We start from the raw sequence: 72,089 nt of genomic DNA on the forward strand, positions 1-72,089 counted from the left end.
TGAAGCATGATAAGGGCAAACCTTGCGCCAGCTATTAATTGAGCTTTCACAAAACCATGGATTTTGTGCGAGTCCTCAAATTTTTCCATCAGCTCAGGAAGGGTCTTAGGCCGAACATTCCGAGGAAACAGGGAATTGTAAACCATGGACAACGTCTTGGTCCAGAAGTCAAGAAATCCACGGATTTGGCATGCGCGATCTTGAAATCTGACGATTTGTCGGGTGCGTTCAGGAGTAGCCCAAAAAAGGATGCCATGGTCAAGTGCAAGGTTGATAAGATAATTTGATCTTGTGTCAACTCGTTGATCTTCAGTATTAGCGTCCAAAAAGGGACCTAATTGGCGACAGCACTCCAGTTAAAAATAGAGACCAGGCAAAGAAAAAAGAGAGGAAGGTGAAAGTTGCAAGACATACCCGCCATATCTTGGCTTGCTTCAATCATCAACTCAAGCATACAATTTTCTCGAGAAGCAGCTTGTGCAGCTTCAGCAACAACAGTTTCTTTCAATGCTATGGCCTCTTGAGCTTGTTGAATAGCAAGTCTTTCCTTTTCAGAAGATCTTCAAGATTGCTCCATTATTACGAGAGTCTGCTTTTTCATCGACTGCAACTGTTGACGGAGTTCGTTCAAATCTTCAGTATGTGCAGCACTCGAAGAATTCTCAATAAACTCGTCAGCAGAGGATTTTTCGAGCAAGGTGCAGAAGGCAAGACAGTTGGCGAGGGCATCACGGTATAGTTGTCAAAAATTAACTGGAAAAAGAACAACTTCGGTATCAATAATTTGGCAAGATAGCTTTTTCATTGATCAGATCAAATATTTACATAGCTATTACAAGAGATAGTTTATAGTGAACAAGTGGGGCAGTTGTCGCCAAAACTACTATGGCGACAACATCAAAAGAAGGACAGCAAAACAAAAAAGAAAAGTGGTCTACTTGACCTCCGGCTTCGACGAAGTTGGAGCTGGAGTTGGCTTGAATCCAAGGAAGGCAAGGATTTTCTTCGAGTTCGGCTTGGCAGCCTTGATCAAAGATTGCCACGTTTTCGTCTCCATCTTCGGCACGTCGCCAACCTTGGCCCAGTCAACGTTTTGTTGGCTGCTAGCAACCAAGGCAATGGTGCCTTCAACACCAACCTCCAAGCCTTCTTGTCGAAGATTGTGTCCAAGATCTTCTTTAGAGTTGAAGCACTTGGCCAGTCCAGCAAAAGTCTTGGGTTCTTCTTTCTTCGAGAAGAAATATGGGAAAAGCTTCGCCAAGCCCGAGTCAGCATCATCAATGCCTTGGCGTGCTTCATCTCCATGAATCTCGAGAAGGGAGAGCGCGTCGAGAAGGTGATCACCTTCAGCAAGTTCGAGTTCGTAATCTTGACGCGTCCTCCCTGATGATGGAAAATATAGCTTGTCACAAAAGGCACGCTAAGGAAAGGACGGTACTCGAAGAATAAAAAACAGTCAGTGCACTTACTGACAAAACGTCGACTCTGTGATTCTAATCGAGAGATAATTTCTTTCTCTCGGGTGGTCTGCTGAGTAATGTTGTTACTCAGAGAAGTCTCTACGGCGTGAAGTCTTTTTCGAAGATCTTCAACAACGGCGGCGCTTGATTCAGCCTTCTTGCGAGCTTTTTCGCTTTGCTCCAATTTAAGAGCAAGGGCGTCAGCACGTTTGTTGGCTTCCGCAATGTCGGCTGGAAAAACAATCGACAGTAGAGATTGTCATGACAAAAATTATGATGAAGAAAATTCAATCAAGAGAAAAATAGCAAGATAGTACCTTTAAGGTTGTTCGAAAGATCACGGTACCCGACGAATTGGGTACCGAGACGGAAAAATTCCTTCATCAAAGGCTGTAGAGAGAGCCAAAGAAAGAAAAATCAAATATAGTGCGGAAAAAGTTCGACGGCAACAAGCAAGAAATAGGTAACACACAAAAGAAAAAAAGGGAAAACTTACATCATTCAATGAAGAAGTCGTGAAACCCCCAGTTAATTCGGTGGGTTCTTCGACTGGCTCTACCCGAGCTCTTTTCGGTGAAGAGGCTCGGGGGCTCGGGACTGGAGTAGTAAGCTCGGTGTCTTGTCGAGGAGTCGAGGTTTCGTCTCCATCAGGTTGAGCCTCCGAGATAACCAAAGTACGAGACGTGCTCGTTCGAGCAGTCACATCAATGGGGGGATTGTCCTCCTCTTCATCACTGCAAAAAAATAGGTTACAATATAAAGAGACAATATAGATAAAATTTCGAGAGCAAAAAAGTAACAAGAAAAACTTACGAGCTGATAAGGGCAGCTTCATAAGGATTTAAAGTTGTCCTTTCTTCAGTAGGAGCAACCTCTTCGGCATGAGATGTGCCGGCTTTGGACGTGCCAGTGTCGACAACTTCAAGCCTTTTTCTTTTGTTTCCTGGGGAAACAACAGAAGGAAGGGATTGTGTCGACTCGCTGGCGTCAGATTCAACTTCTTTTTCAGAAGAAGCCGTAGATTTGCGAGAACCAGCGACTGCACTTTCAGGGAGAGAAGTACCCTGGTTGTCTTCAGTGACAACAACCTGTTCTTCAACTTCTCCATCTTCAGGAAGAGGAGGAAGAGAAGCTAGAATCGGATGATTCTACGGAAAAATAGCGACAAGAGAAATTATGCAGAGTTCTCAGTAAAAAAAGAAAGCAGTCGACAAAGTAGTAAAAAGTTCGGAAAGTCAAAAAAGTCGGGAGGACAAAATGTAAGACAAAGAAAATACCTGGGGGAGAGGATTGGTGTCGCTGTATGGCTCCACGCGGCAAGAGGATGGAATAGGATCCTTCTTGCTGAGCGATGAAATTCTTCGGATAAGTTTCTCCAAGTCCTTTACAGAAAGATCCTTGGAGAGCCTATTCGCATCTTTTTCGCCAGCGTAAGTCCAAAGGGGATTTTTGCGAGCCTGCAGAGGCTGCACCCTAATCCTAAGGAAATAGGCTGTGATCTGGATACCCGACAGTTCCTTGCCTCGGGTATTCTGAAGCTCATGGATACGGGACATGAGGGCCTCTGTCGCCGTTTTTTCTTCTTCGGTAGCTTCAGCATCCCAGGAACGGCGACGAAGAATCTTGGCGCTTCCATCAAAAGGAGCTATGTTGTGCTCGACGGAGTTGGCACTTTCTTCGTGCACATAGAGCCATCTTTTGCGCCACCCTTGGACGGAGTCGGGGAATTTGACGTCAAAATACTCGACGTCAGAGCGGACGCAGATAACAACACCGCCTATGTTGTAGGCGATGTTGTGGGAGCCATTACGGCGGAGGCAGAAGATGCACTTCCACAGAGCCCAGTTAGGAGGAACTCCGAGCATTCCCAGAGGGTGATGAAAATGATGACATGGAGGATGGAGTTAGGGGTCAGCTGGTGCAGCTGAACCCCATAGACAAAGAGGAGGCCGCGGAGGAAGTCATGAATAGGGGTGGAGAGACCGCGGATGAGGTGGTCGACAAAACTAACCCGATACTCGATTGGAGGAGAGGGGTAGCTTTCTTCGCTGGGGAAGCGAATGGCGCCTTCCTTTTTATCAGCCCCAGCTTCTTCATCAAATTCACATCTTGGTTGGAGATTTTCGATCTCTCCCACTCCAGATCTTCAGCGGCTATCTTGGATTCGGGCGTGCTGTGGCGAGTAAGCCGCGCGCGTGGTGGCATCAACGGTGGTGAAAGAGCGAAGTTTGTGCGTGGGTGAGCTCAGAAAGCAATGGGCGCAATGGAGGTTTTTGCAGAGGGGAGAAGAGGTGCGGCGCGAGCGAAGGTGTGAACGGAGGAAGAAGAAGGACTTATATAGGGATTTAGCGAAGCAATGCACCGTTGGATGGAGAAATCGTGCGGCAGACAATGAACTCATAATGAGGGGGTAAAAAGGTATTTTTACTGTGAAGAAACAGAACAGGCGCTACAGTACGTGCGCCAGGAAAAGCGGAGGACGTGTGTCCCCCACTTGCACGACGTGTCAAGATGACAAGAAATTTGGACCCACAAGACAGAGAGAGAGCAGCACTCGCGTTTTCCAGATGAAACGATCGCGGCTATCGTCAGTAATGAGGTCACTTTGACCAAGGCAAAAATCTGGACAGTATGAAATAAGAAGATTGGTGGCAGGAAAAATTATCGATTATTTCGGGAGCCTTTGATCAAATACAAGTTTTTGCCCAAATGCTCGGGGGCTACTTTGGAAAAAAGTAAAATTCGAGTATGACAATATAGAAATTGTGGGAGCCTATGATCAAACGCAAGCATTTGTTCATAGCCTCAGGGGCTACTCCCATCGGGAGCGCTGTTCGCGCACCCGATAGATATGAAAAGCTCGAGAAAAAATGACAATATAGCGGCATAAAGTGTGGAGCCTACAACCAAGTACAAATCCTTGGCTGTAGCCTCGGGGGCTACTCCCATCGGGAACGTTGTTCGGGTGCCCGATGAAATAATACAAGAAGTGAGCATATTTCGAGTTACATGAATAACTCGACATATACTCCCATCGGGAAGTCAATATAAGTCATCTGTGACTCAATAAAATGTGCTATTCCAACAGCCGAAAAAAAGCACTTGACAATATATTCTCAGAGCGCTAAAAGTCGCGAATAATCTCTGAATGCCGCAAAACTTTGCGAAGGTAAGACCCGAGATCCGTTCTGAGCGGCGTGGCACCGTCTCTGACGTCGGATTGCTACTTTTTTCCGTATCAACAGATACGAAGAAAAATCCTAATGGACGCGTTAGGTACCCGATAAAATATGACTGGGACTCGACAGAATGGTAAGACCTTAAGCGGCACCTGTCGAAGTTTACACCAGTATCCGAGATCATGTCTAGGGACGTGATTTTGAAGTAGGTTTTTACGGATTGCCACTAGAGCAGTTAACTAGTACCTGATCTGTAAGATGAACTAGCCCCAACTACCAGTATCCCTGTACAATATAGAATTGCGTATCTAAAGATATGTGATGAGCTTGGCAAAAATATAAAATTGGAGATTTTTCTTGATTCTTTGATTCAAGCAAAATCTCGGGGGCTACTGACATAGGCATCCCCAATGGGCCTGCCGAAGATAGTACACGGGGTTTACTGAAAGCCCATGACTCGAAGAATACAAAGTTCGAAAGCCCAAGATAGAGTTAAGGAAAGTTAGAGTTGTATTAGGAAACATAGATTTGTAATCTTGCGGAACGGGTCAGAAACCCTCCCGGACTCTGTAACTTGTGTATCACGAATCCCTCGGCTCCACCTCCTATATAAGGGGGAGTCGAGGGACAAAGAAAGGATCAAATCATTGTCTCACGTAACCCTAGTTTTCATATTCGTCGAGTACTTTTCGGCTGAAACCTTCGAGATCCACTTGCCCTCTACTTCCAACTAAACCCTAGTCTACAATCTGTAGGCATTGATAAGTTAATACCTTGTCAGTGGGCCTGCCGAAGATGACGTGGTAGGAGCTCTTGAAGGGCACGACCTCAAACGTGATCATCTCTTCGCGGAAATTATCAACATCGCCGAAGGCCACGGGAAGTCTGATGCTGCCTAAGGAGTTTGCCTTTTTACCCGGAACCACACCATGGAATTCAGTGGTGCTGTGTTTGAGCTGTTCCTTGGTAAGGTTCATCCGCTCCAGAGTCTCCAGGTACATGATGTTCAAGCTGGCCCCGCCGTCCATAAGGCACTTGGAGAAGTCATAGTCGTCGATGCGGGGACTTACAACCAATGCGTAGCACTCCTTCGGAACGATGGTAGGATGATCCTTCCTATCGAACGTACACGGAGTTTCCGACCACCTGACATACTGCGGCACAGCCGGCACTGTGGCGTTCAGGATCCGGAGAGCTGATTTGCTGGAACGGACTGTTGGGGTTCCGAGGAAGGTGTGGTACGCGCCTGCACTCTTTTTGACAAAGGGGTTGGGTTTAACTGCGGATCCTTCCTTGGGATCCGGCGAAGCATCATCCTCATCCATTGCCTCGGAACTGTCTTCCTCCTTGTCCTTGTTCTTGCCCTTGCCTCCCTTGCCGTGAGGGCGGTGCTTCCGGGCTCGCTTGTAGCCTGCTTCCGGGTCAGATGTGAGATCATTGACCCATTTGCAGTTGCGGTTGGTGTGAGTGGACTTCCCCGTAGCCGGATCCAAGTGTGCCAGACAGGGCATGTCTCTGTATTCTTCATAGGTTTGGAGGGCGCGGGTTCCGGCAGCAGTGACTTCACCACGCTGCTGGCCCCTGCCAGCTCCGCCTCCGCGGCCGCGGCCTCTTCCGCCTCCTTGACCTCCGCGTTCGAAATCCATGGCGACCATCTCGGATCTGCCACTCTTCTGGTCATCAGGGGGATTTTTCCGCTTGCTGCCGCTGCTGTTGCCATTGTCATGGTTCTTCTTTTGCTGATGCAGGGGAATTGCTGTAGCTGCTAGATCTCCGCCTGCGTCGTCATCGGCGGCAGTATGATCACTGGCGATGGAGATCATGTCATCCAAAGTCAGTTTGTTTGCGTTAGCCAAGCAAGTGAGCTTGTGCCGCAGCAATCCTCCCCTTTGTAATCCACCTATAAAGGCGTGCATAGCTGTGGTGTGATCGACATTCTCACACTCGTTCCTGGTTGCTAGCCATCGGGTGAGGAAGTTCCTTGATGTTTCACCCTTCTTCTGGATACAGGCCTGGAGGTCACTTGTTGTGGTAGGTCTTTTGTAGGTGCCCCTGAAGTGCTTTTCAAAGGCGTTCTTCAGGTCGAACCAGCAAAAGATGGAGTTCTTCTTGAGGTCGCTTAGCCAAATCCGGGCTGGACCTACAAGGTACATCTGAAACATGCGGCAGGCGATGTTAGGGGTTCGTCCGGCGAAGGTTACTGCATTGTAGTAATCCTCGATCCAGGTATCCGGCCTTTCGGTGCCATCATAGTTCTTCAGATTTCCGGGTAGCTTGAGGTTCATCCTTGGCTTTGGTTCCTCTCGAATCATCCTGCCAAAGCATTTTGGGCCGATGTAGTCAGATCTGTATTTGTTGAGGCGTTCCCGTGCGTCGCGCGGGCCGTTGCGAGGAGACTTTGAGCGTGAGCGAGATCTCCGGCCTCCGCCTCCGCCTCCACCTCCGCCTCCACCACTAGGTGGTGGGGAGGGAGATCTGCGAGGGGGTCGATTTGACCTTTTGCTTCCGCCCTGTGACTCCTCGCGCCCTTCGTGATGTGGACTCCGGCTTCGATGGCTGCCTTCACCATGGTGTTGGCTGCCGCCGTCGTTCCGGCTTCGGCGGGGTTCTGGCTCGCGTTCGTCATTCCGACTCCTCCTGGGCTCGGGCTCATGATAGCTGTTCCGGCTACGTCGGGGTTCTGGCGTACGCTCCCTGCTCGTGTTCCTCGGAGGGACCACGGTGTCGCGGATATTGATTCCACCAGGCCCATGAGGTCTGGTGTTTCCGGCTGGACTACGGCGGCGAGGGAGCGGAGGACGCGGGTATCCCCTGGGCGGAGCTGACGGGTTTCGGTACTTGTTTTTGCCGGAGTACATCGCATCCTTTCCCTTCTTCGGATCTGACGGAGGCGTCTTTGATGGTACGGGGATTGGATTTGGGTGTTCTCTGGTTTTCCTTCTGCGTTCCGAGGATCCAGTTCGCGATTCTTCATCGCGATGGCGATTGTCGTAGGCGTCCTTCTGCGCTGTAGAGATACAATGCTCCGGGTTGGATTCCAATTTGCGCGAAGTATCTGCCTTGCTCTGCTGCTTCATTGCTGAAGCAACGAGCGTACGGACGTAGTCGATGTCGATTTCCTCGTCGTTTTTCTTCAAGATCTCCGCAGCTTTCTTCATATTATCCTTTGGCGTGGCGAGCGGCTGCTGCTCGGTCGGAGTTGCGAAGGTGATCTTGCGGGGAGTTATAGTTTCACGCCGGATCCTATCGACCTCCTGTTGAGCCTCAGTGATCTTGTCCTCCCAATGCTTCCGGAGTTGCTTGACTTTCACCAGTGATTCGTCTACCTCACGCTCTCGTTGGCGAAAATTATCCATGAAATGCGCGGCCTCTCTCCTCTCATCAAGCATTGCTGCTGCGGTGGTGGCAAACTTTTTGGCTGTTGCCAGCATCTCCTGTCTCTTAGCTTCTAGCGCTTCCGCATTTAATGCGTCTTCGGGGGTGATGGGTTTGTTGAGGATATCTGAGTGTGCGACTGCATCCATGCCTGCCTTCTCGACCAGTTCTTTTGGGGACAAGATTTCCCTGTGCGGACGTTCCCGTGAGAGCGGAGATCCAGCACGGGATGGCTGAGGGTCGCAGAGAGTGTCTTCTTCTGAATGTTGCTGATCCAGCGCCGCCAAAGTGGCAAGAACTTGTTTAGGCTGGGCGGATTCAACTTCAGTTTCATCACTACCCCCGAACTCCTTCACCTTGCGATCGAACTCTTCAGTATCCATGGAGGGGGCATCCCCGGAAATTGGGCTTAGGTTGCCCAGGATCGATTCTTCAGCCGGAGAGATGCTTTCTCCAACAGCCTCCTGCTGATCCGGAGCAACGTTGTTTTCCGGTGCCTCAACCTGCATGGGGCCTGCTCCGACTTCTTGAGGGGCGGCTCCTGCGGTATGGGCTAAGAAGTGTACGAAGTGACACCTTTGCTTCTCTAACACCTGGGATACCCAGGCGGATCTGCATTGGTCTTCCACCTTTATTTCCTGCTCAGGGGCGGATTGGGGGGGTTTTGATTTTTCCAGATCCAAGGCGGAATCTTCTCTAGGAAGCTCCTGCATCTCAGATCGGATCTTCGCGACTGCGTCCTGCTCAGCGGCGGTCGCATCAGCGTTACTTACCAGAGCGTTTCCGTCGGAATCGACGGTTTCGCCGATGAAGATGTGTATGCCGCCGACTGGGACGATGGAGAGCTTGACGCGGTTTGTCTTAGCCGGAATCCAGCACTCATCCGGAGGGACGATCGGAAGGTTTCCAGCGTAAAGGACGCGCCCCACAGCGATGGTGTCGTCGTAGCTTCCCATGGCGGAACCCTCCCGGTTCCGGCCTCCAGACGCCGCAGGCCCCACGGTGGGCGCCAACTGTCGTTGCCTATTCGACGGTACCTCGGAGGAGGGATCCTCACGAGGGGGAAAAGAAGTAGGGGCCATAGGGCGGAGTGCACACGGGACGGTGGTACGCGATTTACCCAGCTTCGGAACACCTGCACGATGACAGGGCCTACTGTTGCTTGTCTGGAATTATCTGGGCGCTTTCACGTTGTTACAATGAGTTGTGGTTGTGCCTCTAGGGCTCCCGGGATCCGGCTTATAAAGGCGCACGGATCTAGGGTTTACATGGAGAGTCCTAGCCGGAATACAAGTTTCCTAACTACGGTACAAAGTCTTGCCGTGTACGTCAAGGATCCACCTTCCTCCATAGTACGTGCTGGATACGGATACTTCATAGGCCCTCATGGATCCGGCCTCCTCTGTAGGTCGGTCGGGATCCGGCTTCCTCTCCTGGGCTGGACTTCATCCTTCAGGATCTACAGCAACTGGGCCGCCCGATGGGCCACACGCCTCATCACCAACTATGGACCACCCGGGCTTGCCGGATCTAGGCCATGCCATTGATATACCTATAAAGTATACCCACAACAGTACCCTATCAATCCTATTATCCCTTGGACCATGGTGCCACACGTCTTTGTGAATTCCAAAAAATTATTTGACTAAATAGCAATGAATAAGTAATAATAAATCTTGAATTCAAATAACAGTAAATGAATTTTACTTTTATTTTTATTTTTTTCATGTTCATCAAAATATAAACCCTGCAAAACTCCTATTTTATTTTTGATTTTGAGGAATTAAAATTTGTAAGCAGCCATAAATAGCCATTAGACATTAAAATCGTATGTAAAATTTTCCGTAGATACATTTTTATATAAAAAATATTTTCATCGGAGGTCTTATGTAACCAGAAAAGCTATTTTACTAAAACATGACGTCTTTTCATAGTATATTGAAATTCATGTGTGCTAATTTTCCTAAAAACTAGAACACATAATACATGATTATCTCAAAGGATTTTCTTTTTTAAAATTTAGAATATTTTCTTATATTATTTTTAAAAACCAAAAATGCAATCCAAGGGGGAGGTGGGGAGAGGGGGTCGTGTGGAGCAAAAATTTTGATTTTATTTTAGAAAAAGGCGACGGCTTGGACTTCATCGTAGTTGTGACACCATCACTTCGCCGTGATGTCATGGTCTTCCGGGGCTACGTTCTCCCCCTACGCCGACAACTTTCCTACGTTGACGGCCATGACATGTGCCGGCGACTTTTTTCTATGCCGACGGCTGCCGTTAGCCCAACATGTCCTACGCCGATGGCTTACCTAGGCCGACGGCCATGCTGTTGGGCTGCCCGGCTCGGGACCTCTACTGACGGCGTCGACTAAAAGCCATCGACGTAAGTTTTGGCCGTCGGCACCTTAAGTGTTTCCTGTAGTGCCACTTCCCATTCAAAACTTAGTTGCATCTTTTTTTATACGTAAAAAAATTTGTCTTCTTTTAACTAGAGGGCTTATGTGAAAAGCCATTCATATTCCAATTCCCTCCCTGGCAATAAACCGCTCGCGCGGTCTGTTTTTTTGCGCGGCAGCGCTCGTGCCATGCGCGAAATTATTCCTTTTTTTGTCACGTAGTGTTTAATTACGTTCACATGCAGCTGTATGTTCACAGTACCAGCTTATGTTCCCACTTGCAAGTTGCATACACCCAAGACCGTTCACACTGCATGCATCCATAAAGTATCTTATGCGTTTGCATTTAATGAGTCAGCTTTTCAGCACGAGGCAGACTCTCAATTCTCTTTATTTGCAATTCCCTTTTGACAGTTCTTTTTTTTGCAATTCCGTTTTGTTGTTATTTCATACGATAATTCATTTATTTTTGGATTAATTTTTATAATTCCCTTTTTCGGGCTAGTGGTTTTTTAGGGGGGAAATAACTGGTGGAAGATTCAATTGCAACTCAAATGAACTACGACTTGCTACTTAAATTAAGTACTATTTTTTAAGTTGTAAGCTAACAAAAGTTTCTTAAATATTCTAAATTAAATTTACTTTTTAGGGTTGCTAGATATTTAAATTTACGGTTGATAAACAACGGGGCACCAGATTGATAACTTGTAAACAAAAAAAAGTCGTAAAAATATTCTAAATGAAATTAACTTTTTAAGGTTGATAGTTATTTTATATTTACGATTGATAAATAAAGGGTCACTGGGTTGATAGCTTGTAAACTAAAAACGAGTCGCTAAAATATTCTAAATGAAATACTTTTAGGGTTGGTAGTTATTTATATTAACTGTTGATAAATAATGGGGCACCGGGTTGATAGCTTGGAAACTAAAAATATCAAAAATATTTTAATATAATACTTTTTAGGATTGATAGTTATTTATATTTTGCCGTTGATAAATAACTGGACATCGGGTTGTTAGTTATTTATTTTTACCGTTGATAAATAACGAAACACCGGGTTGATAGCTTGTAAATAAAAAAATTGCTAAAATATTCTAAATGAAAATACTTTTTATGGTTGATAGTTATTTATATTTACCATTGGTAAAATAGGGCACCGAGTTGATAACTTGTAAATCAAAAAAATGGTTTCTAAAATATTCTAAGTGAAATTAACTTTTAAGGATTAATAGCTATTTATAATTACCGTTGATAAATAACAAGGCACCGGGTTGATAGTTTGTAAACTAAAAAAGGGTCGCTAAAAATATTCTAAATGAAATACTTTTTCGGGTTGATAATTACTTATATTTACCGTTGATAAATAACCAGGTGCCGGGTTGATAGCTTGTAAACTAAAAAAATGGTCCCTCAAATATTCTAAGTGAAATTAACTTTTTAGGATTGATAGTTACTAATAATTACCATTGATAAATAATGGGGCATCAGGTTGATAGGTTGTAAACTAGTAAAAATTTCCTAAAATATTCTACATGAAATTAGTTGTTTTAGGGTTGGTAGTTATTTATATTTTACCGTTGATAAATAACGAGGCACCGGGTTGATAGCTTGTAAACTAAAAATTGGTCGCTTAAATATTTTAAGTGAGATTAGCTTTTTCGGGTTGCCAGGTTATCAATAATTACCATTGATAAATAAAGGGCATTGGTTTGATAGCTTGTAAACTAGAAAAGAGTTTTCTAAAATATTCTACATGAAATTAATTTTTTTAGACTTGGTAGTTATTTATATTTTAGCGTTGATAAATAACGAGGCACCGGTTGATAGCTTGTAAACTAAAAAAATGGTCGCTCAAATATTCTAAGTGAAATTAGCTTTTTCGGGTTGGTAAGTTTTTAAATTTACGGTTGATAAGTGACGTATTTCAGGGTTGATAACTTTTAGCCCGAAAAAAAGTTTTCGAAACATATTAACATGTGTGCTAGTTTTGAAGATCTCGTCGAGACGAGTTTATTAGTGAAAACGTATCTTAAATGCATGCAATATTTTTCCATAAATAGCAAATTTCGCTAAACAATTGTTAGAAAAGGAAATATCGGCTAATAACATGTGATTTAAAAAGAATCCATCAAAATGTTTCAAATAAAGTTAACTTTAGGGGTAGATAATTTTATACATTTACCGTTGATCACTCGAGTACGGAGAGTTGATTATTCAAATAGAGATGGTTAATAACTTTAGCTAAAAAAAGTTTGTCAAAACATATTAACATGGGTGCTAGTTTTGAAGATCTCATCGAGACGAATTTATTGATGAAAGCGAATCTTAATTTGGAGTTGTCGTTTAAAAATTAAAATGTTTTGAATTTTTAAATTTGGAAAAGATTCTATCAGCGAATCTGTCAGTTAGCTTGCATGCAGAACTTTTCCTATATAGTAAATTTGGTCAGAATTTTTGTGCAAAAAAGGAAATTTTGCCATAAATAGTAATTTCGAATGTTACTACAAATGAAAATTTCTGGTCCGGAGCTGACCGCCAGGGGCTCTCATTCATATTCGCCTCAAAGAGCCGCGTACCCCAAGGTTTCTCGTTTTGTTTCCTCGAAATGGAACCATGCAAATGTCAAAACTTTGCAAATCACTGATAAATTTAAACCATAAATTGTGAGATATTTTGTATCTATTTGCGCAACATTATACCAAAATTGTATTGCTTATTCAAAGAAGCGCATTATACACATTAGTGCTGCACCAAAAAAAAAACAAATATTGGATATCATTTTTTAAATATTTTTGTACATTCAAATAGTTTTAAGTTTATACATTTTTCATCCGGGCGAAGGAAAAAAATACTAGAATCTCGACAGTGAACTAGACGGCAGGTATAGGTGTACCCGAGTTTACAAATTCTACTCTCTCTCATGTCATGTCACGGTTGGGCACTTTCCCTTGAACGATATACTCTCTTTATTCCAGAATGAAGGTGTATAAAATTTTATAAGTTTAATCAAATTCATGGAAAAGAATATCAATATTCCCACGATTTCTTCGTCCGCAACTCCACTATAAGAATACCATCTCATCATCTCTATTACATGCTAGATCTCATCATAAACACGTCACTCTATTTCCGTCCTCTAAGTTGTCTCATAAATTTGAAATTCATAATAGTCAATTGCTATGTTTCCAACACCTTCTTGGTAACAAGCAAAATATTAACCCTCGCGACGGAGATAAATCCTCTCCATCATCTGGATCTTTCATCACCTCGGTCTTGGGCGCGAGCTGGACTGGGAAGTTTTTTTATGAGAGGACCTTTTTTTCGAAATAGGGGAAATATCGTCCCAGCTTCTGCATCCAGGCTTTTTTTATTAGATTATTCATGAAACTTTACAAGAAGCAAAATTAAAAGATCAAAACTCAAAGCAACCTTACTATACCTACAGTGGGATGAAGAGGGTGACAATACACCAACTCACATCATCGAAAACTAAATGCCTTCCCAAACCGCCCAATAGCAGGTGAGAAACACATCAGGTCAAGCAGACTCTCAACGAACGCCAACGCACACGCCACAGGAGTTGCTCCCACCGTCTTCCTCGACTCCATCTTCAAGAGAGATCATCGCATTAACCTTGCAAGACCTGCCGTCGATGCCACCATGACGCCAGACGGCTCCACCCTCCCGCACGTATACATCATCCCGCATCTGTCATCGATACCCTGCAGCACCATGCCACTGAGACTCAACTCCAACAAAGTGGTAGATGAACACCACTCCACCGAAATCCGCCAACATCCAACAGCTGCTCCAAAAACGATGCCCCAAGAGGTAGAACGACGCAGGACGTGCCGCCATGGTCCGATCCGGGAGACCCGGACCTAGGGTTTCTCCCGGAGCAGCACGAGTGAGAAACCGCAGACTGCGTCGACGATGCCTTCAAGAAGGTAGCGGCGCGACACGTCGCCATCGTCCGCCAACCGAGGTCGGAACACGGTTTTCACCGATAGCCGCGCTTCCCCAACTCGCCGAGTGTAGTGCCAAGATGGGCAAAGATGACGCCTTCGACAAGGTAACGACGTCGACCGACGCCGCCATCATCCGCCAAGACCGGGGTCGAGGCTCAATTTTCACCGGCCGCCATGACACCCCGGACTAGATCACCATCGCTAGAAACCTGTGTGAGACAGGCCCGGGCCGACGGGAGTGCGGCCCGTGCGGCCGCACAGGGCCCAGAAATTTTGGGGGCCCAAAATTTCTAAGTTTGCCTTCCATGTAGAGTATATATAAAGGCATACTTCGCAAATTATTACTGTAGCCATCGTTGCTTAGTTGGTTGTAAGGTCAGGCTTTCTAGTATTGGAGGTCGCATGTTCGAATCCTTTAGTCTTTTGTTTTCTTTCTTTTCTATTGTTCGACTTTTTTTTATTCCATGCTATGCCTATGATACATCATGCTTGATTATTTATTTTTATTAGTCTTGAATAAAACCCGAAGAAGTTGCATGCATAAATCAGGCTATAACTATTTTTAAAACAAATTTCTATTTCAAATCTTAAATATATTAGGAAGTTACTACTACATATCTTGACTTCTCATATTCAAATCATACAATTAATTATATTGATCTTTATTTATAGAGATTGAGATAAATTTGATATAGAGATATTGTATTCCTCTCATTGGGATCGTTCTTATAATGGGCTTGTCTATATAATATACTTAGTGGGATAGCTTTACATGCTATCAGCCTAATCAGATTATGAAAAATTATTTTTCTATCATAGTTTAAATGCATCAAAACCATTAGATTTGGGTATTTTTTGGTAGGACCATCGGTACGGTTGGGGTTTAAACTATTTCCTCTTAAAATAATTTTTAAGACGATTTTACAACGGTTTAGAATCGTCTAGTGTCGGTAGTAGTTCTTCACTTTGAACGTCCATCTAAGACACATATATGTTATAAACTTATAATTGTTATTTAGTTATATTTTCTCAGTGAGACAGGGGCCCATTTTAAGGTTTCGCACGGGGCCCCAGATTTTGTCGGCCCGGCCCTGGTGTGAGATCCCATGATCCCCCACACAGGGCTACCAGTCTGGCTGACCACCTCCGACGAAGAAGAAGGTCGCCTCCACCGTCGAACCCGAGGCTGCTGCCCCGGGCGTCCTCGAACCGCGGGAGAAACCCAAGGTCACCACCCCGCACCGGCGAGAAGCGGAGGAGATGGCGCAAACCGTCCCACCCAGCCACCACCGGTGTGCCACCGACGTGAGGCAAGGGAGGCTGCAGCACGCCACCGCCACTCCTTCCTCCGACCGCCGCCGCCCCGCCATCACACGGGAGGCAGAAGGTCTACCGCCACCGCCGTCAAGGGGAGCACCCAGCCGCCGTCCCATCCGCGCACGGGGGAAGCTCGCCGCCGCCGCCACGCCCCGCGGCCTTTGCCTGGCCGCGGCGGCGGGAGGAGTATTCTAGGGTTGGACTGATTAGGTAAATAGGTAGTGTTATCTCAACTAACTTTCCTTGTCACTATGTAAGCCTCTGCGTAAACCTGCAGTAGTTAAAGGTGTAGCAGATTTAACTGCCATGCTTGCTAGATGTTCCAGTGGCCATTGACGCGGGAAATGAAGCCATGTTTGAAAACTGGGCTAGGTGATCTGTTGAGCTGCTTGGGCTGCTGAGAAGTGTGATCCTGTGAGGTGTTCTGAGTGTCAATCCTCTCTTCCTGGGACTGTAGAGAAATCTACTCCATTTCCTCAAAGGAAACAATAATAATTTGCTGAAACATAGGTTGAGTTTCAGTCAGTTCTTCAGATTCCTTCTGAAGCAATAGCCAATCCGGTATGTGAATCTCGCAGCAGAATCACCAAAGGCTAGCACCCCGTGTTCCCATCACGCTTTAAACTTACAGCCACATTGGATGGAGACGCATGAACCTGACGAAGCAAAAGTATATAATGAATACCAGTGGTAACTGCCTGCAGAAGGTCCTTCAGAAAACCAGCAAAGACATAAACAATACACGACTGTGGTGTCAGCACACAAACAAGTTGACAATAGTTGGTTGATCCATTCATAGAAACAAATAGTACACAAAATGTCACATACTGGCATAGTGCAACGTAAGTCTGAAAAAATACTACAAGCCAAGGACGACTAAGTTCACTTAATTCTGGAGAAAGTAACGGCAGGATAGTCTAGGTTCTTTATAAGGCCGCACACAAGTTGAAACATTTGGTGCTTTTCATGATCTTTGCCATCATCTCTATATTTGATTTCAATTGACTTCAAGTTGGGACAATCGAAATCCTTTTGGTCTGGAGTACGAAGTGAGAGGCCACTCGCCGTCATCTTTTGCTCTGACCCTCGTGGACTCTTTTGGCAGCACAAAAAAACCGTGTCAGATATATAGTAAAGCAATTAGTATCGACTGAAGAAGCACATAGTGACAGTAGTTGAAGGACTAAAAAAAGAGTTGCGTACCCAGCAGTTCTCCAAAGTTAGCCTCTCTAGATTCGGGGCCTTGTGCAGTAATCTTGCTAGGGCATTGAATTTCTCGTGCGGGTCGCAGCTGCTACCTAGACGTCCATCTACCAAGAAGGTTTTGGTATCTAAGCAGCTGGTCATGGACAAGGTTTTCAGGTTCATGAAAGATGGATATTTATCTAATTCCTTGTCTAGCATCACCTGAAATGCATAGAGATAGGACCCAAGTTCACTAAGTTTGAGGGATGCACCTCAAAAAAAAAAAAACAAGATACCATAATGGTGGAATAAACCTTTATTCAAATAAATATTGGAACATACTACTAGTACTTTATGCTTATGAACGTGACGGAAGGAGGGAAAGAGGGTACGCATACCTCTGCCGGAAGGCATATCAGCTCGAGATTCCTGACATTAAACAGGCTGCCAAGAAGCGAGACTCGGCTAGGATTGGAGGACCTTCTGTCGAACGGACAAATGGATGCATCCACGAGGTGGTTCATGGGCCCGTCAAGCGTAACACCATTCTTACGATACAGAGTGAATATGGTCAAGGAAACAAGAGCAGGAGCCCTGATAACCAGCATCTCCCACGAACCGTAGCAGTGACGAAGAACAAGTTTCCTCAGCGTGCTCGAGTGAATGTCGCGGAAGTAAGTCCAACACTCTTGGAGTGTCAAGTCTTCCAGGACCGGGCATCCTGAACGGAGCTGCTTCTCGAAATGGTTGTCCAAATACACACCGAAAAGATAGAGCTTTTTGAGGAGAGCGGTGCTGGCAGAGTCCAGATGGGGTAATTTGTACACACCGTGAAAGTAGTACCCGATCTCGACATCGGCCGGGCGATACTTGATGCCACGGCAAACCCATCTGTTGATGGTTGGAAGTAGATCCTTGTGATTTGATCCGATGACGATCCGGAACGCATCCAGGGTTGGAGCATCGTGGAAGGTGAGCAGGTTGTTTACAAAGTTCTCCGCCCTTTCCCACTTCTCCTTGGAATAGGAGTCGCCGTGGTATGGGCTATTGACGTCGATCTTGATGTCGATACGACGCACCGAGCGCCACAGGCCCGTCCACCTCTTGGAGAGCACGCCCGTCTGGACGGCCCGTCGGGAGGGGAGGAATGCGAGGACGTGGCGGAGAAGGTCGTCCGGCAAGGCGCTCAGCCGGTCGTTGTTGGTAGGGTCGCCGGCACGAGCCCGCTTGGCGGCGGTCTCCATGGCGGCCGGCGAACGTAGGCACAGGGAATGCTTTTGTGGCTAGGGCATTCTTCGTCGCTTTGGAGGGTTGGATTGGGCGAATCGACCGGCAAATCTTGCGTAATTAGCGCGCGCGCGCGACGCTCGGTACTGCAGAGCGTGTGGATCTTCTCTCCTTCACGCTGACGCACGCGAACGAGTCCATGCCGCGCGCACGTTGTTTCATTGGACAAAATATATAAGCAATCCATTATTATTTCGTCTCCTAAACTCCCGCCGTTATTAGAGCATCTCCTTCGCGTCCCCCAAACCGTCCCCCAAACCGCGCCGGATCGAGCGTTTGGGGGACGTGTTTTGTTCGTGCCGCCTTTGGGGGACGTCGCTCCCCAGTCGCGTCCCCAAACGCCGCTCCCAAACATTAAAAATAATTTAAATAGATAGAATAAAACTCTTTACTAATATTCAAATCGGTTCAACATAAACAAAATACATATAAAACTTCGAAAAAACATAATTAAATTACATACAAATTATTTTAAACTACTACTTCTTCTTCGATGATGGCCCCGCCTCGTCGTCGTCGTCACGGTGGCGCTTCCTGCTCGTCACCTCTTCCGAAGAGGCGGTGTCGGCCGACGCGTCGGAGTCCTCCTCGTTGTCGCCGGTGCTCGCCGGCTGCGCCTTGGCCTTGGCCTTGGCGTTGGCGGTATTGGCCTTCGCGTCCGCCTCCGCCTTCGCACGGGCCACCGCCGCCTCCTCTGATGACCCTTCTTCCTCCACATCCTCCTCCACGCCCAGCCATTCCTCCGCGCTGTCAAGTGGCGGGAGGGAATCGTCGTCGCTGCTGGGCGTCGGAGCTTTCTCCCACCAATGGCGCCATCCAGTAGGCTTTCCCTCGTTGGAGGTGTCGGACGGAAGCTCGGAGATGTAGCTCATCGTCGCTAGAGGTGTCGGATGCGGCCGGTGAAGATCCAATAGCGCCGACGTACGGGTCTTATTGAGCGCGGATGATCGGCGGCGCAGAAGTCGAAAAGACCAGCGGTTGCTCTTCCGAGGAGTCCCGACTCCATTCCGGCGGTTGCCGCGTCGTCGACGCGGTTGCCAATGCGACGGTTCCGCTTTCCGGCAACTGCACCGCCGCTACGTAGACGGCGGCTGAGCTTCCGAGCCGCTGATGCGTCGGGCCCGCGTCGGTTCGCCTCGCTTTTCATTGTGTCCGGCGTGCCCGGAGCGTCCCCTGTGAGACGGGGACGGGCTCGGGGCGCCGGACAAAAATGGCTTTGGGGGACGCGGCTGGAACGCATTTTTGACTCGGCGCGCCCTAAATTCCTTTGGAGAACGCTTTGGGCACGCGGCTGGAGATGCTCTTAATTGCGCAGCAATGCGACACTTATGGGCTTGTTTTTACGGGATCTTACTTACGTGCAGACGTGTATGATCGTGGGGCAATTCATCAGTTTCTAAAATCAAGTTATGGAATTGTTTTGCACCAACCGAACGGCTCCACGCACGCAATCCCGTAAAGCTTTTCCGTAGAAAAGTCTCCGTAGGTCTAGCATTACTGTTGATTGCGAACCTTGCGGCAAATCCAACCCCGATGAGGCACCTGTCAGTCCTTTTTTTCCCATTTGGACTGCGTTAATCAGGCCAACCGCGTCCTCGGTTTCTCGTTTCCCCTGCCGTTAATCCATTTGGAGAGCCCAAGCCATCCTCGGCCTTCCGAGGCGCGGTCGGGGACTCCGGACGAAACAAAAACACGCGAAACGTCGAGCGGGCCCTCGGTGCCGGCCACACAAAGGGTAGTTCCCTCCATTTATTTTGTTTTCCCTCCAAAATGCGCCTAATACCCATTTTCCCCTGCCGAATTTTGGAGGAGCTACTGCCATTCCCCCACAGTTGCACCTCCGCGGCGAAGAAGAGGATTGGCGTTCCTGATCGGCGGTAGCGGCGACAAGATGGACGAGCAGACAAGGGCTTGGTACGACGCCCATCACCGGGACATCCTCCGGCCTCCGTTTACTGCTTCGTCCTCCCCTTGGACGTCCACTCCCGTCGCTGCGACACTGGCGGCTGAAGATGCATCACCGCCCGATTTCACGCCAGACAAGGCGCAGGAAGGGACCGCTGATGTGCTTGTTATTGTCTAGTTTCTGTTTCAATCATATTGTGGCTGATCCGATCGCCGAACTATTGGGCGATGTTTTTGTGTAGCGGAAAGACAATTTTTTCGGTATCCGACGTGGCGTCAGTTGCTGCTATGGGCCAGGTCATACTGAATTTGACTTTGTGTTGTACATGTTAACTATTTTCTTAAAAAAATCTTTGTTAAATTTTACATAGTTTGATATTTAGAAATAATAAATAATAAACGGAGGTAGTATAAGAGAGTTCAGATAGAGATATGTCTGTTCTTTTTATATTTGTATTTTACATACAAAAATGTGGATAGTGCGTTCCATAGCCACTCAATCTGCAAATATAACACATTTGCCACACTTTGTACTTAAAATAATTGGAGATTTTCTACATTGACCACACAGTGACACATGATATGGCAAATATGCAAAATACAAAATAAAGTGTGGGAAATATGCAAAACCCACCAAAAAAAATGAGAAGGAGAAAAAAAAAACCCAAAAAGAACTACTCGAGTTGTCGCATATATTTTGCTGGTCCAGACTCCAGTCCAACAGTTGTCCAAACCCCAAGTGCGAAATCGGAAATTCTCAGCCACAGCCACAGGCCACCAACACGAAAGCAAAATCAGAGCAACCCTCCCATGGCGACGGCGAGAATGGTGGTTCTGATCCCCGGCCAGAGCATTAGCCACCTCACCCCCATGATGGAGTTCGCCGAGGTCTGCCTCCGTCGCGGCCTCGCCGTCACCGTCGTCGTCCCGGACCCAACCCTCACCGCCCCGGCCTTCCGCTCCGCCATCTGCCGGTACGCCTCCCGGCTCCCGTCTCTCGCCGTCCACTCCCTACCTCCCCCTCCCCCTCCCGCCCACCCCCACTCCCTCGGCGCCGTCCACCCCTTCATCCGCATGCAGGCCGCCTTCCGCTCCCAGGCACCCGGCCTGCGAGACTTCCTCCGCAGCCTTCCCGCCGTCCACGCGCTCGTCGCCGACATGTTCGCCGTCGACGCCCTCGACGTCGCCGCGGAGCTGGGCGTCCCGGGGCACCTCTTCTACTGCACGGGCGCCAACAACCTCGCCGTCTTCCTCCAGTTGCCTTCATTTTGCTCCGGGAGCGCCGGGGACTTGAAAGATCTCGGCGACGCGCCAGTGTCGTTCCCCGGCGTGCGCACGATGCCGGCGTCCCACCTGGTTGACGGGGTGCTCGACAGCGGGACCGAACTATACGCGGCCGTGCTGGACGTGTTCGGTCGGATGTCTGCGGCGCGTGGCATTTTGGTGAACACCTTCGAGGCGCTGGAGGGCTCGGTGATGGCTGCGATTAGAGAAAGCCGCTGCCTCCCTGAGCACGCCAATCCGTCGGTCTACTGCGTCGGGCCGTTGATCGCGGACGGGGAGATGGGGGAGGAAAGGCATCCATGTCTCCCGTGGCTTGACGCTCAGCCAGAGCGCAGTGTCGTGTTCATCTGCTTCGGCAGCCGGTGCACCGTGTCGCTGGAGCAGATCAGTGAGATGGCCAAGGGGCTCGAGAAGTCCGGGCACAGGTTCCTCTGGGTGCTGCGCACGCCTCCTGCCTTCGCTGCAGCCGCCGGCGAACCAGACGCGGCGCTTTCTCTCCTCCCAGAGGGGTTCTTGGAACGGACTGCAGACAGGGGCCTCGTGGTGACCGCGTCCTGGGTGCCGCAGGTGGGCGTGCTGCGTCACGCCTCCACTGGTGCCTTCGTGACGCACTGCGGATGGAACTCAACGCTGGAGGCGGTGGTGACCGGCATGCCTATGGTGTGCTGGCCGCTCGAAGCCGAGCAGTGGATGAACAAGGTGTACATTGTCGAGGAGATGAAGGTTGGCATCGAGGTTAGAGGATATAAACCTGGGGAGCTTGTCACCGCGGACAATGTGGATGCGACTGTTAGGTTGATCATGGACATGGAGTCGGAGGGGCGTCGGACAGTCATGGAACGGGCCTTGGCAGTGAAGGAGAGCGCTGCCGCGGCGTGGAAGGAAGGTGGGTCCTCTTGCGCCGCATTCACTGAGTTTGTGAAGCAAATGGAGTGACGGGACGTTTGCAGCATCATATCAATTGCAGGTTAGCATATGTAAATTGCACATTGCAGCATTGTGTGTCATTATGAACTTGAATAACTTGAGTAGAAATTGCAATCTATGCAGTAGTATTGTGTTCTGATCCATTCTGGAAATGAATGTTGTGATATATTAGTTTCACTTTTCATGTCCATGAATAGTTACAATGCAGACATATGATCCGAAATTGCTCAAATTCCTGCACCGGCATCCATTCTTTTTTTTTAGAAAAGATGGCCTTTATTCCAGTCCAGCCATTAGAATGCCTTGTTTAGAACTGATGATAGCATGATTTCGATGTATGGTTTGATTTTCCAGCCTAAGCAATTTTTGAAAAATGACAGTGGCTGCTTGGATGGCTCATGCAGCACCTGTACTTCATTAGTCCTTGCATTACACTTTTCAGATTATAAATCTGATAACATGTATTAGTACTCGCTAATATGGGCGTTACCTTTTCTCTCCTTGAAATAAAGTCAAGGTCATCAGTTATTTATCGCATACCTCATTCATGGGGTGGGTTTTACTTGTATATCATTCACGCGATTACTATCGTTACCACGTGTTTATGCGAAATTCTAAAGCTGTATTGAGACAGCCATCAAATCTCCAATCCTGTTGTGAAGAAGCTTTTCTTTTGTAAGAAAGTTATTTTTGCTGGGGCTTTCATAGGAATTTTCAAACTTACCATTGTGATCTTCTAACATAGCGCATCCTGGTACTACTTGATCCTCAGTTCAATTAGCGGACTGAACAACCTTAATCAGCTAGTATCTGGTTTGAGACACTCCCACCTTATCCTAGAATGGTTTGGCACAGTTGTCCAGATTGACCAGGCACTATTTCTCTACTAACCTTTTTATTGCGAGCAAAATTGTGTTCTGGTTAATGTGTTGTTGTTTGCTGATAAAACTGGCACACAGGAGTCTGTGGTGCAAATGATGTTAACTGTCAAATGCCAATATATTTCTGAGGCCACTATTCGATAGCATGAAGCTAGTCAGGCAATGAGATTTGCAAAATTTATTTCTCATGCTTTCCTGGCTTTAGATGTTCTTCTAGCAATACGCCTACAATATGTTTCAAAGACAGTACTTCCGCTAGAAAGAGTACTAGGTTATATCCGGTGGGGATGCAGATTCAGTGACCTTGTGATCGATTTAGCCCTTCATATGCGTGACATTCAGTGGACAAGAGCAACAAAGACTTGGCAGTTTTGAGCGTTTCAGAGACAGAAACAATGGAAATTATCCAGATTGAAGATCTGATGAGGAAAGTTTGGATCACTGAACAAATTATAACAGGCAAAAAGTGAACTGATTACAACAGAACAAAACGAACAATTTTGTAGAGTAGCATATCATTGCAGTTGTCTAGCACTTAACACTGGATGCACTTGGCAAAGTGAAACTGTGTCCGAAAACAATGTGGTCATCTCCAAGATAAATTAGATAATCTATGGCGTGTCAACTCATCCCAGCTTGCTCGATCGCTCAAACACAAGATGCTGCTGTTGCAATATCACCGTGGTAGGTTCCAGTTATAAATTACACTTTCTAGTAATCATGTTCTTTATCACCGTGGAAATAAAGGACTGTGCAATTTACAGACATTATCCACAACTTGAATACTTTATGCAGACATTCCCTTATTACTCCATCTGATTTACAAACTCAGCGAATGCGGTGCGAGAGGAGCCACCTTCCTTCCACGCCGCGGCGGTGCTCTCCTTCATCACCGCCAGCCGGTCCTCGACTGCTTGCCGGCATTCCAGTTCCATGTCCATGATCTGCCTAACCGTCGCATCCACGTCGGCGGCTGTGACGAGCCCGCCGCGCTTATATCCTCGCACCTCCACGCCAACCTTGAGCTCCTCCACGATGTACACCTTGTTCATCCACTGCTCGGCTACCAGCGGCCAGCACACCATCGGCACGCCGGCTCCCATCGCCTCCAGCGTGGAGTTCCATCCGCAGTGGCTCAGAAACGCGCCGGTGGACGCGTGACGCAGCACCTCCACCTGAGGCACCCAGGAGGACGCGGCCACCACGAGGCCTCTGCCCGCCGTTCGGGCCAAGAACCCCTCGGGGAGAAGAGACAGCGCCGCGTCCGGCTCGCCGGCGGCGGAGCCAGGCGGCGCGCGTAACACCCACAGGAACCTGTGCCCGGACCGCTCGAGCCCATCGGCCATCTCACCGATCTGCTCCAGCGACACCGTGCACCGGCTGCCGAAGCAGATGAACACGACGCTGCGCTCGGGCTGCGCGTCCAGCCACGGGAGGCACGGGTGGTGCCTCTCCTCCGCCTCCGCGGCCACCGGCCCGACGCAGTAGACGGGCGGGGTGGCGCGGTCGGGGAGGCAGCGCCCGTCTCTAAGAGCTGCCACCGCCGAGCTCTCCAGCGCCTCGAAGGTGTTCACCAGGATGCCGCCGCTCGCCGCCGCCATCCGGCCGAACACGTCCAGCGAAGTCGCGTACAGGTCCGTGCCGCTGTCGAGCACCGCGTCGACCAGGTGGGACGCCGGCATCGGGGGCACGCCGGGGAACGACACGGGCGCGTCGCCGAGATCTCTCAGTTCTCCGCCGCTGCTCCTCCTAGAGCAGAAGGAAGGCAGTCCGAGGAAGACGGAGAGGGTTGCGGCGCCCGTGGAGAAGAAGAGGTGCCCAGGGACGCCGACCTCCGCGGCGACGTCGACGGCGGACACCACGTCGAGCATGTCGGCGACGAGCGCGTGGACGGCGGGGAGGCTGCGGAGGAAGTCCCGCAGGCCGGGCGCCTGGGAGCGGGTGGCGGCCTGCATGCGGATGAACGGGTGGGCGGGAGCGGAGGCGGCGTTGAGGTATTGCTGCTGGGCTGGAGGTGGAGGGAGTGGACTGAGAGGGAGGGGAGCCGGGAGGCGTACCGGCAGAGCGTGGAGCGGAAGGCCGGGGCGGTCAGGGTTGGGTCTGGGACGGCGACGGTGACCTCGAGGCCGCCATGGAGGCAGATCGCGGCGAACTCCAGCATGGGGATGAGGTGGCTTACGCTCTGGCCGGGGACGATCACCACCATTCTCGCCGTTGACATTTTGCTTTGGTCTGTCAGTTTCGCACTTCAGATTTGGCCACTCAATCAGCGAAACGATCGACCAAGCTATGCTACTTATGCCTTTGTAACGTGTCCTACAGGGAGAGTGGTGTTTTGCATATGAGAGCATATGAATCTTTTATTTTGAAATTCATGTTACACATATTTGAAATTTGAAAAACTGAAACAAAAAATTTGCATGTACATCTTCACGTGCTATGTGCTCACAAAGTCGTTCCATTAAAAATGGACTTATCGTATGGCGTGTGTAAAAAAGATAAAATTCAATGCTAAAAATAGGGAGTGACGTTTTGGCACCCGGGAGCATATGCTCCCGGTTTTTAAATTTCGTTTTAAATGCACCTTTAAAATGTTGAAAAAATTGAACACAAAATTTAGTGGATACATCTCGAAATTCTACACGTTCACGAACTGATTTCACATAAAACCAACATTTTAAGTGTCATCCGTAAAAAAAGACAAATGTTGCTGTAAAAAAGATTGTATACAAGACGTTATGTTTCTCTTTTTCACACAAGTCACAGGAAATGTTGGTTTTTCGCAAGACTTGATGTGCGCATGTCAAATGTTGATATGTAAGCTAGAAAATTTTTGTTCGAATTTTTTGAACATTTCAAAACGTATTTTCCGGTGGCACGAGCATATGTTCCCATGTACCGAATTGAATTTCCACTAAAAATAAGACTTTTCTAAAGATAAACTTTCTCTTTTTTACATGGATCACACAAAATATTAGTTCCTCGCTAAACTTGACAAACACACGTTTATTGTAGAGATGTACATGTAGATTTTTTGTCAAATTTTTTCAATATTTCAAACTATAATTTTTGGGCAGATACGCATCCAGGAGCCGAATTGAATTTTCGGTCCGATAGTATTAAGATGTTCCATCATCTACCCGAGAAGATAACCTAGGGCGTTTTTGGTAGATCGCACGGCCCTTGCTTCTTATTCGGGAGACAAAATGGCCTTCCCAATTCGCATGTCGCGCTAGGTCCAGTAATGAAGGGTCTGCCCATGGTCACGGTCATAAGTACTGAGCCTTGTTATTCTCATATACACATGATTGACAGAGGCGGAGGATTGTTGTCACTTGTAGACCCACGTACCGCCAACCATATGCAACGATGATTCTTACCAAAGTCCTTTAGGCAAATATTTCTTGGTCGACAACACACACCATCGTTGATAAGAATGGCGGCGGCGAGCGGCATCCTGGTGAACACCTTCGAGGCGCTAGAGAGCTCGGCGGTGGCAGCGCTTAGGGACCCCGACCGCGCCACCCCGCCAGTCTACTGCGTCGGGCCGGTGGCCGCGGAGACGGAGAAGCAGAGGCACCACCCGTGCCTCCCGTGGCTGGACGCGCAGCCCAAGCGCAGCGTGGTGTTCCTCTGCTTCGGCAGCCGGTGCACGGTATCGCTGGAGCAGATCGGTGAGATGGCCGAGGGGCTCGAGCGGTCCGGGCACAGGTTCCTTTGGGTGCTACGCGCGCCGCCTGGCTCCACCGACGGCGAGGAGGACGCGGCGCTGTCTCTTCTCCCCGAGGGGTTCTTGGCCCGGACGGCGGACAGAGGCCTCGTGGTGGCCACGTCCTCCTGGGTGCCTCAGGTGGAGGTGCTGCGTCACGCGTCCACTGGCGCGTTCCTGAGCCACTGCGGATGGAACTCGACGCTGGAGGCGATGGGCGCCGGCGTGCCGATGGTGTGCTGGCCGCTGGTAGCCGAGCAGTGGATGAACAAGGTGTACATCGTGGAGGAGCTCAAGGTTGGCGTGGAGGTGCGAGGGTATAAGCGTGGCGGGCTCGTCACAGCCACCGACATGGATGCGACGGTTAGGCAGATCATGGACATGGAACCGGAATGCCGGCGAGCGGTCGAGGAACGGCTGGCGGAGATGAAGGAGAGCACCGCCGCGGCGTGGAAGGAAGGTGGCTCCTCTCGCACCGCATTCGCTGAGTTTGTAAATCAGATGGAGTAATAAGGGAATGTCTGCAGAAACTATTTAAGTGTGCATAATGTCTGTAAATTGTACAGTGCTGTATTTCCACGGTGATAAAGAACATGATTACTAGAAAGTGTAATTTATAACTGGAACCTACCACGGTGATATTGCAGCAGCAGCATCCAATGATATGCTACTCTACAAAGTTGTTCGTTTTGTTCTGTTGTAATCAGTTCACTTTTTGCCTGTTATAATTTGTTCAGTGATCCAAACTTTCCTCGTCAGATCTTCAATCTGGATAATTTCCATTGTTTCTGTCTCTGAAACGCTCAAAACTGCCAAGTCTTTGTCGCTCTTGTCCACTGAATCTCACACATATGAAGGGCTAAATCGATCACAAAGTCACTCAATCTGCATCCCCACCGGATATAAGCTAGTACTCTTTCTAGCGGAAGTAATGTCTTTGAAACATATTGCACGCGTATGGCGTATTGCTAGAAGAACATCTAAAGCCAGCAAAGCATGAGAACTAAATTTTGCAAATCTCATTGCCTGACTAGCTTTCATGCTATCGAATAGTGGCCTCAGAAATATATTGGCATTTGACAGTTAACATCATTTGCACCACAGACTCATGTGTGCCACGGGTACTAATTTAATTAGGACAAAATCAAACTAGTACTACTTCAATTGATGATAACCGGACCGCAAATATATAAAGGAGTACCTCACTCCCTTGAATCTGATCAAAAAGATTATCAATACGAGGAAGTGGATACCTGTTCTTCACGGTTACCTGGAACAATGCAAAGGCGCCCGTCCTTCTTTTTAACATACAATACGGGCGTGGAAATCAACTCGGATCAGCAAACAACAACACATGAACCAGAACACAATTTTGCTCGCAATAAAAGGTTAGTACAAAAACAGTGCCTCGTCAATCTCGTCAATCTGATCAACTGTGCCAAACCATCCTAGGATGAGGTGGGAGTGTCTAAAACCAGATACCAGCTGATTAAGGTTATTCAGTCCGCTAATTGAACTGAGGAGGATGCGCTATGTTACCTTAGAAGCTCACAATGGTAAGTTTGAAAATTCCTATGAAAGCCCCAGCAAAAATAACGTTCTTACAAAAGAAAAGCTTCTTCACAACAGGATTGGAGATTCGATAGCTGGCTCAATACAGCTTTAGAATTTCCTATAAACACGTGGTAACGATAGTAATCGCGTGAATGATATACAAGTAAAACACACCCAATGAATGAGGTATGAGATAAATAACTGATGACCTTGACTTTATTTCAAGGAGAGAAAAGGTACGCACATATTAGCAAGTACTAATACATGTTATCAGATTTATAATATGAAAAGTGTAATGTGAGAACTAATGAAGTACAGGTGCTGCATGAGCCATCCAAGCAGCCACTGTCATTTTCCAAAAATTGCTTAGGCTGGAAAATCAAACCATACATCGAAATCATGCTATCATCAGTTCTAAACAAGGTGTTCTAATGGCTGGACTGGAATAAAGGCTAAAAAAAAGGAATGCCGGTGCAGGAATTGAGCAATTTGGGATCATATGTCTGCATTGTAACTATTCATGGACAGGAAAAGTGAAACTAATATATCACAACATTCATTTCCGGCATAGATCAAAACACAATACTACTGTATAGATTGCAATTTCTACTTAAGTTATTCAAGTACATAATGACACACAATACTGCAATGTTCACTTTACATATGCTTACCTGCCTCTGATATGTTGCTACAAACGCCCCGTTACTCCATTTGTTTGACAAACTCAGTGAATGCGGCAAAAGAGGACCCACCTTCCTTCCACGCCGCGGCAGCGCTCTCCTTCACTGCCAAGGCCCGTTCCATGACTGCCCGACGTCCCTCCAACTCCATGTCCATGATCGACCTAACAGTTGCATCCACATTATCCGCCGTGACAAGCTCCCCAGGTTTATATCCTCTAACCTCGATGCCAACCTTCATCTCCTCCACAATGTACACCTTGTTCATCCACTGCTCGGCTTCCAGCGGCCAGCACACCATAGGCATGCCGGTCACCACCGCCTCCAGCGTTGAGTTCCATCCGCAGTGCGTTACGAAGGCACCAGTGGAGGCGTGACGCAGCACGTCGACCTGCGGCACCCAGGACGCGGTCACCACGAGGCCCCTCTCTGCGGTCCGTGCCAAGAACCCCTCTGGGAGGAGAGAAAGCGCTGCGTCCGGTTCGGCCGCGGCGAAGGCAGGAGGCGCACGCAGCACCCACAGGAACCTGTGCCCGGACTTCTCGAGCCCCTTGGCCATCTCACTGATCTGCTCCAGCGACACGGTGCACCGGCTGCCGAAGCAGATGAACACGACACTGCGCTCTGGCTGAGCGTCAAGCCACGGTAGGCATGGGTGCCTTTCCTCCTCCCTCTCCCCCTCCGCGATCAACGGCCCGACGCAGTAGACTGATGTTTTGGCGTGCTCAGGGAGGCAGCGGCCTTCTCTAATCGCAGCCATCACCGAGCCCTCCAGCGCCTCGAAGGTGTTCACCAAAATGCCACGCGCCGCAGACATCCGACCGAACACGTCCAGCACGGCGGCGTACAGCTCGGTCCCGCTGTCGAGCACCCCGTCGACCAGGTGGGACGCCGGCATCGTGCGCACGCCGGGGAACGACACTGGCGCGTCGCCGAGATCTTTCAAGTCCCCGCCGCTCCTGGAGCAAAATGAAGGCAGTTGGAGGAAGACGGCGAGGTTGTTGGCGCCCGTGCAGTAGAAGAGGTGCCCCGGGACGCCCACCTCCGCGGCGACGTCGAGGGCGTCGACGGCGAACATGTCGGCGACGAGCGCGTGGACGGCGGGGAGGCTGCGGAGGAAGTCTCGCAGGCCGGGTGCCTGGGAGCGGAAGGCGGCCTGCATGCGGATGAAGGGGTGGACGGCGCCGAGGGAGTGGGGGTGGGCGGGAGGGGGAGGTAGGGAGTGGACGGCGAGAGATGGGAGCCGGGAAGCGTACCGGCAGATGGCGGCGCGGAAGGCCGGGGCGGTGAGGGTTGGGTCCGGGACGACGACGGTGACGGCGAGGCCGCGACGGAGGCAGACCTCGGCGAACTCCATCATGGGGGTGAGGTGGCTAATGCTCTGGCCGGGGATCAGAACCACCATTTTCGCCGTCGACGCCATGGGAGGGTTGTTCTGATTTTGCTTTCGTGTTGGTGGCCTGTGGCTGAGGATTTCCGATTTCGCAGTTGGGGTTTGGACAACTGGACTGGAGTCTACTCTGGACCAGCGAAATACTGTATGCGACAACTCGACTAGTTCTTTTTGGGTTTTTTTTTCTCCTTCTCCTTTTTTTGGGGTTTGCATATTTCCCACACTTTATTTTGTATTTTGTATATTTTCCACATCATGTGTCACCGTGTGGTCAATATAGAAAATCTTCAATTATTTTTTAAGTATAAAGTGTGGCAAATGTGTTATATTGCAGATTGTGTGGCTATGGAACGCACTATCCCTATTTTTATATGTAAAATACCAATATAAAAAGAACAGACATATCTCTATCCGAACTCTCTTATATTACCTCCACTTATTAAAAAAAATCTAAATGTCAAACTATGTAAATTTTAACCAAGATTTTTTTTAAAAAAAATAGTTAACATGTACAACACAAAATCAAATCCAGTATGACCCAGCCCATAGGGAGCCTTGTGGGAGTGCTGCATATAGGCAGAGCAGCCGACGCCACGTCGGATACCGATCGGTCAAGCGACTCATCCCATTTTTTCCTGGCCACCACACCTTTGTCCTACTCGAGGGCTCTCCTACCCCTACCAAACCACAGACTATCGATGCATTGATGAGAACAATGCTACAAGGGTAGCTTCGATGATGTGGAGAGCAATGGCGACATTGGATCAGATTTGTACACGACACGATGTACCGAGGTTAGGCCCCTCACGATGGAGGTAAGAGCATCTCAAGCAGAGCCCTTAAAAGAGGCGCAAACTGAAAAACTCTGGCGATAATACAGGTTTGGGCCAAAACTGGGCCAGAACGGAGCCCGAACTCGCGGCCTGGCCCGTATAACGAGTTCGGGCCCCCGAGAAACTGCGCGGAAGCCCCGTATTAAAAGGGGCCACGGAGGGGAGTTCGGTTTCTAAATCCTACTCCCCTTCGGCGCTTTCACTCCCGCCGCCGCCGGCTGCCTCCTCTCCGGCGAGCCATTCCGCCGTCGCTCCGTCGCCTCCGCCACCACCCCTCCGTCCGCAATGGGGCGGTTAAGACGCATAGGTAGGGGGGCGAATCGGCGGCGGGAAGGAACCACGGCGGCCGCCGGACGGGCGGAGGCGGACCGCGCGAGGCGGGCGCGCTCCAACGGCGCATGGAAGCGGGCGTCACAGAAGTGGCCGCATGCTATCGCGCGTCGGCAAGCGCGTGAGAGGCGACCGAAGAAGGAGAAGCCGAGGCGCCCGCCGCCGGCTCGTGCAGCCAGGGCCGGGCCGGCAAAAACCGGGACCCTGTGCGAAGATTTATTATGGGCCCATGTGTCTCTAGGAAAGTAAAACTAATAAATAATTATACAGTGTGTATATGCCTCTTATAGACGTTTAAATTGAAAAGCTAATGTCTAGATTCTAAACTTGTGGTAAGTTCATCTTAATATCTATTTTAAGAGGAACATATAATTTCCAAAGCAAGTCTGACCACATCTAATGATTTTGATACATTTAAACTGTTTGGCTTTTTAAAATAGAAAAAGGAAATTTTAAAATCTCAAAAGCTTACAGCATATAAGGCAATTCCAATAAGTACGTGTACATAGATAAATCTATTATAAGAACTATCCTTTAAGATTAATAAAATCAAATTTACATCACGCTCTGTAAATTAAAATGGCAGCTATTATTATTTAGATATTTCAAGTGAAGTGCAATTTAAGGATCACACGCATCAATCAGAATTAGCAAAAAACTAAAGAAAATAGAAAATATGACCTGCATCGTACAAAAGGAAGAATCGAACCTGGAACCACATGGTCAAGCGACGCCTATTCATTAGGTGGCAACTGAATGAGCTGTAATTATTTTGTGTCTATGTTCCGTATTTACACTATATATAAAGAAATTCCAATATTTTGGGGCCCCAAAAATTTGTGGGCCCTGTGCGGCTGCATGGGCCGCACTCCCATGGGCCCGGGCCTGCGTGCAGCCTGCCGCTGCCGGCGCTACCCCGCGCGGCAACGACGACGACACCGACGGGCTGCCTGTAGCCTGAGGGAGCTCGGCGGAGGCGGCGGCCTTCAAGGTGGTGGCGCTCATCGTCGTGTAGGAGTCGCCAGCGAGGAAAAACCCTCCACCGCCGACGTGAAGCGCCCCGGTGACAATCTGGGGCCTAATCTAGTAGTTTAGGTCTCAAATTAGCGAATGTAGGTTGATCAGAGCTCGAACTATCATGTATTTTGGTTAGATTAATGTAAATTATCGACGAATCAAGCTTGATCGGAGCAAACTAGGTTCAATCGCAAGTTTAATTTTTCCGCGACGTTTGATTTTCGCTTTTTCAGTTTGCGAGTTCGATTTCTGATCTGCGCCGCGACAAAAGCCATCTAAACTCAACAGTTCAGGAGACCGAACTCGACGTTTTCGGTTCCGAGATATACGGGCTCTGCTAGAGATGTTCTAAAGACCTACTCCTACTTCATTATATGGATGTCTATATGTTCACAGATTGTCGGAGGCTTAGATGGGGCTATGGAGGTTAAGGAGGGTGAATGGGATCTACCCCTACTCTATCTTTGTCAAGCTTTATATACATGACTTGACCTAGGGTTTACATCATGCGACGAGTCATCTAAACCCTAAGTTGATTGATAACCATCGAATCCGTAGCTTGATCTTGAGTAGTCGACTGGGCCTTTACGTCATTCTGGATCTTGACGAGTAGGTCTAGCAGGCAGTTGACTGGATTGGGCCACCTGGTCTTGTACAGCGACTCACTCCATTGGACCTACTTCATATCTCTTCTTTCTTTTAATTTTTCCCACACAGCCGACATCCCATTGCGCTGTGCACTCCTTCTAACATTATTGAGTAATAAAATCCTCTTTGGTTCAGGTGCTCGATCATGAACTCCATGTAAACCCTACTGACCCGGTAATTTTTTTTTGTTATGATTTGCAGAATAAAACTCCTTGCAAGAAACAAGATACAGTGATAGACTATTTAACGAGGGATTTATGCTAGTTTAATAAGCATTGAACCAAGTTCTCCAACATAGTCATGCACTCCCACAGGTATTGCAGTAGCAGCGCCTAAACTGAAGTACTAAACGATATATTATATTAATTATACACTAACAGCTTATAGCTCCAAGGAGCACCAACCAGACAAAGAAACTAAATGGTTCAGAGCACAGACTTGACGATGTGAGATCCAAGGCTGTAACGTTTAGACAGGTGCCTGATCATCCGGAGAGGACTATCTCCATCGTTGCAGGGTTTTACCTCCACACCGGTGAAAACAGCAAACTGGCGCCTCATGTTCTCACAGAGGGAAACGATGCAGAAGCTGCCCGAGCCCAGGTTCACTAGGTGGGACTTGTATGGAGACCACTTCTCCGGCAGGTGGTCGAGACAATCAAAGGTATGCCGCAATGATGGTGGCCCGGCAGCAGCAGAGGGCGTTGTACTAGCGCAATCCAAAGCGCACAGGCGGCGGGGGCTGTCAGCCGATAGGGCGAAGTAAAGGTTGAGCTCGGGAACATATTCCGCTTTGCCGTAGAAGGGCATAACCCACTGGTTGCCCACCTGACGAGTCCATACTTTTTGGGAAACGCTGTTATTCCCCCGGGGGAACAGCGTTCTAATCGTCCTGCTACGTGACCGTCCGATGGCACAATGCGATTGCGTCTCGTTCGCGCTCCACGTGCGAGTATGGGCCCCACCCATGTTCTCCGCTCCTTCCTTATCTTCTCCCCAAATCGATTGGAGCCGCACAGCCACACTGCCGTCGCGCACCGCGCTGCCGCCATGCGCAGCAGCCGTTCCTCTTTAGCCGACGCGCCGCCGCGAGAACCTCCCCGTCTCCCTCCAACCCCCGCTCGCTGACCTCTACCGCGGGTGCTCTAGCTAGTGCGCTTCCAGCGAGGCCTATCTCCTAGCTCAGGCGAGGACGGGCTCCCTCAGCCGCTGCCGCGTCTGCCTCCGAGCTCCAACTCCTCCTCCGATGCTGGAACAGGGGGGGTGGGGGCTGCTGCAAGCTGTCCGCGGCCGCCGCCGAGGCAAGGCGCGGCCGCCAGTGCTACGAGCGGCAAGCGCCACAGTGGGTGCTTCAAGGAGGCCGCTGGATTGCTGCAAGGGGCCGACGCCGGAGCAGCTAGCGGCCACCGTCGATGCTACATGCAGCCGCCGCTAGTGCTACTTCAGGCTGCCGCTTTTGCTACATCCTACCTCTGCCGCTGCTACATCCGCGTCGCTACAAAAAGTCGCCGGCGGTGCTACACACGGCCAGCCGCGCCGCTACAATTGGTCGTCGGAGCTGCTACAGACGGCCGGTCGCGCCGCTACAATTTGGTCGATGGCGCTGCTACACAAGGCCAGCCGCGCCGCTACAAAATGCCGCTGACGCTGCTACACACGGCCGGCCGCGCCGCTACTCAAGTTCGTCGGCGCTGCTACACACGGCCGGCCGCGCCGCTACAAAAGGTCGCCGGCGCTGCTACACACAGCCGGCCACGCCGCTACAAAAGGTTGTCCGCACTGCTACATGCGGCCGTCCTCGCCGCTACAAAAGTTCATCGGCGTTGCTACAGAAGGTCACCATCGCTGATGCAAACAGCGCTGGAGCTGCTGCAAGCCGTCCACCGCCGTCGTCGCTACAACGGCACCGGAGCTGCTACAAGTGCGGTGCTAGGAGTACTCTACGGCGTGGTGCGGCGGCGATGCTGTTGTGAGCTGCCTGAGTTTGGTCGGGGATGGTGGGAATTTTTTATATGTTTTTTTTGTGCAAGCTGTGCGGCGTAGGATCATGGGGTCCACCCACGTGAGAGGAACAGAGACTCGTTCGCGTGGGCTTTCTTTTTGACTCGTTTCTGTGCTCCATCTGACGAACACGCGCGCACGGTTGAGTTTGATCGGGCGGCTGCGGACCCGGGGGATCGGGGATTTGATCCCCCGGGGGACGCTCAGCACGACCCATACTTTTTTCAGCATGTCGAAGGTGTAGGTGCCGACGCCCTCCTCGACGGAGGATACGCATATGGTTGAGCCACCAACCATGATGGAGGAACACATGTCGCCTGCAAGCGGTGGCTGCGGGAGAGATTCCCAGTAGTATGAATTTTTATAGCTGGGGCTCAACTGGGGTGTGGAGAAGGGATCATTGCTGAAGTAGTTGAGGACCTCAAGGGAGGAACCGATGGTGTTGGTAGCGGTGGCCGGTGATAGGTCCAGGACATAAAAGCAATGAGTGTCTAAGGGGTAGTAGGGATTGGGATGGGGTGTGGAGAAGCATACACAGTTAGGTCCCTTGGGAAAATTCATAGCTCGAATAGGTAGTTCTGCATTAAGATCAATGTCGTAGAGAAATGCACTGTCAGTAGAGTCTGTGAGCAGGATGCAGCTCTCTTTCAGTAGAATTGAGAAGAGGTGCATGGACTTTACATGGTGATCCGATTCAAACCTGAAACGCGGCTTATGCAGCTTCAAAGGGTTTATCAACGCTTCTTTTTTTTGATTCTCCGGTTCTGAAGGCATGGTTGATGGTTCTGTTTTTCCTGCTGACGGATAGAAGAGGTGCTTCCAAGGGTCAAGGAGATATAAGGATCTGATACGAGTGTTGGAGTCCTGCAGTATTAGATTCAGAAACCGACGATTCATCCTTTTGGAAGTGCAAACTGAATAATCGAGCCTTCGCCGTCTGGCCTGAATCTGAAAAGAAAAGACAAGAATCAGTACTAATAACTAACTAAACTATTCAGACTGTAGAAAAGAACATTAAAGATGTAAATTTTCGCGCCTGCAGCAAACCCTAGGTGGCTCCAATTCCTATTTATCCATGTCCAGTTTTGAGCCGCAGAGGCGTGAATTATGCAAGCTGTACAAACCAAACCAGATGGGGGCTTTCACCTGAATCTGATGTTTGACTGATGGAGGCGGAGGGGATCTATAGTATGATGCGCCTACGGTGGCCGACCGGCAAAACCGATGCCCTAGCACACATGCCGGCGATCGATCCAAAACCCAGTGGCGCTAGGAAGTCTTAACTAGCGATGGCAATGGGTAATTATGACCAGTGGCGGAGCCAGATTGGAGCAAGCCCCAGGCAAAAAAAAAAAAACGCAAGAGCTACCAAAAGATCTCCCGGAAAAGAAATGAAATTTGGTACTGAGTGCAAAGCTGAACATATAAATTCAACTAAGTTGTTAACAATCCAACACGATACACATAGTTTGGGTAGTTTCTTCTGTTTGGGAATTCACCCATTGGTGGCGTGTTAAGGTAAAATCGCTTCATATTTTATTCTAAAACATAAAATTGATTACCCAAAGCTTATTAAGTTTAGAAATCTGTTCAGTTGGTAAAAATATTGATGTCGAATAATTAAAGCAAACACACGTTGTCGACACACAAATACATGTATTACCTAGCAGTGGAGTCTTGAGCCCTGGACTAGGAGACGCAAAGCCGCATCACAGCGCACTCGGCTGTCGCCGGCCAACGGTCGAACAGAGGCCGCGCCAGCAACGGCACTCGACAGCACAATAGGCCAGCAGCTTGGCTAGGGCTAGGGATGGCTGGAACTCATCCAGGAAGCCTCCGGGTGCGGGCTAGGGGCGGAAAGTCGGCCTGCAGTGCGGGGAAGGCGGCAACGACGGCGCGTCGTGGGCATGTGGCGGCGCGACTACCGCAGCGAGATATGTAGGCAGGGATCGAGGTTTGTGTTCGCTCGCTAGTTTCGTTTCCAAATCAGAAGATGGGCCAACTGAGTACTGGGGCTACAACCCGGGCCAACTGAGTACTGGGGCTACAACCCGGGCCAACTCAAAAACTTCTATAAGTAGGCCAGAATGTTTGCTGCGCCCCGAGCCATGGCCCTGGTTACCCGGGGTGTAGTTTCACCCGCATACCTGCTAGTAAAAATCCAATAGAAGTATGGGTATAGGAAAAAGTATAATATATGAGTTCGTAAATGAGAAAATATCATACCAATGAGCGGGTAGGGTATGAGATCGTAGAACCCATATCCACATACCCATGTACCCATCTGAATTTGTAAAGTAGGTGGTTGTAATATTCTAAAGTACTTAATTTCACCTCTAATCACACCATCACATAGCTTGGTTGAACCTCACGCTTTCCGGTCTCACAACTACTGGTAGGTTAGTGAGGATTAGTCCCCTATTTAGGATCGCTTCACCTCATGTCATATTTTTTTGATTAATTTAATGTGATGTAAGCGTAGGTATTATTACCTGTGGGTACCCATTTACCCTACCGGGTGACGGATAAGGGAAATACTTATACCAATTGATGAGTATGGATACGAGTGATGGGCAAGATTGAAAGTGACGGTATGAATATGGGATGGCTTTACCCGTACCCATACCTTGCGTGCCATTCCTAGTCTTAACCATGTGAGCGGCAATGGCTTCCAGGCATGAGGCCTCACGGGACATAAATGGCCGTGTTTTGTTGGTCTGCGGGGTAGGGGCTGGACCGGCGTATGCACGTTTAATTTGTTTGGTTACCCGCAGTACATAACAGGGCTTATCTCTCTTTTTTTCCAAAATCAGGTACTATATATATTTTTAGTGCGAAATTGTAGACCTGGCCAATATGGCCCGCCGGGTGATGGTAGAGATATACTCCTACACTCTGTATGATCTATCTATAACGATTGCAAAATAAAATATAAAAGAAACAAGTAAGCCTTCAAGATCTTCACATTTTTTCTTCTTTTATAATATAATTTTATACTTTCCTGAATACAGCCAAAGAAAATTACCGAACCACTAACCTATACATACCAACAAAAGTTATCTCATAATTTTAATTTGAGCCGTAGTGTCAAAGCTACGTGTACATACGCAGCCATTAAAACAGAGTACCACCACCAATATGTTAGTGAAAATATTAAATTAACAGAGCAGCCTGGTCGACGTTGATGTGAAGCCAAGAATACGAAACACCTTTGTCGAGGAAGTAGCAGCCAGGACAAATATTGCGAGGATAATGCTCCGAGAAGCTACCATGAGAAAAGATCCAAAATCGATATGGCGAAACAAGATCTCAATGCCCATACCTAGATAATTTTAATCTTCCAACACCACCATTAACATCAGGAAGGTATCATCGAACGAAGAGCTAAAAATCACTTATTATAGAGGATGACATCTCCATTGGTCTGGAGGCCTCAAAGAAGACTACTAAAACCTTAAATTAATCTCTTGAAAACACTACTTTTATTAACAACTCCACATACATCGGGTTATCCACCCCTCTCGACGTCGGCGAGACTGGCTGGAGGAGGGGGAACCGATCTTGGGAGCGGAGATGGTGGCGGCACTATACTTTTAAGAGGCGGTGCTAGGTTTCACAAGATAGAGGATTTAACTAGGGAAGAAAGTTAGTTAATGGAGGTCCTGATATTCTAAGAATTGTGGAAGATACCGACCTCGCACAAGGGATCGACCCGCAAAACATTTTGCGGGAAAATCTAAAACCACCTTGCAAAATCATACATTTGCCGGTTCTGGAGGCGGTTTTGCGATAAACAACATCCCCACTTCGACCACCTCGTCTCCATCGCCGACTATGTAACCTCCCAGCTCCTCCACCTCCGGCCATCCTATTCTCATACCATCATCGGACTCGGATAGCTGTCAACCAGATATACAATGCCCCTCGCTTCCCGCTCTCTCACACTCCCGTTTTGGCGCAATGTGGTCGGCCAATAACTCCTCACCGACGAGTCACACATACGGGGAGTGATCTATTCACTACTCAAAATGGATTCAGATAGCTATCGGCCTGATCATCGGTAACCAACCTTAATCAGTCCAAACAAGATGCAAAACGTGAGGCTTTGACACTCACATTGCAAAAGATTTTAAAGGAGTTGATAGCGATAAGGAGGTGTCAAATGAGAAGAGAAAGAGAGGAAACACATAAAGAAAGAGGAACACAGAAAGACCACCTTGATGTAGGAAAAAAAAAGGAAGCTCGAAGTTGATGATGCCACTGCTCGGTCGAGAGCCATAGAAGTAGAGCTCAAGCTACTCACCGAGGAGACTTGGATCATGACAGCCAACTTGAGCATCCTGGACGCAGCAAGAAGTGATTGTTTTGAGAAGAAGAAAAAAGATGATCCACGATCAAGATGAGTGATCACACGGTATTTATCGCGTCATATTGTTTGTTTGTATGAAGTGAGTGCTTATTTGTGATTCTTTTGGTACTTTTATGTATGCTGGACGTGGCTTAATTGCATTGCCAATTAGCGACAATTTATTTGCTTTTCTTTTCTTTTAAATTCAGTTATCAATTTAAAAATAGCCAAAATAATGAAAATCTAATGCTCATGATATCATTAAGTGGTAACTGGTCGGTCAGGTTGGGATAACGATTAGTCGGCTACTCGGCCGATTAACTAAATTTATCAGTAGGCTATTAATCGGTAGAATAAATAGAAAACTGCTAACATATTGCCTAACATACACCTAATTTTTTTTAGGTACAATCCCATACTCCCGTGCTCACACCATTGTAATATACCAAAATATAATACTATATGCATGTAAAAAACATGCGCAAGAGGTAAAAGCATAGGTACTATACCAAAATATACTACTGTAGCTAGAAAATGAAATCTAATAGGCTCTGCTTAGGACCGATTAATTTGTCCAGCAGCTGATAAATCGGTTTGTCAAATTGATTAATCGCCTGGAGCAGTTAAATCACATAATAGGCTTTTATCGTTTCGGTGACTCTGCAGTTAATCGGTCACTTTACTGAAATATTGGCCCACATTTGGAATAGTGTGAAAATCTCAAAAAATAAGGACCTATTCGGACCAAATGAGGGGCGCCATTGGGTCGGCCCACTTATGTCCAACCCTTTTTGTTTTCCCGTTTCAATTTTATTTTATGTTTTGTTTTCATTTTCTTCTTTATTATTTTTTCCATTTCCCCATGTTCTAAAGTTTTGTTCATGTTTTCTTTTTTTTCTCCTTTTGTTAATACAAACATTTATCATCGGTTTAAGGAGTGAACAATATATTTTTTTGCCATTTTCAAAAATTATTCTACACCAAAAATCTTTCTAAACTCGCAAACATTTATTGAACTGCTGAATGTTTTTTCTCTCTCTTACGAACTTTTTCTAAAAAATGGACCAATTATTTTAAATAGTCCGAATATTTCTTGATACTACACACATGTTTACCTCTCTTACTATAAACTTTTGGACTAGTGAAAAACTTTGCATGAACTTTCTTTTGGAAAATGCTTTTGTACTTACACCTATGGGTGTGAGTGAATCTTGTGGACACTATGTTTTACCTGGTCACTATGCACGCGCGAGCCGCTTCTTGGTTGATTACCCGCCGCCACCGCCAGCCGCAACTGTCTGTTGTCGTTGCCCGCACCGCTACCGCGATGCCTTGGCGCCCCGTCCTCCTCAAATCTCTACCTTCGCCGATCCTCCGCCACCTCATGGAGGGATCCTCACGGAGGGAAGAAGAAGTAGGAGCCATAGGACGGAGAGTCCTCGGGACGGTGGTACGCGATTTACCCAGCTTCGGACCACCTGCACGATGGCAAGGCCTACTGCTGCTTGTCTGGAATTATCTGGGCGCTTTCGCGTTGTTACAATGAGTTGTGGTTGTGCCTCTAGGGCTCCCGGGATCCGGCTTATATAGGCGCACGGATCTTGGGTTTACATGGAGAGTCCTAGCCGGATTACAGGTTACCTAACTACGGTACAATGTCTTGCCATGTACGTCAAGGATCCGCCTTCCATCTACGTTGTACTGGATCCGGTTTCCTTTGTTGGATAACGTAGCATAGAAAACAAAAAATTTCCTACCGCGAACACGAAATCCAAGCCAAGATGCAATCTAGAAGATGGTAGCAACGAGGGGATTGTCGAGTCTCACCCTTGAAGAGATTCCAAAGCCTACAAGATGAGGCTCTTGTTGCTGCGGTAGACGTTCACTTGCCGCTTGCAACAGCGCGTAGAAGATCTTGATCACGGCGCCACGAACGGGCAGCACCTCCGTACTCGGTCACACGTTCAGTTGTTGATGAAGACGACGTCCACCTCCCCGTTCCACCGGGCAGCGGAAGTAGTAGCTCCTCTTGAATCCGACAGCACGACGGCGTGGTGTCGGTGGCGGTGGAGAATCCCGGCGGAGCTTCGCTAAGCGTGCGGGGAAGAAGGAGGAGTGGGGCGGCTAGGGTTTGGGGAGAGGGGGTGGCCGGCCTCTATGGGGTGCGGCCAGCTTGTGGCTTTGTGGTAGCCGGCCCCCTCCCCTTGGCCCTCATTATATAGGTGGAACACCCAAGAGTTGGTCTACAAGTCTTCGAATAAGACCCCAAACCAAAACCTTCCATATCACATGAAACCTACCCAAGCTAGGACTTCCACTAGAGGTGGGATTCCCACCTTCCCTTGGGAGGGGGTGGCCGGCCACCTTAGGTGGAGTCCACCTGGGACTCCACCCCCTAGGGTTGGCCGGCCATGGTGGTGGAGTCCCTTCGGGACTCCGCCTTCCAAAGTGACTTTCTTCCGGACTTTTCTAGAACCTTCTAGAACCTTCCATAAATGCACCGGATCATTTTCAAACACATAAAATGACATCCTATATATGAATCTTATTCTCCGGACCATTCCGAAACTCCTCGTGATGTCCGGGATCTCATCCGGGACTTTGAACAAATATTCGAACTCCATTCCATACTCAAGTTCTACCATTTCAACATCCAACTTTAAGTGTGTCACCCTACGGTTCGCGAACTATGCGGACATGGTTGAGTACTCACTCCGACCAATAACCAATAGCGGGATCTGGAGATCCATAATGGCTCCCACATATTCAACGATGACTTAGTGATCGAATGAACCATTCACATACGATACCAATTCCCTTTGTCACGCGATATTCTACTTGTCCGAGGTTTGATCATCGGTATCACTCTATACCTTGTTCAACCTCGTCTCCTGACAAGTACTCTTTACTCGTACCGTGGTATGTGGTCTCTTATGAACTTATTCATATGCTTGCAAGACATTAGACGACATTCCACCGAGAGGGCCCAGAGTATATCTATCCGTCATCGGGATGGACAAATCCCACTGTTGATCCATATGCATCAACTCATACTTTCCGGATACTTAATCCCACCTTTATAACCACCCATTTACGCCGTGGCGTTTGATGTAATCAAAGTACCTTTCCGGTATAAGTGATTTACATGATCTCATGGTCATAAGGACTAGGTATCTATGTATCGAAAGCTTATAGCAAATAACTTAATGACGTGATCTTATGCTACGCTTAATTGGGTGTGTCCATTACATCATTCACATAATGATATAACCTTGTCATTAACAACATCCAATGTTCATGATTATGAAACTAATCATCTATTAATCAACAAGCTAGTTAAAAGGCTTACTAGGGACTCATTTGTTTGTTTACATAACACAAATGTATCAATGTTTCGGTTAATACGATTATAGCATGGTATATAAACATTTATCATAAACATAAAGATATATAATAACCACTTTTATTATTGCCTCTTGGGCATATCTCCAACAGTCTCCCACTTGCACTAGAGTCAATAATCTAGATTACATTGTAAGGTACCTAACACCCATGGCATTCTGGTGTTGGTCATGCTTTGCCCTAGGGAGAGCTTTAGTCAACGGATCTGCTACATTCAGATCAGTGTGTACTTTGCAAATCTTTACTTCTCCATCTTCGATGTACTCGCGAATCGAATGATAACGCAGCTTGATATGCTTCAGCCTCTTGTGTGACCTTGGTTCTTGTGCATTGGCGATGGCACCCATGTTGTCACAGTAGATGACTAATGGGTCCAATGCACTAGGAACCACACCGAGCTCTACAATGAACCTTTTCATCCATACCGCTTCTGATGAAGCCTCTGAAGCCGCTATGTACTCCGATTCTATTGAGGATTTCGCCACCGTGCACTGCTTCGAGCTTGCCCAGCTTACTGCAGCACCATTCAATATAAACACGTACCTGTGACCGTGACTTAGAGTCAACAGATCGTTGTTCCAACTTGCATCGGTGTAACTTGTTACAACGAGCTCTTGGTCACCTCCATAACAAAGAAACATATCCTTAGTTCTTTTCAAGTACTTCAGATATTCTTGACCGCTGTCCAGTGTTCCATTCCCGGATCACTTTGATATCTCGCTAGTCAAACTAACAGCATGTGCTATATCCGGTCTTGTACATAGCATGGCATACATGATAGAGCCTACTGCCGAGGCATAGGGGATCTGACTCATCCTTTCTCTTTCTTCTGCCGTAGCCGGACCTTGAGTCTTACTCAAGACCTTGCCGGGTAACATAGGTAAGAATCCTTTCTTACTTTCGTCCATTCTAAACTTCTTTAGAATCTTGTCCAGGTATGTACTCTGTGATAGCCCTATTAGACGTCTTGATCTATCTCTATAAATCTTGATGCCTAATATATATGATGCTTCACCAAGGTCTTTCATTGAAAAACTATTATTCAAATAACCTTTTACACTGCTTAATAGTTCTATATCATTCCCAATCAATAATATGTCATCTACATATAATATCAGGAACGCTACAGAGCTCCCACTCACTTTCTTGTAAATACAGGCCTCTCCATGACACTGTATAAACCCGAAGTCTTTGATCACCTTATCAAAGCGCCGGTTCCAACTTCTCGATGCTTGCTTCAGTCCATAAATTGAACGCTGAAGTTTGCATAATTTGTCAGCATTTTTAGGATCGACAAAACCTTTGGGTTGTACCATATACAACTCTTCCTCAATGTCTCCATTAAGGAATGCCGTTTTGACATCCATCTGCCAAATCTCATAATCGAAAAATGCAGCTATTGCTAACAAAATCCTCACAGATTTTAGCTTCGCTACAGGTGAGAAAGTCTCATCGTAGTCAACACCTTGAATTTGTCGGAAACCCTTTGCGAAAAGTCAAGCTTTATAGACAGTAATATTACCATCAGCATCTGTTTTTCTCTTGAAAATCCATTTATACTCGACAGCCTTGCGGCTAACAGGTAAGTCTACCAAAGTCCATACTTTGTTATCATACATGGATCCCATTTCGGATTTCATGGCTTCTTGCCATTTGTTGGAATCTGGGCTCATCATCGCTTCTTCATACGTCGCAGGGTCTTCATCATTGTTGTCCACAATCATGACATTTAGACAAGGATCATACCAATCAGGAGTGGCACGTTCCCTTGTCGATCTGCGAGGTTCAGTAGCTATCTCATTTGAAGTTTCATGACCATTATCATTAGCTTCCTCTGTTGCCGGTGCAGGCGGTACAGGAACATCTTCCGGTACTGCGCTACTCTGATCAACGAGCAGAGATTCTTCAATCTCATCGAGTTCTACTTTTCTTCCAGTCACTTCTTTAGTGAGAAATTCTTTCTCAAGAAAGGTTCCGTTCTTAGCAACAAATATCTTGCCTTCGGATCTGTGATAGAAAGTGTACCCTATAGTTTCTTTAGGGTATCCTATGAAGACGCATTTCTCCGCTTTGGGTTCTAGTTTGTCCGGTTGTAACTTTTTTACATAGGCTTCACAACCCCAAACTTTTAGGAACGACAGCTTGGGTTTCTTATTAAACCATAATTCATACGGTGTCGTTTCAACGGATTTTGATGGTGCTCTATTTAAAGTGAATGCGGCTGTCTCTAATGCATAACTCCAAAATGATAACGGCAAATCAGTAAGAGACATCATAGAACGAACCATATCTAAGAAAGTTCGATTACGACGTTCGGACACACCGTTTCGTTGTGGTGTTCCCGGCGGTGTCAATTATGAAAGTATTCCGCATTTCTTTAAATGCATGCCAAACTCATAACTCAGATATTCACCTCCGCGATCAGATCATAGAAATTTAATCTTCTTGTTACGTTGATTTTCTACTTCACTTTGGAATTCCTTAAACTTCTCGAAAGTTTCGGATTTATGTTTCATGAAATAGATATACCCATATCTACTCAGATCATCTGTGAAGGTTAGAACATAATGATAACCACCGCGCGATGCTACACTCATTGGTCCGCACACATCGGTATGTATGATTTCCAATAAGTCAGTAGCTCGCTCCATAATACCAGAGAATGGAGTCTTAGTCATTTTTCCCATTAGACATGCTTCGCATCTATCAAGTGACTCAAAGTCAAGTGATTCAAGTAATCCATCGGTATGGAGTTTCTTCATGCGTTTCACTCCAATATGACCAAGACGACAAGCGATACACATATAAGTAGAATTATCATTCAATTTAATTCGCTTAGCATCAATGTTATGTATATGTGTATCACTACTATCGAGATCTAACAGAAATAAGCCATTCTTTTCAGGTGCTCGACCATAAAAGATATTATTCATAAAAATAGAACAACCATTATTCTCAGACTTGAATGAATAACCGTCTTGCATTAAACAAGATCCAGATATATGTAGGATAACGTTGCATAGAAAACAAAAATTTTCCTACGGCGAACACGCAATCCAAGCCAAGATGCAATCTAGAAGACGGTAGCAACGAGGGGGTATCGAGTCTCACCCTTGAAGAGATTCCAAAGCCTACAAGATGAGGCTCTTGTTGCTGCGGTAGACGATCACTTGCCGCTTGCAAAAGCGCGTAGAAGATCTTGATCACGATCGGTTCCGGCGCCACGAACGGGCAGCACCTCCGTACTCGGTCACACGTTCGGTTGTTGATGAAGACGACGTCCACCTCCCCGTTCCAGCGGGCAGCGGAAGTAGTAGCTCCTCTTGAATCCGACAGCACGACGGCGTGGTGTCGGTGGCGGTGTAGAAGTCCGGCGGAGCTTCGCTAAGCAATGCGGGCAATATGGAGTGGAGGAGCTTGGCTAGGGTTTGGGAGGGGGGTGGCCGGCCACTCTATGGGGGGCGGCCAGCTTATGGTCTTGGGGTGGCCGGCCCCCTCCCTTGGCCCCTCATTATATAGGTGGATCCCAAGTGTTGGTGTCCAAGTCTTCGAATAAGACCCGAAACCAAAACCTTCCATAGGAGGGGGAAACCTAGCCCAACTAGGACTCCCACCCAAAGGTGGGATTCCCACCTCCCATGTGGGGGTGGCGGCCCCTATGGTGGAGTCCACTTGGGACTCCACCCCATCTAGGGCTGGCCGGCCATGGAGGTGGAGTCCCTTGTGGACTCCACCTTCCTTGGTGGTTTCTTCCGGACTTTTCTAGAACCTTCTAGAACCTTCCATAGAACCTTCCGCGACATTTTATTTCACATAAAATGACATCCTATATATGAATCTTATTCTCCGGACCATTCCGGAACTCCTCGTGATGTCCGGGATCTCATCCGTGACTACGATCAAAAATTCGAACTCCATTCCATAATTCAAGTGCTACCATTTCAACATCCAACTTTAAGTGTGTCACCCTACGGTTCGAGAACTATGCGGACATGGTTGAGTACTCACTCCGACCAATAACCAATAGCGGGATCTGGAGATCCATAATGGCTCCCACATATTCAACGATGACTTTAGTTATCGAATGAACCATACACATATATTACCAATTCCCTTTGTCTCGCGATATTTTACTTGTCCGAGGTTTGATCTTCGGTATCACTCTATACCTTGTTCAACCTCGTCTCCTGACAAGTACTCTTTACTCGTACCGTGGTATGTGGTCTCTTATGAACTCATTCATATGCTTGCAAGACATTATACGACATTCCACCGAGAGGGCCCAGAGTATATCTATCCGTCAGCGGGATGGACAAATCCCACCGTTGATCCATATGCCTCAACTCATACTTTCCTGATACTTAATCCCACCTTTATAGCCACCCATTTACGCAGTGGTGTTTGGTGTAATCAAAGTACCTTTCCGGTATAAGTGATTTACATGATCTCATGGTCATAAGGACTAGGTAACTATGTATCGAAAGCTTATAGCAAATAACTTAATGATTGAGATCTTATGCTACGCTTAATTGGGTGTGTCCATTATATCATTCACACAATGACATAACCTTGTTATTAATAACATCCAATGTTCATGATTATGAAACTAATCATCCATTAATCAACAAGCTAGTTTAAGAGGCATACTAGGGACTTCTTGTTTGTCTACATATCACACATGTACTAATGTTTCGGTTAATACAATTCTAGCATGATATATAAACATTTATCATAAACATAAAGATATAAATAATAACCACTTTATTATTGCCTCTAGGGCATATCTCCTTCAGTCTCCCACTTGCACTAGAGTCAATAATCTAGATTACATTGTAATATACCTAACACCCATGGCATTCTCGGGTGTTGGTCATGCTTTGCCCTAGGGAGAGCTTTAGTCAACGGATCTGCTACATTCAGATCGGTGTGTACTTTGCAAATCTTTACTTCTCCATCTTCGATGTACTCGCGAATCGAGTGGTAACGCAGCTTGATATGCTTCAGCCTCTTGTGTGACCTTGGCTCTTGTGCATTGGCGATGGCACCCATGTTATCACAAAGAATGATTAATGGGTCCAATGCACTAGGAACCACACCGAGCTCTACAATGAACCTCTTCATCCATACCGCTTCGATGAAGCCTCTCGAAGCCGCTATGTACTCGATTCTGTTGAAGACTTCGCCACCGTGCACCGCTTTCGAGCTTGCCCAGCTTACGCAGCACCATTCAATATAAACACGTACCCAGATTGTGACTTAGAGTCATCGGGATCGTTGTTCCAACTTGCATCGGTGTAACCGTTTACAACGAGCTCTTGGTCACCTCCATAACAAAGAAACATATCCTTAGTTCTTTTCAAGTACTTCGGGATATTCTTGACCGCTGTCCAGTGTTCCATTCCTGGATCACTTTGATATCTGCTAGTCAAACTAACAAAGCATGTGCTATATCCGGTCTAGTACATAGCATGGCATACATGATAGATCCTACTGCCGAGGCATAGGGGATGTTACACATCCTTTCTCTTTCTTCTGCCGTAGCCGGTCCTTGAGTTTTACTCAATACCTTGCTCGGTAACATAGGTAAGAACCCTTTCTTACTTTCGTCCATTCTAAACTTCTTTAGAATCTTGTCCAGATATGTACTCAGTGATAGCCCTATTAGGCGTCTTGATCTATCTCTATAAATCTTGATGCCTAATATATACGATGCTTCACCAAGGTCTTTCATTGAAAAACTATTATTCAAATAACCCTTAACATCAAGCTTAATAGTTCTATATCATTCCCGATCAATAATATGTCATCTACATATAATATCGGGAATGCTACGGAGCTCCCACTCACTTTCTTGTAAATACAGGCCTCTCCATGACACCGTATAAACCCGAAGTCTTTGATCACCTTATCAAAGCGTCGGTTCCAACTTCTTGATGCTTGCTTCAGTCCATAGATTGAACGCTGAAGTTTGCATACTTTGTCGCATTTTTAGGATCGACAAAACCTTTGGGTTGTACCATATACAACTCTTCCTCAATATCTCCATTAAGGAACGCCGTTTTGACATCCATACGCCAAATCTCATAATCGAAAAATGCAGCTATTGCTAACAAAATCCTCACAGATTTTAGCTTCGCTACAGGTGAGAAAGTCTCATCGTAGTCAACTCCTTGAATTTGTCGGAAACCCTTTGCGACAAGTCGAGCTTTATAGACAGAATATTACCATCGGCATCTGTTTTTCTCTTGAAGATCCATTTATTCTCGACAGCCTTTCGGCTATCGGGTAAGTCTACCAAAGTCCATACTTTGTTATCATACATGGATCCCATTTCGGATTTCATGGCTTCTTGCCATTTGTTGGAATCTGGGCTCATCATCGCTTCTTCATACGTCGCAGGTCCTCATCATTGTTATCTACAATCATGACATTTAGACAAGGATCATACCAATCAGGAGTGGCACGTTCCCTTGTCGATCTGCGAGGTTCGTAGTTTCCTCGTTCAAGTTTCATGATCATTATCATTAGCTTCCTCTCGTTGCCGGTGTAGGCGGTACAGTACAACTTCCGATCAAGCGCTACTCGATCAACGAGTATAGATTCATCAATCTCATCGAAGTTCTACTTTTCTTCCAGTCACTTCTTTAGTGAGAAATTCTTTCTCAAGAAAGGTTCCGTTCTTAGCAACAAAGATTTTGCCTTCGGATTTGTGATAGAAAGTGTACCCTATAGTTTCCTTAGGGTATCCTATGAAGACGCATTTCTCCGCTTTGGGTTCTAGCTTGTCCGGTTGTAACTTCTTTACATAGGCTTCGCAACCCCAAACTTTCAGGAACGACAGCTTAGGTTTCTTATTAAACCATAATTCATACGGTGTCGTTTCTACGGATTTTGATGGTGCTCTATTTAAAGTGAATGCGGCTGTCTCTAATGCATAACTCCAAAATGATAACGGCAAATCAGTAAGAGACATCATACTACGAACCATATCTAAGAGAGTTCGATTACGACGTTCGGACACACCGTTTCGTTGAGGTGTTCCCTGGTGTCAATTGTGAAAGTATTCCGCATTTCTTTAAATGCATGCCAAACTCATAACTCAGATATTCACCTCCACGATCAGATCGTAGAAATTTGATCTTCTTGTTACGTTGATTTTCTACTTCACTTTGAAATTCCTTAAACTTCTCGAAAGTTTCGGATTTATGTTTCATGAAATAGATATACCCATATCTACTCAGATCATCTCGTGAAGGTTAGAACATAACGATAACCACCGCGCGATGCTACGCTCATTGGTCCACATACATCCGTATGTATGATTTCCAATAAGTCGGTAGCTCGCTCCATCATACCAGAAAATGGAGTCTTTGTCATTTTACCCATTAGACATGCTTCGCATCTATCAAGTGACTCAAAGTCAAGTGATTCAAGTAATCCATCGGTATGGAGTTTCTTCATGCGTTTCACTCCAATATGACCAAGACGACAAGTGCCACATATAAGTAGAATTATCATTAAGTTTAATTCGCTTAGCATCAATGTTATGTATATGCGTATCACTACTATCGAGATCTAATAGAAATAAGCCATTCTTTTGTGGTGCTCGACCATAAAAGATATTATTCATAAAAATAGAACAACCATTATTCTCAGACTTGAATGAATAACCGTCTTGCATTAAACAAGATCCGTATATAATGTTCATGCTCAACGCAGTACATAATAGCAATTATTTAGGCTTAAAACTAATCCCGAAGGTAGATGTAGAGGAAGTGTGCCGACCGCGATCACATTGACCTTGGATCCGTTTCCAACGCGCATCGTCACTTCATCTTTCAGCAGTTGTCGTTTATTCTTTAGTTCCTGTTTCGAGTTACAAATATGAGCAACCGAACCAAGATCAAATACCCAGTACTAGAACGAGAACCAGTGAAATGAACATCTATAACATGTATATCAAATATACCTTCTTTCTTCTTCTTGACAAGGCCGCTCTTCAGATCAGCCGGATACTTGGAGCAATTACGCTTCCGGTGTCCCTTCTCCTTGCGATAATAGCACTCAGCATCGTGCTTAGGGCCGTTCTTAGGTTTCATAGGAGGCGTGGCAGCTTTCTTGCCACCCTTCTTGAATTTTCCCTTAGACTTACCCTGTTTCTTGAAACTGGTGGTCTTGTTGACCATCAACACTTGGTGCTCTTTCTTGATCTCAATCTCAGCAGCTTTTAGCATGCCAAAAAGTTCAGGTAACTCCTTGTTCATGTTCTGCATATTGTAGTTCATCACAAAGTTCTTGTAACTTGGTGGCGGTTGATTGAAGGACACGATTAATCCCGATCTGTTAGGAATCACTATTCCCAAGTCATCGAGTTTCTTCGCATGCCCGGTCATGGCGAGCATGTGCTCACTAACGGAGCTGCCTTCTTCCATCATACAGCTGAAGAAATGTTTCGATGCTTCATAGCATTCCATCGCCGCATGAGTCTCGAATATAGCTTTCAGCTCATTCATCAACTCATGAGGATCATGGTGCTCAAAACGTTTTTGAAGATCGGATTCCGATCGCACAGATGGCACACCGAACTTGAGTGTACCGAGGTTTCCGAGTCGCGTAAACAGCTTTTACTTCATCGGATTCATCTTCTGCAGGAGGGTCACCTAGCGGTGCATCAAGCACAAATTGCAGATTTCCGCCAGAGAGGAAGATCCTCACATGACGGAACCAGTCGGTGAAGTTGCTACCGTTGCTCTTAAGTTTCTCTTTCTCTAGGAACTGATTAAAATTGATTGGGGACGCCATCTCTACAACATATATTTGCAATAGTTTAGACTAAGTTTATGACAAATTGAGTTCAAATTTTAATTCAACATAATTAAAAACCTAAGTGAACTCCCACTCAAAACAATATCCCTCGCATTGTCTTAGTGATCACACGAACCAAATCCACCGCACCTAAACCCGATCATCACGAGAAAAGGTGTGATTTCAATGGCGAACACTCAAAGTGTTCATCATATCAACCATATGATTCATGCTCTACCTTTCGGTATCACGTGTTCCGAGACCATGTCTGTACATGCTAGGCTCGTCAAGGCCACCTTAGTATCCGCATGTGCAAAAGCTGTCTTGCACCCGTTATATGTACTTATTGAATCTATCACACCCGATCATCACGAGGTGCTTCGAAACGACAAGACTTGGCAACGGTGCTACTAAGGATGAACACTTTATTATCTTGAGATTTTAGTGAGGGATCATCTTATAATGCTACCGTCGCGATCTAAGCAAAATAAGATGCATAAAAAGGATTAACATCACATGCGTTCATATGTGATATGATATGGCCCTTTTGTTCTTGCGCCTTTGATCTTCATCTCCAAAGCACGGATATGATCTCCATCATCTTCGGGCATGATCTCCATCATCGTCGGCGTAGCGTCAAGGTCAATGGCGCCGTCTTCATGATTGTCCTCCATGTAGCAACTATTACAACTACTTTGAAATACTACTCAACATGAAATTTAAAGACAACCATAAGGCTCCTGCCGGTTGCCACAATACAATAATGATCATCTCATACATATTCATCATCACATTATGGCCATATCACATCACCAAACCCTGCAAAAACAAGTTAGACGTCTCTAATTTGGTTTGCATATTTTACGTGGTTTAGGGTTTTCGAGAGAGATCTAATCTACCTACGAACATGAACCACAACGTTGATACTAATGTTTTCAATAGAAGAGTAAATTGAATCTTTACTATAGTAGGAGAGACAGACACCCGCAAAGCCTCTTATGCAATACAAGTTGCATGTCGAACGAGGAACAAGTCTCATGAACGCGGTCATGTAAAGTTAGTCCGAGCCGCTTCATCCCACTATGCCATAAAGATGCAAAGTACTCAAACTAAAGATAACAAGAGCATCAACGCCCACAAACCATTGTGTTCTACTCGTGCAACCATCTATGCATAGACACGGCTCGATACCACCGTAGGATAACGTTGCATAGAAAACAAAAATTTTCCTACGGCGAACACGCAATCCAAGCCAAGATGCAATCTAGAAGACGGTAGCAACGAGGGGGTATCGAGTCTCACCCTTGAAGAGATTCCAAAGCCTACAAGATGAGGCTCTTGTTGCTGCGGTAGACGATCACTTGCCGCTTGCAAAAGCGCGTAGAAGATCTTGATCACGATCGGTTCCGGCGCCACGAACCGGCAGCACCTCCGTACTCGGTCACACGTTCGGTTGTTGATGAAGACGACGTCCACCTCCCCGTTCCAGCGGGCAGCGGAAGTAGTAGCTCCTCTTGAATCCGACAGCACGACGGCGTGGTGTCGGTGGCGGTGTAGAAGTCCGGCGGAGCTTCGCTAAGCAATGCGGGCAATATGGAGTGGAGGAGCTTGGCTAGGGTTTGGGAGGGGGTGGCCGGCCACTCTATGGGGGGCGGCCAGCTTATGGTCTAGGGGTGGCCGGCCCCCTCCCTTGGCCCCTCATTATATAGGTGGATCCCAAGTGTTGGTGTCCAAGTCTTCGAATAAGACCCGAAACCAAAACCTTCCATAGGAGGGGAAACCTAGCCCAACTAGGACTCCCACCCAAAGGTGGGATTCCCACCACCCATGTGCGGGATGGCCGGCCCCCTATGGTCGAGTCCACTTGGGACTCCACCCCATCTAGGGCTGGCCGGCCATGGAGGTGGAGTCCCTTGTGGACTCCACCTTCCTTGGTGGTTTCTTCCGGACTTTTCTAGAACCTTCTAGAACCTTCCATAGAACCTTCCGCGACATTTTATTTCACATAAAATGACATCCTATATATGAATCTTATTCTCCGACCATTCCGGAACTCCTCGTGATGTCCGGGATCTCATCCGGGACTCCGAACAAATATTCGAACTCCATTCCATAATTCAAGTGCTACCATTTCAACATCCAACTTTAAGTGTGTCACCCTACGGTTCGAGAACTATGCGGACATGGTTGAGTACTCACTCCGACCAATAACCAATAGCGGGATCCTGGAGATCCATAATGGCTCCCACATATTCAACGATGACTTTAGTGATCGAATGAACCATACACATATATTACCAATTCCCTTTGTCTCGCGATATTTTACTTGTCCGAGGTTTGATCTTCGGTATCACTCTATACCTTGTTCAACCTCGTCTCCTGACAAGTACTCTTTACTCGTACCGTGGTATGTGGTCTCTTATGAACTCATTCATATGCTTGCAAGACATTAGACGACATTCCACCGAGAGGGCCCAGAGTATATCTATCCGTCATCGGGATGGACAAATCCCACTGTTGATCCATATGCCTCAACTCATACTTTCCGGATACTTAATCCCACCTTTATAGCCACCCATTTACGCAGTGGTGTTTGGTGTAATCAAAGTACCTTTCCGGTATAAGTGATTTACATGATCTCATGGTCATAAGGACTAGGTAACTATGTATCGAAAGCTTATAGCAAATAACTTAATGACGAGATCTTATGCTACGCTTAATTGGGTGTGTCCATTATATCATTCACACAATGACATAACCTTGTTATTAATAACATCCAATGTTCATGATTATGAAACTAATCATCCATTAATCAACAAGCTAGTTTAAGAGGCATACTAGGGACTTCTTGTTTGTCTACATATCACACATGTACTAATGTTTCGGTTAATACAATTCTAGCATGATATATAAACATTTATCATAAACATAAAGATATAAATAATAACCACTTTATTATTGCCTCTAGGGCATATCTCCTTCAATATAATGTTCATGCTCAACGCGGGTACAAAATAACAATTATTGAGGCTTAAAACTAATCCCGAAGGTAGATGTAGAGGAAGTGTGCCGACAGCGATCACATCGACTTTGGATCCATTTCCAACGCGCATGGTCACTTCATCCTTTAGTAGTCTTCGTTTATTCTTTAGTTCCTGTTTCGAGTTACAAATATGAGCAACCGAACCAGTATCAAATACCCATGTACTAGTACGAGAACCAGTAAGATAAACATCTATAACATGTATATCATATATACCTTCTTTCTTCTTCTTAACAAGGCCGCTCTTCAGATCCGCCAAATACTTGGAGCAATTACGCTTCCAGTGTCCCTTCTCCTTGCAGTAATAACACTCAGCATCAGGCTTAGGGCCAGTCTTAGGTTTCACAGGAGGCGTGGCAGCTTTCTTGCCACCCTTCTTGAATTTTCCCTTAGACTTGCCCTGTTTCTTGAAACTGGTGGTCTTGTTGACCATCAACACTTGGTGCTCTTTCTTGATCTCAATCTCAGCAGATTTCAGCATGGAGAAGAGTTCAGGTAACTCTTTGTTCATGTTCTGCATATTGTAGTTCATCACAAAGTTCTTGTAACTAGGTGGCAGTGATTGAAGGACGCGATTAATCCCCAGTCTGTTAGGAATCACTATTCCCAAGTCACTGAGTTTCTTTGCATGCCCGGTCATGGCGAGCATGTGCTCACTAACGGAGCTGCCTTCTTCCATCATGCAGCTGAAGAAGTGTTTCGATGCTTCATAGCATTCCACGGCCGCATGAGTTTCAAAGATAGTCTTCAACTCATTGATTAACTCATGTGGATCATGGTGCTCAAAACGTTTTTGAAGATCGGCTTCCGGGCGCATAGGATGGCACACCGAACTTGAGAGTACCGAGTTTTCCGAGTCGCGTAAACATTCTTTACTTCATCGGTTTCAGTTTCTGCAGGAGGGTCACCTAGCGGTGCATCAAGCACATATTGCAGATTTCCGCCATTGAGGAAGATCCTCACATGACGGAACCAGTCGGTGAAGTTGCTACCGTTGCTCTTAAGCTTTTCTTTCTCTAGGAACTGGTTAAAATTGATTGAGGACGCCATATCTACAACATATTTGCAATAGTTTAGACTAATGTTTATGACAAATTGAGTTCAAATTTTAATTCAACACAATTAAAAACTAGGTGAACTCCCACTCAAAACAATATCCCTCACATTGTCTTAGTGATCACACGAACCAAATCCACCACACCAAGTCCGATCATCACGAGACAAGATGTAACTTCAATGGCGAACACTCAAAGTGTTCATCATATCAATCATATGATTCATGCTCTACCTTTCGGTATCACGTGTTCCGAGACCATGTCTGTACATGCTAGGCTTGTCAAGGCCACCTTAGTATCCGCATGTGCAAAACTGTCTTGCACCCGTTGTATGCACTTGTTGAATCTATCACACCCGATCATCACGAGATGCTTCGAAACGACAAGTCTTGGCAACGGTGCTACTAAGGATGAACACTTTATTATCTTGATATTTTAGTGAGAGGGATCATCTTATAATGCTACCGTCGCGATCTAAGAAAAATAAGATGCATAAAAGGATTAACATCACATGCAGTTCATATGTGATATGATATGGCCCTTTTGTCTTTGCGCCTTTGATCTTCATCTCCAAAGCACGGACATGATCTCCATCATCAACGGGCATGATCTCCATCGTCGTCGGCGAAGCACCAAGGTCAATGGCACCGTCTTCATGATTGTCCTCCATGTAGCAACTATTACAACTACTTTGAAATACTACTCAACATGAAATTTAAAGACAACCATAAGGCTCCTGCCGGTTGCCACAATACAATAATGATCATCTCATACATAGTCATCATCACATTATGGCCATATCAAATCACCAAACCCTACAAAAACAAGTTAGACGTTCTCTAATTTGGTTTGCATATTTTACGTGGTTTAGGGTTTTCGAGTAAGATCCAATCTACCTACGAACATGAACCACAACGGTGATACTAGTGTTGTCAATAGAAGAGTAAATTGAATCTTCACTATAGTAGGAGAGACAGACACCCGCAAAGCCACTTATGCAATACAAGTTGCATGTCGAGCGTGGAGCAAATCTCATGAACGCGGTCATGTAAAGTTAGCCCGAGCCGCTTCATCCCACTATGCCACAAAGATGCAAAGTACTCAAACTAAAGATAACAAAAGCATCAACGCCCACAAAACCATTGTGTTCTACTCGTGCAACCATCTATGCATAGACACGGCTCTGATACCACTGTAGGATAACGTTGCATAGAAAACAAAAAATTTCCTACCGCGAACACGAAATCCAAGCCAAGATGCAATCTAGAAGACGGTAGCAACGAGGGGATTATCGAGTCTCACCCTTGAAGAGATTCCAAAGCCTACAAGATGAGGCTCTTGTTGCTGCGGTAGACGTTCACTTGCCGCTTGCAAAAGCGCGTAGAAGATCTTGATCACGGCGCCACGAACGGGCAGCACCTCCGTACTCGGTCACACGTTCGGTTGTTGATGAAGACGACGTCCACCTCCCCGTTCCAGCGGGCAGCGGAAGTAGTAGCTCCTCTTGAATCCGACAGCACGACGGCGTGGTGTCGGTGGCGGTGGAGAATCCTGGCGGAGCTTCGCTAAGCGTGCGGGGAAGAAGGAGGAGTGGGGCAGCTAGGGTTTGGGGAGAGGGGGTGGCCGGCCTCTATGGGGTGCGGCCAGCTTGTGGCTATGTGGTAGCCGGCCCCCTCCCCTTGGCCCTCATTATATAGGTGGAACACCCAAGAGTTGGTCTACAAGTCTTCGAATAAGACCCCAAACCAAAACCTTCCATATCACATGAAACCTACCCAAGCTAGGACTCCCACTAGAGGTGGGATTCCCACCTTCCCTTGGGAGGGGGTGGTCGGCCACCTTAGGTGGAGTCCACCTGGGACTCCACCCCCTAGGGTTGGCCGGCCATGGTGGTGGAGTCCCTTCGGGACTCCGCCTTCCAAAGTGACTTTCTTCCGGACTTTTCTAGAACCTTCTAGAACCTTCCATAAATGCACCGGATCATTTTCAAACACATAAAATGACATCCTATATATGAATCTTATTCTCCGGACCATTCCGGAACTCCTCGTGATGTCCGGGATCTCATCCGGGACTTCGAACAAATATTCGAACTCCATTCCATATTCAAGTTCTACCATTTCAACATCCAACTTTAAGTGTGTCACCCTACGGTTCGTGAACTATGTAGACATGGTTGAGATCTCTCTCCGACCAATAACCAATAGCGGGATCTGGAGATCCATAATGGCTCCCACATATTCAACGATGACTTAGTGATCGAATGAACCATTCACATACGATACCAATTCCTTTTGTCACGCGATATTTTACTTGTCCGAGGTTTGATCATCGGTATCATTCTATACCTTGTTCAACCTCGTCTCCTGACAAGTACTCTTTACTCGTACCTTGGTATGTGGTCTCTTATGAACTTATTCATATGCTTGCAAGACATTAGACGACATTCCACCGAGAGGGCCCAGAGTATATCTATCCGTCATCGGGATGGACAAATCCCACTGTTGATCCATATGCCTCAACTCATACTTTCTGGATACTTAATCCCACCTTTATAACCACCCATTTACGCAGTGGCGTTTGATGTAATCAAAGTACCTTTCCGGTATAAGTGATTTACATGATCTCATGGTCATAAGGACTAGGTAACTATGTATCGAAAGCTTATAGCAAATAACTTAATGACGTGATCTTATGCTACGCTTAATTGGGTGTGTCAATTACATCATTCATATAATGATATAACCTTGTCATTAACAACATCCAATGTTCATGATTATGAAACTAATCATCTATTAATCAACAAGCTAGTTAAGAGGCTTACTAGGGACTCATTGTTGTTTACATAACACACATGTATCAATGTTTCGGTTAATACAATTATAGCATGGTATATAAACATTTATCATAAACATAAAGATATATAATAACCACTTTTATTATTGCCTCTTGGGCATATCTCCAACACGGCCAGCCTCTGACGCCCCCCTCTGGACTACTTAAGGGTTTCGATCTAAAAACGTGAGGAGAGAAGTCGAAGTCGCCAGAAACTATCCAGTACGCCGCCACCGTCGCGAAACTCCGTCTCGGGACCAGAAACTCCGTTCTGGCACTCCGCCGGGACGGGGAATTGGAGGAGATCATCGCCATCATCACCACCGACGCCTCTCCATCGACCAACCATGTTTCCCCCATCCATGTGTGAGTAATTCCCCCGCTGTAGGCTGAAGGGGATGGTAGGGATTGGATGAGATTGGTCATGTAATAGCATAAGATTGTTAGGGCATAGTGCCTAGTGTCCGTAATTGGTACTTTTATGATATTGTAGCAACTTGTTATGCTTAATGCTTGTCACTAGGGCCCGAGTGCCATGATTTCAGATCTGAACATGTTATTGTTTCATGATGGTATGCATTGTTTAATGATCTTTCCTGCAAGTTGTATACATGTATTGTTGTCCGGAACCGGAGGCCCCAAAGTGACAGAAATTGGGACAACCGAAGGGGAAGGCGGTGATATGAGGATAACATGTGTTCACGGAGTGTTAATGCTTTGCTCCGGTGCTCTATTAAAAGGAGTACCTTAATTTCCAGTAGATTCCCTAGAGGCCCGGCTGCCACCGACTGGTAGGACAAAAGATGTTGTGCAAGTTTCTCATTGCGAGCACGTACGACTATATATGGAACACATGCCTATTGATTGATTAGTACTTGGATACCACTTTATTACTATCTGCAAATGCTCTATCTTGATTGTTACATGAGTTTCTCTCATCCATGCAACGCCCGTCATCCATCCCTGTGCCTACAGTATTTTAATCCTGCTGTTTACTATAATCACTACTGCTGTCTTTGTTACTCTGCTGCTGTTATTTCACTACTGCTACTGCTATAAAACTGTTACTACTGATAAACTCTTGCGAGCAAGTATGTTTCCAGGTGCAGCTGAATTGACAACTCCGCTGTTAAGGCTTTCAAGTATTGTTTGTCTCCCCTTGTGTCGAATCAACAAATTGGGTTTTACTTCCCGCGAAGACTGTTGCGATCCCCTATACTTGTGGGTCATCAAGACTATTTTCTGGCGCCGTTGCCGGGGAGCATAGCTTTATTTGGAAGTTCACTTGGATTGATATTGTTTGCTGCAAATTCTCCATCATGGGTAAACCTCGCGATTGTAAAGTCGCCATATTACCATCCACTACAAGAAAAGGTACAACTCTGAGTACCTCTGCTGCTCTTGATTCACCATCTGTGATAGATAAACTTGTTTCACCACCACAAGCTTCACATGGTGGTACTTCTGCTAGATCTGAAAGTTCCTCTTATAATTTTGATGATGCTTCTGCTGTGCTTGATAATGATGGTTCATTAGGATCTTTTCTAGATGCTACAATTACTAGGTCTAGACAAATTGAAAATACTGAAACTCCTAATGAAAATGCTGCTACACCTGTTAATTCACCTGAGTCTGTTGAATACTCTAGTGATGATCCTGATGAGGATTATGTGGAACTTGATGATGATTTCATTGATAAATGCAATGCTACTACTGATGCAAGTAAAATTAAAAAGTTTCTTGCACAACATACTGTTAGATATAAACTGTCTCCTGATCCTAAATTTTCCACATCTCCTATAAACATTAAGGATAAGGATTATGATTTTTCTCTTGATTTATCTCATATATCTATTGTTGAGAAAACACCTTTTGTGGTACTGAAAAAGAAAGTGATGTTGAACACATGATTGAGCTGTCTACTCTGAGTAGCTTGTTTTCTGATGATGTCAAGTTGCGTACTTATTTTGTTGCTAAATTTTTTCCTTTCTCTTTAAAGGATGATGCTAAAACTTGGTATAATAGTTTGCCTCCTGGTTCTATTGATAGTCCAAGTGATTTTCTTGATGTTTTCTTTCGGAAATACTTTCCTGCTAGTGCTCAACATATTGCTTTGCAGAAAATTTACAGTTTTGACCAGGAAGATGGAGAGAAATTGCCTGAAGCTTGGGCGAGATTTTGCTCTCTTATCAGAGCTCGGCCTGGACATGATTTGGAAAAGCATGATTTACTTGATATATTTTATAGTGTACTAACCATTGAGTCTAGGGCATACCTGGATAGTTGTGCTGGTTGTGTTTTCAGGAAAAGAACTCCAGACGACGCTGAAGAATTATTGGCTAGAATAGGCCGGAATCATGATGATTGGTCTACACCTGAACCAACCCCGACACCAATATTGAAGAAGAGGGGTTTAATTAAATTAAATGATGAAGATATGAGGGAAGCCAAGAAGTCTCTTAAGGAGAAAGGTATTAAATCCGAAGATGTGAAGAATTTACCTCCCATAGAAGATTTATGTAAGATAACTCCCCCTTCATCCATGATTGAGGTACACTCTCTTCAACGCTTTACTAGGGAAGATATTCCGTATTCAAAACCTCCTGCTCAATGCTTAGATGAGTTTGATAATTATATTGTTAAGAAAAATAATTTTAATATGAGAGTAGAGAATCATTTAATGGAAAATTCTCGAGCTATTAGTGAATTGCATGGTATTGTGGAGAGAACCTCCAATGATGTTAAGATGCTTGTTAAACATTTTCATATGGTTCAAACTCAAATTGATCAACTCACTAAAGTGCAAAATGATTCTGAAGAAAAACATGCTTATGAAGTAACAACTAGAGGCGGTGTTTCTACCCAGGATCCTCTATATCCTGAAGGGCATCCCAAAAGAGTTGAACAAGATTCTCAACGAACTGAAACTAGTGCTCCATCTAAGAAAAAGAAAAAGAAACATAAAACTGTTGTAGAATCCTCTGAGCCTGTTAATGATCCTAATAGTATTTCTATTTCTGATGCTGAAACTGAAAGTGGTAATGAACATGATAAAGATAACGATAAGAATGATGCTTCTGATAAAGAAGAGGTTGAAGAAGAACCTGAAAAGCATGCTAAAAATAGAAAGTATACCAAAGAAGATTTTATTGCTAAGAAACATGGTAATGAAAGGGAACCTTGGGTTCAAAAGCAAATGCCTTTTCCTGCTAAGAAACTAAAATCAAAGGAAGAAGAACACTATAATAAATTTTGTGATTGGATGAAACCTTTGTTCCTGCAAATCCCTTTGACTGATGCTATTAAATTGCCTCCTTATTCAAAGTATATGAAAGATATTGTCTCTAACAAAAGGAAAATTCCTAATGAGGAGATTTCCACTATGCTTGCTAATTACTCTTTCAATGGCAAGGTTCCAAAGAAGCTTGGCGACCCAGATATACCGACTATTCCATGTTCCATTAAGAATAATTATGTTAGAACTGCTCTATGTGATTTGGGAGCGGGTGTTAGTGTTATGCCTTTTTCTCTTTATAAGAGACTTTATTTAGATAAGTTGATACCAACTGATATATCTTTGCAAATGGCTGATAAATCTACTGCTATTCCTGTTGGTATATGTGAGGATGTTCCTGTTCAAGTTACTAATAAATGCTTGATATTAACTGATTTTGTTGTGTTGGAAATGCCTGAAGATGATAATATGTCTATTATTCTTGGGAGACCTTTTCTTAACACCGCAGGGGCTGTTATTGATTGCAATAAAGGAAAAGTCACTTTCAATGTCGATGATAAGGAGCATACCGTTTATTTTCCCAAGAGGATTGATAAAGTATGTGGAGTTAATACAATTTCTAATGTGAGATCTATCAAAGTGGGAACTATTGATTGTCCAATATATGAGCCAAAAGAAGAATATCAAACTCTTGTGATTGGATCCATATCAATACAATATAAGGTAACATGATTGATTTGAGGTTTATTTCTTCCTATGACATGTAAGATTTATTTGATGGCAAGACTTGATCAACCTTGTTAACAAGTACATTTTATATGCATAGAAGAGCTAAACAACATTTCTTTCTTCCTCCACTTGTTTTACTTGCTGTAGCACTACTTATTTTGCAAGATGCTTTAGTTGTTTAGAGGTTTGCAAATCTTTTTCTCATTGATAATAATAAAGTTAATACCCGAAATGTGCGTTTTTCAAAGTTTTCAAAAATTCACAAAAATTATACCATTGGTCTTATTTTTCGAAGAAGCACTGGGAACACACTGGGATGACCAGGGGGCACCCTCAGTGGTGGCACCCACAAGCCGGCGCGGCCAGCAAGGGGGGCGCGCCACCCTGTTGTGTGGGGCCCTCCTTGCCCCACCACTTCATCTCTTTCTCCCATCTCACTCTCTCTCCCGAAAAAACTCGCACCAGCTTTCTCTCACTCGCGTTTCTGCTCAAGAGCTCAAGATTTCTCGATCTCTTTGCTCAGCCCAGATTTCTGTCTGAAATTTGGCACATTTGCTCTCCGGTATGTGACTCCTCCGATTATCCAAGTAGAATTTTGTTTGGTTGAGTATATCTTGAATATTTTGCTGCTGTAGGTAACATGTTTAGTGAGCTTGCATGCTTGTTCTAAGTTGTAAGAATTAGTTTTGATGCGTGTTTAGTACTCTAGCAAGTTCCTATAGTAGTTTCCCTCAATTATATGACACCAAATCAAATTTTATATTGTTTGTTGAAAAATTTCAGAAAATGGAGTGGAATAGTCATCAACTAAACCAACAAGAATTGGAGGTGCAACAAGTTATGAGAGTTAACCGCGAAGAGGGAGTATACCCCTCTTACTACCCGTGCGTTGATTTTATGAGGAGTGCAGGAATCCTGCGAGATGTTCAAAAACTGATTTCTAATGCAGGGTTGGAAAGTTTTGTTGTTGGTGAACCATACCAATATGCAAAACTGACCATGTCTATGGTTCAGGATTTTGAATTCAATTGGTCTCAATCTAACCCCATGGTTCAATACAAAATTTATAATAAAATTGTCAACTTGCCATTTGATGATTTTTGTGCAGCAATTAGAGTGCCACAATGGGGATCATGCGAGAAGATAAGGGGACTGCCGCAGGAGCTCTTGAGTCTTTACAAGATGATTTGTCATGGAAGAAGCTTCTCAGAGGATGGTGGCAAAATCAGTAGTATTCAACTCCCAGCCATTCGCTACTTTGCTTATTTCATCACCAAGTGCGTTCTTGCTAGAAAGAATGCAAGTAAGTTATCTATCTAGGATTTAGCTTTTCTAGCTGCTGCATTACAAGGTGATAGGACTTATAATTTGGGTTCTTTGATAGCCTATAGACTTGCTACTAACCGTGAGAAGGGCGGAATTTGTGGAGGTCTCATCGCCTCTCGTTTATTAGCTATGCATGGTGTAGAACCTCACCATCTTGATATTCAGCTCTCCATAGAGAAACTTGACATAGTCTCCATGATTAAGCATGAATTTGTTTCTGATTTGTCTAATTTGAGTAACCTGTCTTACAAGATAACATTTTACAAGAAAACTTGGAGAACAACTAAGAAAACTGAAAAACTAGTAGGATTGCCTGCACCTGTTCTGTTTAACCTTGATTCCAGGAGGGATTGGTCAGTCACGGAAGGTGAACTGAATGCATACATAGAGGAAGATGGCCATCATGCAGGGGACGACACAGAGGAGGCCGAGGAACACCTCGACTTATCATCCGATGCAGCAAGTTCTTCGCATCAACATGTTGGGCATGAGGAGCCTTCACCCTTTTCTTCTGCACCGGGACCTTATTATGACTACGCCATGTATGATCCACCGGCGTGGAATCCTGACCCTCGCTGGGGTTGATCTCCACTTAGGCCAAAAGCCTAAGCTTGGGGGGAGGTATACCGGCATCACTCATTCTTTGCATATTATGGTTGCTGGATACTTGTACATACTTGTTTAGCTTCTTAAAGTGGTTTTCTAATAAGAGGGAGATGATATTTGGGGAAGTGCTGCCTGAAAACAGATTCTGGACTGATACCAAAAAAAATCTCAAAAACAGCCAGAACGTTATTTTGCGAAGCCAATTTTGTGCATGTTCCCCAGGTTGTTATCTAACTTTCATTAGTTGAACACTTTTCGAGCTGGGCAGCGGAAGAATTTCTTAAAAATCGATTCTTTATCAGATCTGTCAAGTTTGGCGATTCTCGCTTTGTGTTTATGTGACTCTTCTAGTTTTCATTTTCTTGTTTTTGCTTTGTTTCTTTCCTAAAACACAAAAGGACCAAAAATATTTCTATTGTTTCTCTTTACCATTTGCTTATTTTGGTTTCTTGCTTTTATTTTGCTTTATTTTCTATCGTTGGTTTGCTATAAGAAAATCCAAAAAGATTTTGCTTTGTTTGCTTGTTTCCTTTTGTTCTTGTTTCCAAATTCGAAAACACCAAAAATATTTGCTGTTCTTCTTTGGTTTTGTAAAGTTCATTTTGGAGTTCAATGGTCTTCGGTGGTTGGAGCTTGGTTTTCACTCCATATTATTCAAGCTACACAAGTGAAAAGGCAATAATGACGATATATGACAATCCAACTGTGGTGAGAGGTTGGTATGAACTCTATTTGTTTTCATTTTTGTACATATACTCATCCATGTGATCATGCTTAGTTTGTTCATGTGAGGTATATGTCATTTAAGAGAGTCTAGTAGTTCATGATCTCTCATGATTAGCTCCAATTTATTAATATGAGTAGCATGTCATAAATATTTGCTTGCATTGCTTTATTCATAAATAGATATGACATTGTGGTATCCTCCTCTGAATAATTCACTTGAATCAACTTGGCACATGCTCACGCATGCATATGACTGAACAAAAGTCAATTAAGCCTCGATGATTTACTTTACCTCAGAGTTCTTGTATCACTTTTATGCCTCCGTTAATTTATTTTGTCGCAAGCATGATTATGACGATTCGCTCTCTTGATTGTCGCTTCCCAGTCTATTGCTAGCCTTCACTTGTACTGAGCGGGAACGCTGCTCGTGCTTCCAAACCCCTGAAAACCAAGTTATTCCAAAGTGTCCACCATAAATACCTATGCATGGCATTTCAAACCATTCCAAGTAAATTCTCATGTGCTACCTTTAAAACGTTCAAAATGCTTCTCAATTTGTGTTAATGTTTTATAGCTCATGAGGAAGTATGTGGTGTTTATCTTTCAATCTTGTCATTTACTCCTGACAGACTTTCATAATGGACTAGTGGCACATCCGCTTATCCAATAATTTTGCAAAAAGAGCTGGCAACGGGGTTCCCAGCCCCAATTAATTAACTTTCATCAATAATTCTCTTCACATGCTTTGCCCTGATTTATCAGTAAGCAACTTAATTTACAAATAGACACTCCTCCATGGTATGAGAATGTTGGAAGGCACCCGAGGATTCGGTTAGCCATGGCTTGTGTAAGCAAAGGTTGGGAGGAGTGTCATCCATAATGAAACTAAAATACATGTGTAAACAAAAGAGAAGAGGGATGATCTACCTTGCTGGTAGAGACAACGTCCTTCATGGGAGCCGCTCTTGGAAGTCTGGTTGATGAGGTAGTTAGAGTGCCCACTATCATTCGTTGACAACAACAAACACCTCTCAAAACAATTTTACTTCTGTCTTTAGAAAAATGAAAAGCTCTAGCACATGTTAATCCCTGCTTGCCTCTGTGAAGGGTCAATCTTTTACTTTTACATTGAGTCTCCATCCTTTCTTTTAGCATTTTCTTGAGAGCACAACTGTCATTCTTAGTATAATATGCTTGTCCCAAAATATGATTAACTGTGGTATAACTTTGATGTTTTTATCTTTGATAGTCTCTACTTCTAGTCTTCCCACTAGTAAATGTGCACGTGCAATGCACGTCTTATAATTTAAATACAACCATATAATTTGAATTTATGTATCCTTCTAGCGAGTTTTTTCCGGAGTTAACTAAATCATACAATTTGTGGGATTTTTATCCTTTCATCTTAATGTCTGGTATCATCATGGTCATTCTATTCCAAATCGGACAAAGAGGACGACTAATTTTCTTCTAAAATGTGTCCCATGAACCTATGAAGTGGTAATCCGAGGAAGTTTTCAAATAAAAATAATAATATAATGTAAAATAGGTACAATGATACTGATCAAAATATATTTGTTAAAGAGTGCCAAACAAATCATCTCTGGTGAAGTATTAATGAAATTCGACATCCCGAAACCACAAGATGACGTGCATTATTACGACTTTTTGACAAAGAGAGTGAATTTGGTGATCAGGTGGGTACGTGTGCATGCATTCGTCACCGTTGGATCCATGCCAGCACCGTTGGATGGACTAACAGGCACTAAATGTCCGTTTGTGCCTTTTTGTTGTTGTTGTTAGGGACGTGTCCTTTTCTGGGTGGCTGAAACACGTCGATCCCCTTTTGCCCCGCCTAACAGCATGTGCGCATGTGGCCCAGCAATTCATCTGCTCCGAGGCTGGTGTGGCATGTGAGATCCTGTGAGCCATGACTTCCGGCCAGCAATCGGAGTGGAGCTCTCCGCCAGTCGAATCCAGCCGACTTGTGCCGCCGCCTGCTCCATCCTAGGTTGAGATCTAGCCGGATTCGTCGCCACTAACGTCCCCAATGGCGCAGCCGTTGTGCAGGTGGAGACTGCATGGAGGGGAACCCACAAAGTGGAGACCGCATGGACCCGGGGGCGGCGCTGGGCGGTCCGCCAGCTCAGGGACCAGGGGCGGCGCGCTTGGTGGCGTGCGGTGCAGGGCCGGGGCGGCGCGCTTCCTTACGTGGGCCATCGCCACCACCAGCAGACACCGGCGCAGAATACGAAGATGACCTCCATCCTCCGCAGAACCACTCCAGAGCAGGCTGATTCCTTCGACGACGCCACAGCCGAGCATCACCGATGCAGCGGAGGAACCAGAGGACAAAAAGCCAAAACGTAGCCAGCACCGCCACCTCGCCAGCCACCCCTAGCAAACTCATCAACAGCGCCAAAGACGCCGCCGAGAAGGAGGTCGAGCTGCAGGGTATTTATTCCAATCGGCGCCGACACCTCCATCAAATCGCCGCCGACGGGAGACCTATCCCAACTATGTACATGCCGGAGACACAGAACCGGGTTTCCCCCACTCCCCCGCCGCCGAAGCAGACGCCGGAGAGGGAAGGAAACCACGGCCTGGTCGCCGGCGGATCGAGGGAACTGGGACGCCCTCCTCTCTCTCACTCGATTTACTGTAGCAGGGGATAAGGAACGGGGATTGGTTAGGTATCCAGGATTCCAGGTTACTATATAGGAGGTGGGATATGGTCAAAAGGCGAGCTAGGGGTGGTAATTATTACCCGTGTAATCAGTGTCTTGTTCAAATTATTGCAATCACACCTGCAAAATACTTCAGTGGTCAGCATTTTGATTGGTTGTCACACAGAAAATGTATGTAGAAAATAAATGTAGAAAATGTCCTTTGAAAGGAGAGAATGTACTCACTCCAATATCTCTACCGAAGTGTTAAGGTGAAACCTGCAGTTATCATCCTTAATCACCGATGAATCAACTTCTATTCCGTAGGAAAAAGTTTATATTTCCAATATAAAGTGCACATGCTACAACCCTGATATAGCTTCCTATGAAATAATTCAATTTTGGTGTATGTCATTATTACTGAAACTGCTATCCTCAATAGCTTCAGTATAATAAGAAAGGTTCTCCCTCATTGATTCGAACTATATCCATGGCCTTCCTTGTTGCTAAATATACTCTTCTGCATCATTAATTTCTTTGACCTCAATAAAACTTGGCTGATTGAGGTAATGAAATTATGTAGTATCAGACAGTTTTTGTATATCTGAGTATGGCATCCATTGTAAGGAGAGGACCTTTTAGGCTAAATTGAATTACTTATCCAAACAGCAACTATTCAGGTAGTAATAGTGAGTTAATGTGAAACCTACCTCACATGGTGCAGCATGGAGAAAATAAAAGCAAAGACAATTTCTTTCCAGAGCATTTATCTGGCATACACGGGATCTTTTCAGCAAGTAAGTTCAGATATCAACTCCTCAGACTGGTCCAGTCTTGTCCAATTTGATCTCCACTAACTTACCAGAGCGATTTTACTGTAAATTACAAACAAATGAGAATGCATGCCAAATAACCAGCCGGTGATATCCCAAATAAGGGAAGAAATAATTCCAGTGGGCACATTGCATAGACAAAAAAATCTTTTAGCTTAATTTTAAACCTAGAATCTGTCAGCTATGTATGAAGACTAAAATCGAAGTGACTACCACAGACATTGTTCAATGCAGTAAAACATGGCAGATGCATACTCATCACCAGCCATATTTAGTGTTTTAGCTCGTATCTGTAATCTCAGGGATTAGCTCCACAATGTCCCTGAAGTAATTTGTTCAACAACTCAGTTTATAAGCAGCTTTAGCAAGTATACAAACCACAAATAATAGAGGAAGTCCTCCTATTGTAGCACTATCACCATGATTACATAAGTGCAAGTACTTTAATTTTAATTGATGTATCACTACTCCCTCCGTTCCATAATTTTTGTCACAAATTTAGATGTATCTAGACATATTTCGTGAATCGATACATCCAAATCTGCGGCAAGAATTATGGAACGGAGGGAGTACTAAATTTAGAAAGCACAAGCATATGCAAAATCAAAATATGATCTGTAGCCTAAACCAAGAAGACTACTCAACTTAATTAGACTCCATGTGCACACCTGGTCTTGGAGTTTGAAAGAAAGCATCCTCATGGTAGCGCGCGTTGCTGCGCCCGCCCATATATCCAATATAATTTAGGTCCTTATATTTTTGATGTACACATATGATGGCATTAAACATGAAATATAAAAATATGAACCGATGTGCTTTGAATAGAGGATAGACAACAAAACCTACCAACAATGGAGACTAATGGGAAGGATTCGATGGAGTGATCTTTGTCTTGAAATACACACCAACTGTTCAATATTCATTTGTCGAGTTTGCTAATTTGGTTTCACCTAATGCTAGGACATCATTCTAATATGTAAATATTTACAAACATACTAATTTCTAATATAATATCATATGTAAACGACATATACATAATTACTTTGCATCATTCCTGAAGAATGGGACCTCAACCTCCAGTTGCACCGATCATCCACTCATTCAGCTTTGCCCACCCACATAGAAGGATGATATTGGAGATCGATTTTGCATAAGCATTACAGCTTTCCACAAATATGGCTTTGCAAGTACCATAATCCATCACAACCAAGCACCACGGGTGTTTTAGATTAGCATTCAAGCATAGAAAATAAAATCTCTCTGTTTCTATTTAAGAACCAAGTGTAATGTGATAATATCAGGTTAGTTGCATTCAATAACTGAAGCCCCAATGGTAGAAATCATGAGCTTCACTTCTCAAACAAGATAAAAGCGGCTATTTGACCTGATCTCAAGCTCTCAGATATGGTCAGCATTGGATGGGAAAAAAAACACAAAGTGAAAATCGGTACAATCAACGGGAAAAAGTCTTACACTCGATCACCTCCCTATCTCGAAGTTGAAAATATGAAGGACAATGCTATTTATGCTTTCTTTCCCGTAATCTCCCAAAATAAACAGTTGTTATTTCCTCTTCACCAATGAAGCTGAAGAATCATTCTGAAACATAAGGAGTGCATGCCCCATCAGCAGTAGCAAGTTTACTTCAACGCCACCCTACCTAAAAGTTAGTAGATGAAGAAAACATAGAAATGTGTACTTCCCTTGGCAGTCTTTAGATGTCTAAAATATTTTCTTTCCATGTCCCATCGGAAACTATTTCATTTTTCCTTGTCATTTCTTCCAATAGGACCTATAGATCTGTCTTGGGCAAATGAAACTGAACTCATAATAAAATGGAGGAATGAGACTCTAGTCCTAGCTATTGTCATCATAGAACCTAGCTGGTCTACATTAAGTATGGCAGAAAAACATCAATCAATACATTTAGTAATTTTCTTGGTCAGATCGCCAGGAGAAGATTCATTGTAAGATGGTGCATATACTTAGGTACCAAACTGAAACTGTCTTCTTAAATATTTTGTTGATGATTTTACTATACCAAGAATGGATTTGGTACTTTATGTGTTTCCAACCATTCGTGTAGAAGACATATCTAAAGATCTGAAAGCACACTTCTGTTATTATTCATTGCAAGATGACAGACCTAACCATAGTATTAATTCCCTTGAATAGAAACTGAGGAATACACGATATCTACATTGTGCAGATTTCAGGATCACTAAAATTCTGCTTTCATTTATCATTTACTTAATTAACCAACTTCATTCATCCAGCCATACAAAGGCATAATATTGTGTCTAATCCAAGATGAATTGACTATTTACCACACAAAGCTTAATGGAACCAAACTCATTGGATCAAACAAAATCTTAGATCAAGTTGTAGTCAGGATATATTACCTGCTGCAATGTATTACCAACTGTATCTCCCAGTCTAGTATCTTCTGATTTAAATTAAGCATCCATGCTACAAAAAGTGACTAAATCTAAAAGAACATTATGTCACATGCACAACTAATTCTTAATATGTAGGACAAGATGAATATTTGCACACCCGTAGCTCATACATTATCCTCTGAATCCAGTTCGTCTAGGGAATATACACACGCACTAACAAAAGATTTTACCAAAGAGCTTCAAAAGAAAATGACTTACAATGAAGGTGTCAACCAATATAATGTGAATTGGAGGGCGTTGGTCTTGGAGCAAAGCTTCAGCTTGCGCTAGAGTAGCACCCAGAAAGGCTGTGTTCAAGTTGCGTAACATGAAACTGTCTATTTTTCCTTCTTTCTTCAGCTGCGTCTCATCCGTACAATACCACTTGTTATTTGCATGTGTATAGAGCAGACCTTGTCATATGTCAATCAGAGGGTCAACAGAGATAAAATGAGCTCTGTCTCTGGCTCTGGCTGCAAAAAATTCAAAGTTGCTGTGAGATGCCGTTGATGCTTGCAGGAAGAAAGAATCAAGCCCATCGAATAATCATCAAAGGATGGGAATCAAAAGAGGGAGCAGGTACGAATACTTGACACCCGAGGAAGGAAGAAGCTCACCATGAAGGGAGCAGACGACACTGGGATCTTATTGAGGATGCCTCCTTGCCCATCTGGCATTTCCGTGGAGAGGACCCAAAACTGCAACATA

General features: G+C 45.6%; 4 protein-coding genes, 1 long non-coding RNA gene and 1 pseudogene across 5 annotated transcripts in view; 2 read left to right on the top strand and 4 right to left on the bottom strand.

Moving 5' to 3' along the window:
* Window positions 1–16,583: 16,583 nt before the first annotated feature.
* Window positions 16,584–18,130, bottom strand: LOC127312064 (MEIOTIC F-BOX protein MOF-like). Its single transcript, XM_051342538.2, has 3 exons — window positions 17,285–18,130; window positions 16,905–17,108; window positions 16,584–16,796 (listed from the first exon to the last, which is right to left on the bottom strand). Exons 1-3 carry the CDS (start codon window positions 18,128–18,130, stop codon window positions 16,584–16,586), a joined length of 1,263 nt encoding a protein of 420 aa, XP_051198498.1.
* A 2,675-nt stretch (window positions 18,131–20,805) lies between these two features.
* Window positions 20,806–22,466, top strand: LOC127313803 (anthocyanidin 5,3-O-glucosyltransferase). The gene has a single exon (XM_051344269.2). It carries the CDS (start codon window positions 20,889–20,891, stop codon window positions 22,296–22,298), a length of 1,410 nt encoding a protein of 469 aa, XP_051200229.1. The 5' UTR covers window positions 20,806–20,888; the 3' UTR covers window positions 22,299–22,466.
* Window positions 22,467–23,833: 1,367 nt separating this feature from the next.
* On the bottom strand, window positions 23,834–25,440 carry LOC127313802 (UDP-glycosyltransferase 88B1-like; annotated as a pseudogene).
* A 347-nt stretch (window positions 25,441–25,787) lies between these two features.
* Window positions 25,788–27,499, top strand: LOC127313805 (UDP-glycosyltransferase 88B1-like). The gene has a single exon (XM_051344270.2). It carries the CDS (start codon window positions 26,607–26,609, stop codon window positions 27,387–27,389), a length of 783 nt encoding a protein of 260 aa, XP_051200230.1. The 5' UTR covers window positions 25,788–26,606; the 3' UTR covers window positions 27,390–27,499.
* Window positions 27,500–28,967: 1,468 nt separating this feature from the next.
* LOC127313804 (anthocyanidin 5,3-O-glucosyltransferase-like) lies at window positions 28,968–30,617 on the bottom strand. Its single transcript, XM_071823387.1, has one exon. The coding sequence runs from the start codon at window positions 30,534–30,536 to the stop codon at window positions 29,136–29,138; it is 1,401 nt and encodes a 466-aa protein (XP_071679488.1). The 5' UTR covers window positions 30,537–30,617; the 3' UTR covers window positions 28,968–29,135.
* A 40,793-nt stretch (window positions 30,618–71,410) lies between these two features.
* The window catches only part of LOC127313806 (uncharacterized), a 1,236-nt gene continuing 557 nt past the window's right edge, over window positions 71,411–72,089 (bottom strand). The window contains exons 2-3 of the long non-coding RNA XR_007859210.1: window positions 71,999–72,079; window positions 71,411–71,854 (exon numbers count right to left, since the gene is read on the bottom strand). This is a non-coding gene — a long non-coding RNA (uncharacterized lncRNA). The remainder of the gene's footprint in view (window positions 71,855–71,998; window positions 72,080–72,089) is intronic.

Source organism: Lolium perenne, chromosome 7 (genome assembly GCF_019359855.2).
Source record: "Lolium perenne isolate Kyuss_39 chromosome 7, Kyuss_2.0, whole genome shotgun sequence".
NCBI classification, from domain to species: domain Eukaryota; kingdom Viridiplantae; phylum Streptophyta; class Magnoliopsida; order Poales; family Poaceae; genus Lolium; species Lolium perenne.

Coding starts and splice junctions, on each gene's coding strand:
- LOC127312064 (XM_051342538.2), bottom strand. CDS start 18,130: ATGGAGACCGCCGCCAAGCGGGCTCGTGCCGGCGACCCTACCAACAAC. Junction 17,109..17,284: donor TGATATGCCTTCCGGCAGAG/GTATGCGTACCC, acceptor TATGCATTTCAG/GTGATGCTAGACAAGGAATT. Junction 16,797..16,904: donor TAACTTTGGAGAACTGCTGG/GTACGCAACTCT, acceptor TGCTGCCAAAAG/AGTCCACGAGGGTCAGAGCA.
- LOC127313803 (XM_051344269.2), top strand. CDS start 20,889: ATGGCGACGGCGAGAATGGTGGTTCTGATCCCCGGCCAGAGCATTAGC.
- LOC127313805 (XM_051344270.2), top strand. CDS start 26,607: ATGGCGGCGGCGAGCGGCATCCTGGTGAACACCTTCGAGGCGCTAGAG.
- LOC127313804 (XM_071823387.1), bottom strand. CDS start 30,536: ATGGCGTCGACGGCGAAAATGGTGGTTCTGATCCCCGGCCAGAGCATT.